The 72,089-nt window shown below is 41.4% G+C and overlaps 5 protein-coding genes and 1 pseudogene across 5 annotated transcripts; 5 read left to right on the forward strand and 1 right to left on the reverse strand.

The window, feature by feature from the left end:
* The first annotated feature begins 2,908 nt into the window (after positions 1-2,908).
* Positions 2,909-4,456, forward strand: LOC123470377. Its single transcript, XM_045170619.1, has one exon. It carries the CDS (start codon positions 3,067-3,069, stop codon positions 4,144-4,146), a length of 1,080 nt encoding a protein of 359 aa, XP_045026554.1. The 5' UTR covers positions 2,909-3,066; the 3' UTR covers positions 4,147-4,456.
* Positions 4,457-9,017: 4,561 nt separating this feature from the next.
* On the forward strand, positions 9,018-10,777 carry LOC123470664. Its single transcript, XM_045171214.1, has 2 exons — positions 9,018-9,932; positions 10,182-10,777. Exons 1-2 carry the CDS (start codon positions 9,056-9,058, stop codon positions 10,775-10,777), a joined length of 1,473 nt encoding a protein of 490 aa, XP_045027149.1. The 5' UTR covers positions 9,018-9,055.
* An 18,553-nt stretch (positions 10,778-29,330) lies between these two features.
* Positions 29,331-31,211, reverse strand: LOC116925905 (U4/U6 small nuclear ribonucleoprotein Prp4). Its single transcript, XM_032932662.2, has 6 exons — positions 30,737-31,211; positions 30,534-30,653; positions 30,065-30,463; positions 29,733-30,009; positions 29,617-29,673; positions 29,331-29,548 (listed from the first exon to the last, which is right to left on the reverse strand). Exons 1-6 carry the CDS (start codon positions 31,093-31,095, stop codon positions 29,462-29,464), a joined length of 1,299 nt encoding a protein of 432 aa, XP_032788553.1. The 5' UTR covers positions 31,096-31,211; the 3' UTR covers positions 29,331-29,461.
* A 7,826-nt stretch (positions 31,212-39,037) lies between these two features.
* LOC123470347 lies at positions 39,038-40,114 on the forward strand. Its single transcript, XM_045170537.1, has 2 exons — positions 39,038-39,854; positions 39,915-40,114. Exons 1-2 carry the CDS (start codon positions 39,053-39,055, stop codon positions 40,028-40,030), a joined length of 918 nt encoding a protein of 305 aa, XP_045026472.1. The 5' UTR covers positions 39,038-39,052; the 3' UTR covers positions 40,031-40,114.
* A 10,450-nt stretch (positions 40,115-50,564) lies between these two features.
* On the forward strand, positions 50,565-54,641 carry LOC116933199 (annotated as a pseudogene).
* A 6,750-nt stretch (positions 54,642-61,391) lies between these two features.
* On the forward strand, positions 61,392-62,336 carry LOC123470348 (the record flags this gene model as incomplete). Its single annotated transcript, XM_045170538.1, has 1 exon — positions 61,392-62,336. A coding segment is annotated over exon 1 (945 nt), but the record flags the coding sequence as incomplete, so codon positions are not given.
* Positions 62,337-72,089: the final 9,753 nt, after the last annotated feature.

Genomic DNA, 72,089 nt, shown 5'->3' on the forward strand with positions numbered 1-72,089 from the left:
GACGAAATCCTATATTTTAATTTCTTGTCTGTTTAATTTTGAAGGTTAAACATATTTTTTTTAAATAATTACTAATATCAGTGTTGCCCTCCATATATACAATCCCTTGTCATTTAATTTTTATTGTATAAAATATTTATATTAATAATAATTTACAATCGCTAAATTAACATTTTGTGATAAGATAAAAAAAAAATTGGTAGCTTTTAATAAAACAAACTATTATCTTGTTATGGACTTCAACTCGGTTTCATTGAATTAGAATACGTTGTATTAATCCGCTTTGATAAGATCTCCATTACGATTCATGTGACATGGCAAGAGTAGGGGAGGGTGGGGCTAGTTGGTACAATTTTTTTATTTCTTCTCTTGTTTCTAAAATTTTTCATATTTTGACACCCAAAAAATTGTAAAAGAAAGCTCAGATAACCAGCTTTCTCGTGCTATTTTTGTATTTGATCTACGTTGAAGAATTCATATCGAAATCAACGTTCAAAAAGCTAAAAAAAATTTGCCTACATGCCCCACTAACGGGGTAAGTTGGCAGTGGTAGTGGGGTAAGTTGGCCCCATGTATTTCAAATACGGATTTCAGTGAAATGTTGATGTTGTAAACAAACTAGAATAACATTACAATAAACAAAAATCCTATAGTTATGTAAAGAATCGATATCTTAACTTACAAAGAACCTTGAGAGTTCAACTTCTCAGGATAAAACTTGTTATTGTCACAAAACAATACAGGAAGTTAACTCGAGAAAGACCCCTACTCGTGACCCTTAATCAGATTGCCCATCTAACTAGTCTAGAATATTCCCCTACTTGGCACTAGGGCAAGGTTACCGCTTTCTTTAGTTGACCGTTGCGGAAAAAGCCCCCTTGTTCTCGAACAAAGAAGAAGGTCAAGTTGACCGTTGGAAAGGACGCTACCACGACCCCACGCCAACCAAGGAAAAATGCTTCCTCAAAACCTAATAAATAGAACTAGATTTAGCTTGCCCCTTGAGTCTTCTGTTAACTTTCTCGCTAGTTGTGCCGATCTGTCCCGACCTGTTCCAGCCTTACAAATACAATGCGGTAAAGTCAAAGATTCTTTATTATTTTAAATTCTTGTGTTAGTTTGCACGCTCCACGCGCGTGTAAACCATTACACTGGTGGCAGCGATTTATCTGAACTTGCATGCTATATTATCCTTTAAACGTATTGTATTTCACAAATCACGTCAGGTGTAGTCTCCAATTTATTGGATGTAAAAATTCACAGCCAACGACGTTTATGTATTTTTGTCTCCAGAACCCTCGTGTGGTGGGTACCGAATGAACAAGGTTTACCGCTCCTTGTGTCATCTCGAAGCGGCTTTCGAAAGGTTTAGCGTCCGTAGTAACACGGCGTGAATCTTGTCAGTCGGATAAGGATTGGCTAACGAGTAATTTTCTGGCTTTCAGAAAAATGCGTACGGGCCAATCGACAGACTTCCTTTTGCCTATGTTAAACGAAAGCAGAAGAAAATAACCCTCCATTATATAAAGCTGGGGGAATATTGTGCACTACACATTTGTATAGCAGTTTTGTTGACTCACAGCCAACTCTGCCAATCTTTTTTTACAATCTTTTTTTCACAATTTATAGCAGTTTTGTTGACTCACAGCCAACTCTGCCAATCTTTTTTACAATCTTTTTTTCACAATTCATAGCAGTTTTGTTGACTCACAGCCAACTCTGCCAATCTTTTTTTTACAATCTTTTTTTTTTACAATCTTTTTTTTTTCACAATTCATAGCAGTTTTGTTGACCCACAGCCAACTCTGCCATTTTTTCTCGAAGATTTTTTTTCCCGATTGATAACAGTTTTGTTGATTCACAACCGACACTGCCAATCTTTTTCAACTTACTTTTTTACAATGGATAGCATTTTTTGATAGCCACAGGTAACTCTGGCCTTTTTATAATTTATATATATGCTGTTCAGACCAAGAACTTGAACGGTTAAAGTCTCAAATTTTTTTTTTATAATTTTGAATCAGCAGCGTTGGTCCAAGTAACATGACCAAGGCCCAGATAAGCAAAAAAAAAAAAAAAAAAAAAAAAAGCAATCTTTTTTCGCAAACAAGTCAAAAGGGGGAACACAACGCCTCTTTAAGAGGGCTTCACGAATCTCTAATTACAATCGTTAAACAAAACCTGAATCATTTTTAGCAAAAAGAAAGTATAAAACTAAGGCAAAAGGACGGTCAACCATTTTTTAGTGGAATGTCAGAAACCCCTAAAGAGAAATTAGGTACAACAGCCTTTCTAAAAAACATAGGGAAAACAGTTTTGAATACATTATCTCCTAAACAATTTAAGCGAACACCAAAAGTAAAAGAAACAAAACCAGAAGAGGCAGAAAATAGCGAGTCGGAAGACTATCAAACAGGCAGTTCAGAAACAGAAAACGAAACCGAAGAAGAATTGCCAGGAAAAGACGAACAACCGACAGACAACACACGTTGGGAAAATTCAAAAGGGAAAGCATTAAGGCGAACACCTCCCCCTACAGAGAGACTTTACCCGCAGCTATCTGAGGTTGAAGAGAAAGAGATTGGAAAGTCAGAATCAGAAGAAGATCTACCTGAAATAGACGAGGAAGATAAAGATCGGACAGAATTAAAGAAACCGAAAAGAAAGGCACGCAAAGTACATATTAAGGGACAGCCACCAACTCGGTGGAGTAGTCGTAACAAACATAAAGCTCAAGTGCATCAAGAAGAAGAGAGTAAGCAGACCCAAAAAACTACAGAAAGCAACGAAACAGAAGGAAGAGAAGAAAAAAATTCAATTAAAACAGAAGAGGAGAACGAAAGCGAGAATCCTAGTGATAGTGAGAATGAAGAAAAAGATAACGAAAATCTCGCGTCAAAAGAGGAGGAGGACGAAAAACCAGTCCGTCGACCAGGGAAAGAAAAAAGCGCAAAAGAAAAAGAAATAAAAACAGAGAGAAACAGGCCGATAGCCCCCAGCTATCACAAACAGTTAGACCAATCCATCCAGACAGGGAAGAAACCCTTGGTAGGGGAAACACCGAGAATGGATTATCAAAGTCACTACGATCACATGTATCGTTGCATGAAAGCGGGAGGGGCTTCAAAGGAAGAAGCGCACATGGGCGCCAAAGCCGCAGCAAAACAGATAGTGAAATCAATGAACGAAATTAAGGAAGAGCAAAAAGAAAAAACAAGCGAGAAATCTTGCCCAATAGATACAAGTCAAAGCTATTATTTAAGCCAAAAGCTATTGTTAAATCAACAACAACAGACGGTCTCCCTCTTGGCTCAAGTACCAGCCTTTAATGGATTAGGTTCGACGAAATTTGAGGACTGGATCAAACATTTTGATGCAGTAATGAATACTTCAGAGTTTGAAGAGGGAAGGAAAATAAAGTTGCTCTGCTCTAAACTTTTTGGTTCAGCGACCGACTGCGTAACGACTTTTCAGTTACGCTATCCAAAAGAGGCGCAGGAGTTCTCAAAAATAAAGCAATGCTTACAAGACCGGTATCATGGAGGAGATAGTAGAAAAATTTACTTGACCGAATACAACAATTGTATAGGAAACCCTGGAGAATCAATTAGGGATTACGCGTGTCGCATACAAAAACTTTTTTCATTTGCTTACCCAACAAGGGAGGGGAAATTGGTAGACCTCGAAATGAGAGAACAGCTGATAATGGACAAATTCTTGGGGGGACTTAAAAACAATCTTCGAGAACGAATGAGCTTTAAAGAATTTAAGAATCTAGATAGTTTGATAAAAGCAACGGAGAATTGTGCGGCCGTCTTAAATGAAGCTAAATTAGAAAGACGAAACGTAGAATTCATTAATGCTGTCGCATCAAATTCGAATGCATCTCCTTCAAGCGAAATTCAAGGAAAATTAGCAGAATCAGAAGTAACGCTAAAAAATAATCAGCAATTAATGAGTGAGTTACTGCTGAAAAACCAGGAAACGGCTAAATTATTGAATAAAGTCGTACAAGCACAGACCCAAACAAATTTCCGTTCCCAAACCGGTTTTCATCCCCAGCCCGCTTTTCAAGCCCAAGCTGGTTTCCCTACTCGATCCATGCCGCAATCCCAACTAACACAGAACTGCAATAGTCAATTTTAACAAAACCCTCAAAGATTTCAACAACAAAATAAAGAAGGTCAATTCGGACAAAAGCAACCATCCCAAAGTGACCGAAATAACCAAACCGGCTGGAATCAACCAGGTCCAAAATATTGTGCATATTGCAAAACCAATACGCATCTAACAGCGATGTGTAGTTGGGGCCCAGGGGGTCCTAGATGTTTTAAATGCAAACAGAATGGACATGTACAACGTGAATGCCCAGACCCACAACCAAAACCTAATCAAACATACGGCCCTCCACTGCAAAATAACTCAGGCCAATTGAACCCTTTTGAACAGGGAAACTAAAAACCACCTTTCGTAATGTTGGGAATAAAGGTGGACCTTGTCCGAAGCCCCGACAAAATGTTAATGAAGTCAGAGAAAGTAGAAAAAATAAAATACCCCAACTAAGACTACAAGTCGGTGACACACATTTTTTTGCCCTTTTGGATAGCGGTGCGGGTAGAAGCTTGATAAAAACGGAAATTTTGCAACGAATTGGAAATCAAATCAAAAACTATAGTACTGATGCCCCGGTAGAACTCTTTGGTGTGGACAACACTAGACTTAGAACAAGAGGGACAGTTACCCTCGAAATGAATGTATTAGGCGATGATCTTCTGCAGGATTTCATTGTCGTGGATAGAATCAACGAAGATTGTATCTTAGGTTTAGACGCTTTATATGAGCACAAATTTATTATAGATGGGAGCGAGAGAACAATATACCGTGTCAAAGAAGATACGGCCTCTTCGCCAGCCATAATCACAAGACAGAGGATCACGATCATGCCCTTTAGCGCCACTGTCGTTGAATCCGAAGGGGTTGGCGGAAAACTTCCTCTGAATATCACATGTTATTTAGGAAGAGGGCCGGGATTACACAGCGGGTTACGAGTGGACCCCTTCGTCTGCAGTGTTAACGATTTGACAGTTTTCTCCGTAGTTTTAATTAACGAAACCAACGAACCGATAACCATACCAAAATTCCAAGTAATTGGAAGAATAGAATTCGGAAGAACAGAAAAAGAGTGCATTAACTTTTGTGGGACAGAAGAACAATCCTCTATCGAATTAGATTTTAGTGAAAACTTACCTCCAGTAATGGCAGAAGCAGACCGAACTTCTTTGATTAAATTTTAAAAAAATAAATCTTCAATGTTCGCATCTAAAGCAGATGAATTAGGAAAAACAGGACTAGTTAAACACCACATTAACACGGAAGGACAAGGACCCATACGATTAAGACCCTATCGGATTCACAACAACAATAAAAAAGAATTAGAAAGTATTTTGCAAGAGTTATTAGTTAATAGAATAATAAAGCCGTCCGTGTCTCCATGGGCAGCACCCGTAGTTTTAGTAAAAAAGAAAAGTGGGGGGATTAGATTGTGCATAGATTACAGGAAACTAAACCAGATAACAAAAAAAGACTCGTTTCCGCTACCCAGAATTGATGATGTCCTCGACTTACTTCATGGACAGCAGTACTTCAGTACACTTGATTTAGCATCAGGCTATTGGCAAAATGAAATGGATGAGAGTTCCAAGGAAAAAACTGCTTTTATAGTTGATAATAATTTGTACGAGTGGAACCGACTGGCATTCGGATTGACGAATGCACCGGGGACATTTCAACGTTTAATGAACTTTGTGTTACGCTCAGTGATTGGCGAAATCTGTTTAGTCTATCTGGACGATATTATAGTTTTTTCGAAAAACAAGGAGAAACATCTCCATAACTTGGAAAGAATTTTCAATCTATTAAAAGAAGCTAATCTAAAACTTGGCCCCTCAAAATGTAAATTTATGTGTGAATCCGTGCAGTATTTGGGGCATGTAATTTCAGCAAGTGGAATCACCCCCGATCCAGAAAAAATTGAGCGACTAAAAAATTACGAAAGACCGAAAACCATAGTAGAAATACAATCATTCTTGGGACTTGCATCTTATTACAGGCGTTTTATAAAAAAATTTGCAGATATAGCCCACCCGTTAATTGAGCTTACAAAAAAAACAAAAAACAGAGTTAACAAAAAAGGAAAAAAAGTAACAGTAATAACGAAAGAAGAAAATAAAAACAGTAATTTTGAATGGGGGGAAGAGGAACAAAAAGCCTTTAAGACCCTTCGCGAATGTCTCATAACACCGCCTATTGTCGCATTCCCTGATTTTAACAAGGAATTTTTAATTTTCACGGATGCAAGTAACTATGGTATTGGAGCGGTCTTAAGCTAGATTCAGAATGACCAGGAAGTAGTCATTGCGTATTCCAGTAGACATCTAAACAATGCTGAGCGCAACTATTCAGCAATAGAGCATGAAGCACTTGCAATTGTTTATGGGATAAAAAGATATCGCCATTACATACAAGATGAAAGGTTTGAGATCGTAAGCGATCACAGACCACTACAATGGCTGGAATCTCACAAGGACGAGAATAGTAGGTTGGGACGGTGGTCGATTGCGTTATCAGCAGCAAAATACAAGATTAGATACAAACCTGGAAAAGAACATAGTAATGCTGATTTTTTCTCCCGTATTCGCGTTGTAGCAATCGAAGAACGTTCGGATTTTACAAAAAAATTGATAGAAGAGCAGAAGAAAGACGAGCTGTGCGCAAAGATTATAAACTATTTGAATGAAGGAACCCTATCAGAAATGGATGAATTAGAAAACCCTGATTGGGTGAAAGAATTAGGAACTTTTCGAATCGACAGCGGAGTACTGAGAAGGGATTTCTATCCTGCCTCAAAGAAAAGAAGAAAATATGTACAGGAGCAAACCGTTGTGCCCTATTCCCTGAGAAAGAGTGTAGTTAAAGAATACAATGATTCTCTGTTAGCGGGACATCTAGCGTTTCTACGCACATACTTTAAAGTTAGGGACAAATTCTATTGGCCAGAGATGTTAAAAGACATAAAAAATTATTGCAAATCGTGCGAAGTTTGTGCATTACAAAGACGCGTGGTAACCAGAGCGTTTCTGAATCCTCTTGAAATAGCGACGGTCCCATTTGAAGTTATAGGTATGGATTTTCTAGGGCCAATCAAACCCGAATCCTTGAACGGAAATAAATATGTATTGGTGATGACCGATGCTTTTTCAAAATGGACGGAGGTCGTAGCGTTGCCGAACCAGACGGCCGAAACGACTTGCCGATCCTTAATGGACAAGATTGTACTGTATCACGGCCCACCCAAAATTATCATTACTGATAGAGGCTCCAATTTTACCTCCCAACTGTTCAACAGTTTGTGTAGAGAATTGAAAAATAAACACAAGACTACGACAGCCTATCATCCGCAATCAAATGGTATGACAGAGCGCTTCAACAAAACCATAGTAGAAATGATTCGGAAATATATAGATGATGGTTATGAACATTGGGAAGAGGTATTGGGACCTATGGCGTCAGCGTATAGAAATTCAGTTCACTCATCCACAATGGAGAGCCCCTATTTTTTAATAATGGCAAAAGACCCAAATATGGTCGTCGATAGATTTTTAATCCCAGAAGCAGAATTGATCACTCCGCAAGATTATAAAAGTCAGACAATGAAACGACTAAGAGAGGGTTTCGCACTAGCAAGAAAAAATCTATTAGACGCCAGAGTAAGACAAAACATTCAATAAGACAAGAGGGCAAAAGAAAACAACTTTGAACTGGGAGACAGAGTACTGCTAGACGTAAGAGTGACTAAGATAGGCACGAGCAAAAAACTCAATCCGAGATATCAAGGTCCATATAGAATTTCCAAAGTCAACTCGAATGGAACGGTAGAAATACGTTCCTACAATGGCGCGAGAACTCAACTCACCCACGTAAATCGGTTAAAAGCATTAACCGAAAGTATGGTATGGCGTGATGAGGAATGTGTTGACTTTGACGATCTGAGAACGACCGAGTTACGAGCGATAAGACAGTCTGACGAATTGTCTAATGGTGACAAGTCAGACGAGGAACCGGAAGAAGAATCCGACGAAGACGAAGCAGAAAATTTGGATTTCGAGAGAGAAAATAGTCCAATTAAGACAAGCCCTAAAACAAGTCAACAACCAGGCACCTTTGGCTACGGTAACCCTTTTTTAGAAAATAAAGTTCCTAAGCATATCCGGCCGAACCTAGAACAAACTAGGGACGAAGAAGCTAACGTACAAAAAGAGAAAGACAAACCAGTACAACCAAACGGTACCCAACGAGAAAAAAGAACACGAGTCGCGACCCGTCTTCCCGATAAGTTTAAGGACTTTGATATGGAAGCATAAAAAATAATATTCTAAATTCTCTTTCAATACTTGCAGAGAGTATAAAAAAACAAACAAAGGTGACAGTCACCAGGCACAAGCTAAAATAGAAGAGGAAACCAAAACAGAGGGAAAGTCTGTTGGAGGACGAAGTCGTCATCTAAACGTTACAATATTTTGTGTTATAATTTTGCACGCCATAGCTGATTCGTGAACAACAAATCCATTGTGACCAATTTCGTTCAAATCGAACGAAGCGTGCGGGAGTTTTTCAGAAATTAAAAAAAAAAAAAAAAAAAAAATATTGAAGTTAGCGCTTAGGTACGATGAAGCCTTGACCCACTAGGAGTAGAAATCCTTAATTATTAATCCCATAATAAGCCACCATGTCTTATTATATTTTTCCTCTCACATAACAACCAATTTCATAATTTTTTTCTCTCTCTCCTTAGTTTATTTTTGGTAGTACTATTGACCTGCCTTCAAACAGCATTGGCGATGAACGCTACGATATGCGACTGTAGTCAGGCAAAAATGAAAGGATTCTTGAACTTCGGCGACGAAAATTGCCAGATTATAGAAGATCCATCCCCCCAAAAGCTGTTATATATTCCCTCTTGTCCCACTTACCAGAAGTTAAACGATTCCCGGGATATATGTGTAGCGTCTGGTATGCCCATCGTTCAGTTAACACAGATTTCTTTGGTTGGCATACACATGGTCAAAGCAAATGGCCAGCAGTAGCTACTCCAGAAATGTGCAGCCAAATGAAAGAATTCAGAAGATGCGGCGACTACGCAATGAATCCGGCGGGGCCACGAAAATTTACTTACGACCTGTATCCTAACATACAACCATTGTGGATGAGAACAATAACCCATAAGGTTCTGAACTGTAAAATTGAAGAAGTAGCTCTAGAAACGGAATGCGACAATTGCACAATCAATTCTCCGTTAGGAACACTTTCAGGCAGCTTGAACGGGACAGCAACCGTTAACTTCGTTACTTTAATCTGGAATAATTCATATAAAGAAAAGAAAGACTGCGAGCTTAAGTTAGTAAGAAGCGGAGAAGGACAGCTTTACAAAACAAATAATCCCGAGATCAAACGTTTACAGGATAAACACAGCCAAACAGACTTTCTCATCAACACAACAATGCTCGCTTACTGCGGAAAGCGGCAGTTACAAAGTGTAATGGAAATGGAAAAAATTTTAGTAGCAATTAACATGGCACCCCCAACAGGAGATTTTGAGAAATTCGATCCCAATGCGACGGTAGAGAACGAGAGGAAAACCAGCAGTAATACAACAAATGCACAGGTCAAACAGGTTGCCTCAACAATAAAAGCAGAAATTGAAGCCGCAGCCCATGTCCAATACACCAGAGACATAGCATTAGACTACGAGAATAGACTGGCAAGAGAAATTCGTCGGTTACAATGTGAAAACCGAAAAATGAACCATCACAGCGTAATCGTAAGCGCTCAGTACAATGGCTGGTTCGCAGCTACTCACATGCAACTCCCAAGATGTTCGAAATTAGTAGCTAACGGTGCCCAAGCTTCAATCTTGCAATGTAGGGAGCAAAATGTTACCTTCCAAACGGAATTTACGAAATGTGGCCCCCAACCACGTTATCTTAATTTTACAATAGCAGTCGAAGGTTGGGAACTCGTGCCCTTCACCGACTGCTATTGGTATTCAAATTTTGTAAATTTTAACGGGAAAACTCACGCCTACAAAAATGGGGAATGGATTCCAGTATTTGCCAACATCCAAGTTCAAGGGAGAAAACTAATTGAAACGGAGAAATTCGAAGCCGACAACCCTTTAGCAACCCTTCTGCAAATGCATCCAGCAGTTCAAAATAGCTCTTTGAGTCATGCGTCGGTGATGGCTGAGATCCTTGCCACCATTCACGAACATCATTCAGAGGACAACACAAAAGAACTTCTCACTTCCAATGTCTTAATTCACCATAGCGATGCCCCCCACGTAGATTTTGTAGCAAAAATGGGAGGGTGGATAAAAAATTTTGGAGCCATTTCAGGCTTCGTGATGATTTCAGTATTCGCCGTTAGATTTTGTGGTATCGGATCCCTCCTACTCAAAGCCTTCCCAATTATGTCAAAAATATTCCAACTAAACTGCTTCAGCAAAACACCAGCAGCAATTACTGCAACAGCCACACCACCGCCGATTCAAATCATTATGTCTCCTACCAGCAGTTCATATTCAACCAAATCCACAGCCTCGAAACGATCAACAGAGCCCCCACGCAGAAAGAAGAGGCAGCGAAACCGCCAACGCCCTAATCAACCTAAAACCGAATCCTTCCTCCAAGAAAATCAAGCCAACCCCCCCAGACGAGCTTGATGACTTACAATAATAAATACAATAATTGCGCCGCTGTGTACCTATAATCAATGTGCTCCAATTTGTTTACTTTCCTTAAAACCCTCTTCTAGACTCAATAGCATAATTTCTGGTGTCGGATTGTCCACTTTTCAAACCATGTTCCATTTTTTCGTCTCCTAAGTAGAAACGGGTCGTCAAAGGAAGTTACAAGGGAGAATGTAAAAGAAATCAAACGTATACGCACCCCCCAAAAAACCAAAACAAAACCAAAAAAGCACTGTAATAATACTCACGAAGGATATGCCGGCTGAATGGTTCAACTCGGGAGCACGACAAATAGACGAAGTCTAATCCAGGAAACTGAAACGTCGTACCCGTGTCATCAGCGTAGGATTCACACATCATTCGATGAAATTAAAATACAGAAGCTGGGACTGATTGTTGCGGGACGCAACAAAAGAGGAGGGGGGGGGGTGATGTAAAGAATCGATATCTTAACTTACAAAGAACCTTGAGAGTTCAACTTCTCAGGATAACACTTGTTATTGTCACAAAACAATACAGGAAGTTAACTCGAGAAAGACCCCTACTCGTGACCCTTAATCAGATTGCCCATCTAGCTAGTCTAGAATATTCCCCTACTTGGCACTAGGGCAAGGTTACCGCTTTCTTTAGTTGACCGTTGCGGAAAAAGCCCCCTTGTTCTCGAACAAAGAAGAAGGTCAAGTTGACCGTTGGAAAGGACGCTACCACGACCCCACGCCAACCAAGGAAAAATGCTTCCTCAAAACCTAATACATAGAACTAGATTTAGCTTGCCCCTTGAGTCTTCTGTTAACTTTCTCGCTAGTTGTGCCGATCTGTCCCGACCTGTTCCAGCCTTACAAATACAATGCGGTAAAGTCAAAGATTCTTTATTATTTTAAATTCTTGTGTTAGTTTGCACGCTCCACGCGCGTGTAAACCATTACAGTTATTTTAGAGTGGGAAACTCAGAAATAAGTTGTGATAACTTACATAAAGATTAATAGCCTTAAATGCAAAAAATTAAAAAAAATATACATAATTCAGGCAAACATTTCACAGGTGAACATCGTATAAAGTGAAACACTTAAAATTTGCCAAATTTTGGCCTCTAATGCATACCACTGTTCACCATAAGTCATATCTAGTAAAAATTGGACTTACAATTCCCTGACATTTTGACAGGCCATGTACTCTATACATATGCATGTATAATGCCTATGCCGACATGCCCCATGTTGCAATGTATCAACTTGCCCCAACCCGGGGTTTATTCAAATAAAAATTTTTATTACTCCTTTATAATTGATTAAAACAAATCCATTGTTTCAGTTCGATAGAGGACACAATTTTTTTAAAAACTAATATTTTTTAAAAATTATATGCATACCAAGAAAAGATAAAATTGATGAATACCAAGCACGCAACTATTGTGGATTTGACGCAAAAAATTTCGTTATTTTCTATTTCCTAAACTATTTGGGATAAATTTATAAAACTTTGCACAAATGTGCGCACGATAAACATCTTTGACTATGAATTATTTCAATAAAACTTCTTTCACACAATTCGTCTAAATTAAGAATTGCAAACTTGCCCTCCTGCCAACTAGCCCCACTCTCCCCTACACTGTCATTGGTATCAATAACTATTTTTCAGAAAAAATCTTATATTTCTATCGTGTACTTAATGTAACAGTTTCTCTGGGTTATGAGATATTTGAGAACATCACTGGGTTATTTGAGCACAGACAGCACACGACAGCATACAACAAAAGTCACTAATGCAAATTACTAAACAAGACTGCCCTCTCGCCTTCAGTCTGGCCACTGACTGGCCAATTACGTTGGTGTTCTGAACCGGAATTTTACATGAAATGTTGAGTATACCAAAACTTAGTTTGTTGAGAACATCTTTGTAGTTCTCGAGTTATGTCACAATTCAGTTGTCTAAATGACGAAAAAGGACTTGGTATGAATGGATAACCGGTTTCCATCAAACTCGGAAAACAAATGCCTCGTTTTCCGCAAGGGAGGTAAAAGAAAATAGAGGGAGGGGACGCCGATTAAAGGAGTAAAGAGATTAGAACCCTTTCGTTTAGTAACGTCCCTTTTTTTCGAGCGGATGGATTGAAAACTACATGGACTTTTCCGGGTTGGTTTGGGTTTCTAACGCCATTGAGTCGAGTATATTCATAGAGCGCAAAAACTTCAAACACCTTTCTGTCAAAAATTTTTTTGATTATGTAAATTCTTTTAATTGCTTTACAGAAATGAGTAGCTCCCATTAAGGGCTATCCATTTATAAAAAATTTATTTATTTTGGAGTTATAGATTACCCGTAAAAAATTATTTACATTACATGATTTATTAAAAGGTTGGGAGACCTCCTAAACCGCATCGACCGACCCGATAAGTAGCGAATCGGCTTAGTACTCCAATAAGTAATTTTGTACGCCATTTTTTAAAAGAAATTTTAAAGAAGATTTTATCGAAACATAACCATTTCTATAATTATATCAAATTTTGGACTTTTAGTTTCCCGTTTATAATGAATTTCCCGGTTAAAGGGAATGACCTATGGGCACTTGGGTGAGACAGGTAGATTTAACAGTAAATTTAATAAAAACACACCGATTCGTATAATAATTAAATTCCATTCTATAAAATTAAAAAAAGATTTTAAATAGGTAGAAACATTGTATTTGTGTAAACAAAATAATAACAAACAACAAAATAAATAAAAGAAGAAAAGAATGAAACTGCATCCCTGAAGAAAGCCCTGTGGAAAATGTGCACGAAAAACGCATCGCGCCTTATGGAAAAGTCATCGCGCCTTATAGGAAAGTCATCGTGCCGTGCAGAAAAGTGCATCGCGCTGTTGGCTGCCATCGCTCAGAATCATCACGAAGCGTTTCTGAGGGCCGTCGCGATGATCGATATCTAGTTGCATTTCCGTTATCTACACTGGGGCAAAAGAACTTGGTATAGATTTATGACTGGTTGCCAATTTGTTCGGAAAACAAGTGCATCGTTTCTCGCAAGGGAGGTTAAAGGAGAATGAGGGATGGGAAAAGCTCTGAAACACATCATATTGCCAAACAATAAAAAAAATCATTGCACACAGTTGGGGACGGGCGTCACCTGACATGCGGCGGTACATGTGGCGGCAAGCATCAAAGTTCATTGACACCACACTTTTGGATCGCATAGCATTCTGCGCTAAGCGACAAAGTACATTGGCGTTACACTATTAATATGAAGTTTGTCCTCGAATTAAATATATAATTTATTTTTATGTGTACATTATTCTCCAAAATCAACTATGATTAAGAATTTTTAAATCGATGTTACTCTAAATTTACTTCTAAATCTTGTTACTAGAACGTTTTAAAAATATATTTTAAGTAATTCTAATTTTTTGAATGATTATGCTACATGACGGAATTAAAAATGATTTATAATTGCTTAATCACCCTAACTCAAAAGCCTTTTTAAAAAACAGTTCAATAAACATTTTTTCCAGAAAATATTGTCACGTTCATTGTAATTATGGACCCGGATATCTATCGGTCATGAGATGTCCGGCGTTAGGCTATTCAACCCTTCCCTGATGAAATCAATACCAGTATGGTTTCCTAGTTGTTCCCAGTGTAGTTGTATTTGTATTAGTGTGTGAATGTCGTTAATAAACGTCTCTCCTTAAAAGTATCTATGTCGATCTCATTTATACTAGGGTGTAACGTGCATGCAGAATAATGCAGAATTTGTGGTGAGTCCTTTTGTTATTTCATACTTGTCTCTTAAGTTTATATAGGGGCTTCCGAGAGTCGTCGACCCAACTGTTCTCCGTGCCTAAACCGTGTAACAAGCGAGAAGAGTGATACAGCAGCTGGACGCCTGAAAAGATCCTTAGGAAGGGGGAGACCTAGTAGTACTTAATGAAGCATAGGAGACGGTTAGTTCACCATTGTAAGGCGCAAGGTTGCCGTCGTTAGCAATCGGGAGAACGTTATCGGTTAGACGAAGAGTCTTTCGTCGGGAAGTGTTAGGATACCATGGTGGGTGATCGGAAGATCTTAATTGAGACGAAAATTTGTTAATCGAGAGGTGGCAGGTTGCCATTGTTAGCGATCAAGAGATCGTAGATAGAAAAAACATTGTTCGTCGGGAAATGGAAGGTTACCGTGGTAGGCGATCGGAAGATCGTGATTGAGAAGAAGAGTCGTTTGTCGGGAGACGGTCTGTACGACCATTGGTGGGATTGTAGTACCGTAATCAGAATGCAGTAAATGAGTGTAGATGCTGCACGTATGGAACGGTAAGCTTGGGTTTGGGCGATGTTCAAATCCTACTTTTATCAAACTTCTCCTTTGCTAGATTGTAAATATTAAGCTAATGCTACTGATTAGTGTTGTGGGGCACCGGCAGCGGCTTCAAATTAAACTTGTGGAAGCTATGAAATCACAGGCTTGTCGTTTAGTTTACGAGTATCAAGGCATTGAAATTAGTTTCCATAGTTTTGGATCGAAGTCCATATTTTAGTAGTCCATTTTGGACTGTCCAAGTCCGTAGTTTAGTAACACCCGCATTTGAAAATTGTTCGAACGAGCGAAGCCAATTGGAGTTGTATTAAGATGGAAGTGAAGACATTAACTGTTGTGTTGACCACATTTATTTTAGCATTTGTCAGCAAACAAAAAGAGAGTTTACGTAAGTGTAACGCCCCCTCATTAGCTTCGGGCCTTTTTTATAGGAATTCCGGTTTTTTTTTTTTTTTTTTTAGTACATTCCTCCGTTTCTGTGGCTAGAACGATTCCTGTTTCCTCGATAGTTCCGAAATCCTCCTCCTTGTTTGTTACTGTAAAAACAAAACGAAAGGAGCATTAAAATTCGAAGTTGATTGAGGGTGGGATGGTGGGAATAGAAGACAGTTAATGTCTTCACTTCCATCTTAATACAATTCCAATTGTCCATCACGAGCTTCGCTCGTTCGAACAATTTTCAATTGTATTAAAATGAGTTCGACATTAACTGTTGTGATTTCAGAGCACCGTAAACAATATTTTCCCAATGACAACGAGTAGTGTAAGATGAAGATGAAGGTCTAAGATTCATCAGCGGAATCAGCTTCTTGGTCCAATATTGCCCTGCCGGTAGCATTAGAGTCTCCCGCTATATCCCGGCGATAAAATTTGGCGAAGGTGGATTCGTTGGCCCACTGGCCCTGTTTAAGGATAGAATTGATGGGAATTCCTTTCGAAGCCGCCTTCGACGCAGCGGCGCCGCGGGATGAATGGGCATTGAAAATTGTGGTGTCGATGCCCGCTTCCTGTAGCTGGATCTTAATCCACGGCGCTATGGTGGAACTACTTACTGCTCGGAATGGTTTGTTGGTGCTAATAAAGAGATTATCTGCGTTAGATGTGTCACGTATGTGGCCCGTAGACGAGATATAAGCTTTTAGGCACGCTACTGGACAAATTGTCTGGTTTCTTGGCCAGGCCGGAACCGTAATCTTAGTTAAAGGGCCAGCGTGTTGAGTTTTCCTTGGCTTCCCCAACAGGAAGGATGCTTCTGTATCTGAGGTGATTATGGAGCTAGCCTGGATGGAGGCGATATCCGTGCAGCGGAGAAGAGTAGTGATGGCCAATAGAGTTACTACCTTACGGGAGATTTGGATTCTAGACAAAGTCGTCGTGCCAAAATATGCGCCGGATCCCATGTGTTAGCGTATCTTGGGGCAGGTGGGCGAGCATTGTATATACCCTTCAGGAGCTTTGTTACCAATGGATGTTTGCCGATTTCCGACGGCCCCAATGGACCAAAGCCGAGTGTTGAGGACAACATGGAACGTAGTATGTTGATGGTACTGTAACTCTTACCCATATTGAAGGCTTCCGTCAGGAACTTTAGGATGGGAATTACGCTAACCGACAAGGGATCAACACCCCCTCGATCGCACCAACTGTGCCATAGGTTCCAGGCGGACTGGTATGCAGCGAGTGTATTTTTTCTAGATGCTGAAAGCAGGAGGTCTGCAACGTCGTTCGGAATGCCCTGGGCTCTGAGACAATTCCCGAGAATTTCCAGGCGATTAGCCGAATGGTTCCGCTCTGCGTAAGGGGGTGACACTGGCCCAACGGCGAGGTCAGAAGGTTCGGCTTGGGATGAAGGACTAGCGGGATTTCTGTCACCAGTTCCATTAGTGTCGGGAACCAAGCTTGGCTTGGCCAGAATGGCGTTATGAGGACTAGAGATGCTTGATCCTTGAACAGCTTCAGTAGGCAGTTCGGAATAAGGTTGAACGGCAGGAAGGCGTATGCGTGAAGGCTTTTCCAATTCCTTGAGAATGCGTCCGTCCATTGCGCTTTCGGTTGAGGGAACCAGCTGACGAAAGACTCTAGTTGGGAGTTCCACTCGCTTGCGAATAGGTCGATCTCCGACCGCCAGGTCGACTGAATCTGTTTGAATGTTAGCCGATCCAGCTTCCAGTCTCCTGCTGTTAGAGACCTTCTGGATTCTGCATCTGCTAGTATGTTATAGACGCCGGGTAAGAACACGGCATGTAAATCCATGTCTCTGCTTTCGCACCAGGCGGAAATTCTGAGAGCAACTGCACATAAAAGAGAGGATCGGCTGCCGCCCAGCTTGTTGATGTAACTAACAGCTGTTGTATTGTCGATATTTAGCTCGACCGTTGAGCCGAAGTTGGTTGCTGTAAAGCACTCTAATCCTTTTAGAGCAGCGAGGAGCTCTAGCTGGTTGATGTGATAGTTAGATTCCGCGCGTGACCAGGGCCCCCCTGTTCTGATACCTTGGCATACGGCTCCCCATCCCGAAAGAGATGCATCAGTGTAAATAGATATGTCTGTGGCTGACATAATGATGGCCTTCCTCTCCTCAAATTTTGCGTCGTTGATCCACCATGACAGGTCGCTTTCGGTGTTTGGCGTGATAGTGACCGAAGCTTGAAAGTTAACTTCTGTCGATTTCAAACCTTCTATATACAAGGATTGGAGTGATCTGAAGTGTGCCTGTGCGTAGCGAACCGCTGCCGTGGCCCAGCTTAAGTTACCGAGCAACGATGCTAAATCTCGGAGTGGCAACTTGCGCCGCACTAAAGGATTTTTGCACAGTTTTCGGATGTCGGCCACTGTTTTGCCAGTCAATGCAAAGGTCATAGGCAATGTAGGAATGGTCAAGCCGATGTATTCTAGTGTTTGGGTTGGTTCTTTAATAGAGTTCTCTGTATTAATCACGAAACCCAAGGATTCAAGGAGAGAAACCACTATCTGCACGTCTAGTCTTGCTCCCAGTTCAGAGGAGTGGGCCACCAAAAAGTCGTCGAGATATATTACAATGCGAATACCTTTGCTTTTAAGGAAAGCGACAACTGGGCGAAGGATCTTTGTAAATGCCCAAGGCGCCGAGGAGAGTCCAAAAGGAAGGCAAGTAAACTCATAGGTAACCCCACCCCAAATAAAACGAAGAAATTTCCTATGCGCTTTTGTTATGGGAATTGTCAAGTAGGCGTCTTTTAAGTCAATTTTTGTTAACCAATCCCCCTCCCTTATTGTCTGCCTTACAGTCTGGATATTTTCCATTTTGAAGTGGTAGCTTTTAACAAAGTAATTTAGTTTCTTTAGGTTGATAATTGGCCGAAATCCCCCTGACTTTTTTGGTATCAGAAATATTCCGCTCACGAACCCTGGGCCAGCCGCCTTTACTATAGCCCCTTTTTGTAACAAGGAAAGCACCTCTTGTTCGCACAACTGTTTTTGGAGAGAACCTATTACTGCGTTTGATGGAATGGAATGTTGAACGGGTTCCGAGAGGAACTCTAAGGAAAAACCTAACGTAACTGTTTTCAGGATCCATGGATCTTTGGTGATTCGATTCCAAGCCGACGCGAAACGAGCAACACGACCCCCAAAAGCGTGAGATAAAACTAGATCAAAACGATCATACCGCCCGTTGAAGTTGTTGGAGTAGGCTGTTTGACTTTGCTGTTGGTGGTGGCTAGAAGAAGTACCCGGGCGTTCATCCAAACCCCGAGGATGAGAGCGGGCTGGTACGATTTCTGCTGGGCGAATGTCATTGTTGGGAATATATCTCGTTCCCAACATCCGACAACACGAACTGGAAGACGGACACGACTTCCATTACGTTTTATTGAATATGATTTGGGTGGCCCTCGCTAGGAGGCCACCATGTTACAATTTATTTTGTGTAGCCCCGCCCCTCGGCCTACCGGCCGGAAAATGTACAGGGCAAGGGGCAATCAGTTACAAAATATACCTCACACCGTCAAGACAGCAGCCAGTGCTCCCGTGTGTTCTTATTTCATCATCACATTTTCCTCTTTACTAAGGTAAGTTCAGTCACGGGCTGAACAATATCCTACATGGTCCTTCGAACCGGAGACTAATATCCTACATGGTCCTTCGAACTAGTTAAGTAATTTAAATTTACTAAGAAATTTCGCTGTCAGTAGACTGTGGGGAGACGTAACTCACCCCTAAAATTTTTTCTTTCTTTTCTTATTCGGTGAACACCACGTGTTAGCCGCAGGGCAAATTTTTACCTTTTTCATTTTTTGCTACGTACGTCGTAGTAACTGCGACAGTAGACGGGTAAATAATTGTCTTGTAAAAAAAAAAAAAATTTTTCTTTTCTCTTTTTTTTCTCCACCGCGTGGTCAGTGGCGGCCATTACGGTTGGCTCAACCTAGCTCAAGCTAGGAATCTTTGGAGAGACCTCCACGAAGGTTACCTCCCCGTAAAATATTTTTTTTTTTGTTGAAACACTTTAATTCTTTTTTCTTTTTTTCTCGTTTGCTACTTTTTTTTCTCTTCCCTATTTCGAGCCAAAGAGTTTGAGTTTTTTTTTGCCTCTCACTCACGTGGTCGGTGGCGGCCATATTGGATTGAATTTCTTTACTCTTCCTTTTCAAAAAATTTTTTTTTTCTTCTTCTTTGTTTTGTTGGAGGTTAGGCCTCCCATAAATTTTCCCTTTCTTTTTCTCGTGGTCACTCTCCGCTGTAGCGGAGCACCTCGGGTCTCCAAGACATTTTCAAAAATTAGAGACTTAAACAAAAGGAAGAGAAGAAGGAAGAGAAAGACAAAGGAGAGGAGGGAAAAGAAGAGAAAAAGAAAGAAGGAGAAAAAATAGCAATAGAAGAAGAAGAAGACATCATAATCCTTGAAGTTGACCCTGACGATCTAATCGATCTCTACCACGAATTGTGATTGTTCTTCTGTAATAAACATAAAACTAAAAATCCATTGTTGCCATTTCCTTTTCTTTTTTCTAAACTGGAGAGTAATTTAATAATTACACTCCCTAAACGAAAAAACTTTCTCACATATTTAGAAATTAGGCAACGCCAATCTCTATTTATTTAAATTTCGAGGCAGCAAACGCCATCTGGCGCCCAAAATAGCAAACTTTTTTCCTTTTTTAAATTCTCAAACATTTTCTTCAGAACTGAACGTCTTACGCCATCTAGCGCTCAGATTCGAAACTCTCCTTTTTTTGTTGGTGATCTCAAAATCAAAATTATTTTTTCTCTTTCAAAGAAACGAACGTCTACGCCACATAGCGTTCAAAATTACAACTTCTTTTGTACACTTCAGAAATTGTGATTTTTTCTTTTTATATTGAAGTAGTACGCCACTAATTATTATATTCTTTCCAAGAATTCCAAAATTTTCATTTATTTCATTAAAAAAATTGCAAATTAATGCCACCTAGCCTTTAGAAATAACGCTATGGTGGATCCCCTTTTTTAAAACTTATGATTTCTTCGCCACTCTTGAAACCTTGCTTTGAATTCTTTATGCCATTGGAGGAGCCAAATTTTTTTTGCACTCCGCTTAATGTCCAATAATCTTAGATCGTGCTAAGCCATTGTCCAAACCTCGTGACACCTGTATAACTGACAACAAAGTCGGTACAGTGCTCTAAGTTACCGAAAGCTAACTAAGAGCCAAATTTATTCGCCATATCTCACAGTCGCCTGATAAAGGAAGGAAGAACATCCCAAGCCAGTGGAGTTTAAAAAATACGCCCACTGTTTGGAGTACAGCGAAACGCTACTCCCTTCCATTACTCGCAACTGGTGGCAACACGAAAGCTAAAAGCTTTCAACTCAATTTTTCGCCCACTTCTTTAAGGGAAATCCAGAAGTCGGACCCAGCTGTTACTACTAAGAATCAAGCAACGGAAAAGGTCGGAAAAACCCGACATCAACTGAAGAAATTTCGGTGATAGGAGCAGGAAAATCCAAGCCTCCCTTTTCTCTTTTTGCCTTAGTTCGTTCCAGCAACCAAAATAAAAATGTCACGAGGGGCATCGGCAACACGGGCAGGCCTGAAAGGCCACCTTACTAGGACGATGGACAAAATCAAGCAGTACAAAAACCTCTCCATGACGGCAGAACTGGATAACGACCTTGCAACGGAAACCGAACTCCTCAAGCAACGTTACCAGAAATTCATCAAGGCAAGCGACCAAGTTAGATGGAACTTACAATCCACTAACGCCACCGAGGAGCAAATCGAACAAGATTACTCCGCAGTGGCAGAAGTCGAAGAAGACATGAGTGCTGTACTCGCTCTAGCCAAAAACAAACGCGAGGAGTACAAACGTCAACTGGACGCTGAGTTCCAAGACCAGCAAAGAAAAGACGAGCGAAAACGGGAAGAAGACAGAAGCAAGGTGCTGCATGATTTGCTCCCACAACAACAGCAAGCCTTTGCAGCACAAGTCCTTCAACAACAACAGGCCTACGCGCAACAAATTCAGCAGCTGATAGCTCAAAACCAAGCTACGGCACAAATTGCAGCCGCAGCCGCTCTGCTCCAATAGCAGCCGCTCCTGCTCCAGTAGCAGCCATACCTGCACCACAATCAACACGCCTTCCCCAAAGGCAAATCAAACATTTTAAAGGAGATATCCTTGAGTGGACGTCATTCTGGGAGAGCTTTAACGCCTCCATCCACTCGTCCACAATGTCGGACGTCCAAAAATTCGACTATCTCAAAGAATATCTCAAGGGGGAAGCATACTTGTGCGTGGAAAACTTGGAACTGACTGCAGCAAACTACAACATCGCCATTGCTGAATTGAAAAGGGTCTATGCCAAACCAAAGGCCCTCATTCAAACCCATCTATGCAAATTTGATAACCTGGCTCCTGTTAAGTCTATGACAGACGTATCGGCTCTTCGAAGACTTCAGCTCACCGTCCAATCGCACATAAATGCCTTGGAGACACTCGGGGTACAAAAAGACACCTTTGGAGGACTCCTTGGCACAAAATTAATGAAATTGCTTCCTGCAGAATTGCAGAAAGAATGGTCGAGTTCCGATGCAAACGACATCACCGACATCACAGCCCTGCTGAATTTCATCAGGGATCAAGTCGACGCTGCTGAAAGGTACAGCCGATGGAAATCGGAAACGGTTAAAACTCCACAGCAGACGACAACAACCACACCGGCGAAACAGCCACCAGCTGCTACAGCCTCTCAACTGGCGATTGGAGCTAGATCCCAACTAGCTCCACAAACCAGAAAATATTTAAAACAAAGCACACAGCCATCAAATACACCACCAGGACGACAAGACAACTTCATCGTCCGACAATGCACAAGACCGTGCATTTTCTGTGGGGAAATACACTACCCCACGGTTTGTCCAGTAAACCTCAAGGACAAAAAGGCCATAATCGCCAGGCAGAAAAGGTGCGTCAGATGTTTCAGCCCTAATCACGAAACTTCAAACTGCCCCACCAACTACTTATGCAAACACTGCCAGGCGACACACCACACCGCCCTCTGTGACAAAAAGGTGACAAGATTTGCACACACTGGAAACAATGCCCCAACGAACGTCATGGCATCTGTCTCCAGTGCAAACACCTACGGCGATCTCGTGGTGAAAACGGCAACAGTGATGGTGGTAGGCCCCAATGGTAAAGAAACCAGGGCAATATTATTTATTGATGATGGCAGCCATAGATCCTGGGTCACCAGATCTATTTCGAAATCGCTGAATTTGAAGATAGTGGCTGTGGAAAATATCGGGACGAGAGTCTTCAAACAAAGGAAACCTAATCCAGTAGAGCAAATCAACGCAGTGGAATTGGCAGTTCGGGGCACCTGGAAAGGAGCCCCACTCGTCAAAATAACAGCCCTGGAAACGGACAACATCGGAGACACTGGACCCTACTCCCACACGGCATTCGCAAGACACCTGTGGTTGGAAGACGAAAAGATGGCTGACGACAGGTTTGAAACCAACAGCCAAGAAAAAGAAGTCGGAATTTTAATCGGAGTCGACCAAATGTTTGAGATCATTCCTAACGAACCGGCTATCCAAAGTCCGTGCGGCCTTAGAGCATACAACACAAAACTAGGTCGCATGATAGCTGGACCTTCGAAGGAAAAAAGATCGAAAAAAGAAAAGGCAATAATCCAGCAAATGCTACAATGCAGTAGCTTTTCCAATCATCAGACAGTATCATCGTACGCAGCCAGATGTCTCGATTCAGAATTTTATTTTACGAATCCCTCCGAAGATATGGACGTAATGGGAGCCGGCAAGGAGGCCAAAGAATTTTCGCCCGCCCAGCCGAGGCCTATGGAAGAAATTTCCAGCCAGGAGCTCAACCATACCTCCAAAAACAAAAAGGAAAAACGGAAAATCGTAAAAGAAGAATTGAAGCGGCAAACGGACTTTGACTTATCTCTGTTCTGGAAGCTGGAACACTTTGCCATTCTAGACGATTGTGATGCAGTGGAGCCAGACGATGCTCTCAGCTCCTTTGGCGACAAAATCACCCGTCAAAAAGATGGGCGATACTGCACCCCAATCCCGTGGAAAACGGACAAATGGAGGCTAGAAAAAAATTTCCTGATGGCAAAAGGAAGACTGGAGAGTCTGTTGAAAAGACTCAAAAGAACACCAGAGCTTCTATCAGCCTACCATAAGGAAATAGACCAGCTTCGCGTCCAAAAATTCGTAGAGGAGGCAGACCAAAATTACGAAGGACTCCACACTTATCTGCCACACCATCCTGTCATCCGACAGGACAAAAAATCCACGAAGATTCGACCGGTATTCGACGGGGCGGCAAAATCAAAGTATGGCCCAAGCCTCAACGATGTCTTAGAAACCGGCCCGAACCTAAATCCCGATCTGCTAGCCGTTTTAATCCGATTCCGTTTGAACAAAATCGCATGGATAGCAGACATCGAAAAAGCTTTCTTAAACATCGCCCTGCATCCTGAAGACGCCGAAGCTATCAGATTCCTGTGGATCACGGAGCCAGAGACGCCAAATTCGCCTCTAGTGGCATACAAGTGGAAACGAGTCCCATTTGGGCTCAGCTCCAGCCCATTTTTGCTGCGAGCTACCCTAAACAAGCACCTAGACGGCATGGAATCAATCTACTCCACCACAGTAAGACAGCTCAAGGAGCAAATTTATGTTGACGACTACCTTGGAGGCGCCGACAACATCTCCACAGCCAAAATCAGGATACAGGAGACAAAATCCTTCTTCCAGGAGGCAAAACTCAACATGCGAAGTTGGGTCACCAACGTTAAAACAGTTCGCAAATTTCTCAGTGAAAAGGGGCTCATCAACCCCATAGTGAAGATTTTTACTCAGAAACTGGAAGAAGGTCAGCCTAAGGTCCTAGGGATTCGATGGGATACCGAATCCGACACCTTCCAATTCGATCCCGCACCTATCATCGAAGCTGCGACGGAATTGGGAGAACTAGTGACCAAAAGAAATATTTTAAGAATATCGGCAAGAGTATTCGATCCCATTGGGTTTCTAGCACCCACAACGCTCCTGCTGAAAATAATCTACCAGAAACTTTGGGAAGCCGAAATTGACTGGGATGTGGAAGCGCCTCCTGAAATACGGAAGACATGGATAGCAGCCATGACTGGGTTGAACGAGTTTGCCAACTTAAAAATCCCACGTTGGATAGGCTACTCGAAAAGGGTCATACAAAATGCAGAAATTCATGTCTTCGGCGACGCATCCGAGGCCGCTTATGGAGCCGTTGCCTACGCAAGGCTACAAAGCAAAAACGGCGACACAGTAATCCATTTTCTTGCTAGCAAGACAAAAGTGGCGCCTCTCCCAAAGAAAAAGGTCACCTTACCAAGATTGGAGCTTTTAAGCTCACTTTTGGCGGCATGATTGGGAGAAAAACTCAAGAACTTTCTCCACATCGAATCGTGGCGAACTATATTCTGGGCTGACTCTCTAGTGGCACTTGGCTGGATCCGAGGAGACACCAACAGGTGGAAACCATTCGTCAGGAACCAAGTCGATGCTATTAAGAAACTTTCTGGCCCAAATTGGTGGCGGCACTGTCCAGGCGTCCAAAATCCTGCGGATCTCGCCTCGCGGGGAGCGCCAGCCGTAACGCTGGTACACTCCGAGCTATGGTGGAACGGACCATCATGGCTGAAAGAAGACGAAACCAAATGGCCGGATTCAACGCCCGAGGTAGAAGAACCCAGTATCCATGAAAGAATCGAAGCGGAAGCAAAATCAAAAACCGTCACCATGTCGGTAGCTTCCGTGGAGCCAGCCACTCCAGTGGAATGGCACCTGGATCGAATTCCGTCTTGGAATCGACTACTCAGAAGAACTGCTTGGATACTGAGATTCGCCTCCAAAAACCGCCCCACAAACGCCACACAAGTGAAGACTCCAATCAAGACAGGAGACGGAAAACAGATAATGGTAGAACACCTAAAAGTAGAGGAACTGACGAAGGCAGAGCTACTTATTTATAGGCAGCTCCAAAAAGAAGCTTTTCCCAAGACGTTTCAGGATCTGGAAGAAGGGCGGCAACCGCACCATAAGGAGAAAATTGCCGCACTCCGACCCGTGTGGGACGCAAGAGACAAGTTGATTAGAATAACAGGAAGAGTAGAGCTAGCGCTAAGAGACAGGGAGATTGAACCCGCCATCTTGCTTCCCGCTCAACATCCAGTCGTCAAACTAATCATCCAAGATCGACACGTCTCGTTAAAACAAGCTGGAGTTAAAACCACTCTATCGGATCTAAGAGAACGTTTTTGGATCATCAAAGGACGCCAACAGACCAAATCAGTCTGGCACGCCTGCGTCAAGTGCCAACGGCTATCTTCACCGCCATTCAGAGAAATAGCTGCACCTCTACCGATTAATCGACTGAAACAAGCGAAAGCCTTCGAAATCACGGGTGTTGATTTCGCAGGGCCGCTATATTACAAACACCCAACATTGCGAAAGAAACGCAAGCAAACGGATCCCACATCCTCCACGGATCCCTCGTCAACGGATGGTTCGGCTTTGGAGCCTACAGTAGAGCCTCCAGCGATGGAGCCCATTGAAGAACCTCAAACCACACAACCAACGGAGGAAAACGAAGAAAACCTCCAATTGGACGAATCCTCAGCCAAAAAGAAAGGCACAATTAAACAGCCAAAGAGCTATGCCTGCCTATTTACTTGTGCTGTAACGAGGGCCGTCCATCTGGAGCTAACAAAAACGATGTCCGCGCGCGACTTCCTCCTCGCATTTCGAAGATTTTCCGCCAGGAGGGGTAGTGTCTCCATCATGTATTCGGACAATGCCCAAACATTTAGATGCGTCTCGAAACATTTGAAAGTCTTAAGATCCGACCCTGCGATCCACGACCTTCTGGCAATGCGGAAAACCGAATGGATTTTCTCGGCCAGCCTAGCCCCATGGTGGGGAGGGTTCTGGGAACGCATGGTGCGGACGATGAAGGATTTGTTGAGGCGCTCCAATGGTCGTGCATGTCTGGAATACGACGAGCTAGAGGTTAGTCTCATTGAATTCGAGAGCGTGGTGAATGCACGGCCACTCACCTACGTGGCAGAAGGGAGCGACGACCCGCTCCCCATCACCCCGAACCAGTTTCTCAACAATAGGCGTTCGAACTGCACTCCGCCGGAGCCAGCCGAAAACCTCATGGCTCCCGACGCAACCAATTTGAAACTGCTGGAAATGGATCGTCAACGTAGGGAGTATGTCAGCGATATCTGCGAACGATTTGTGACGGATTACCTTCTCCAAATCGACAAGTTCCACTGTAAAGGGGGACCCGGCCGCAAGATCCGGGTAGGAGAAGTTGTCATCATTCACGATGACAACACCAAGCGCCTTATGTGGACGATAGGAGTAGTGAAGGAGCTAATCACTAGCAGAGACGGGTTGATCCGTTCGGTTATGGTCAAGACGCCGAACGGGAATCTTATCAACCGTGCCATTCAATCATTACACCCCTTAGAGCTACGTGAGGATCAGCCGGACGACGTCGAAATTCCACCTACGCCAGAGCTGGAATTGGAACCAGAAGAAGCAACTCCACCCGTGGCCGCCGCAGATCCAGTCGAGCAGGGAGAGCCGTGGACCACGGGCTCTGGTGGGGAGTGTGTTGGGAATATATCTCGTTCCCAACATCCGACAACACGAACTGGAAGACGGACACGACTTCCATTACGTTTTATTGAATATGATTTGGGTGGCCCTCGCTAGGAGGCCACCATGTTACAATTTATTTTGTGTAGCCCCGCCCCTCGGCCTACCGGCCGGAAAATGTACAGGGCAAGGGGCAATCAGTTACAAAATATACCTCACACCGTCAAGACAGCAGCCAGTGCTCCCGTGTGTTCTTATTTCATCATCACATTTTTCTCTTTACTAAGTTAAGTTCAGTCACGGGCTGAACAATATCCTACAGTCATTCAGCGTCGATTGCACTTTGGCGTGCGCTATAAGCTGACTCATGAATTTCGGTCCGAAAAGGTGGTCTCCACACTCAAAAATCTTGGGGTCGTCCAATAAGCTGATATATTCTGGGTAGATCTGCGAAAGAATGTTACGTCGCCGAGAATTCAACACTTCTCCGTAGAGAGATGCCCAGAGCTTCATGGCCGCACGAATGGCTCTTGTATCTGATTTCGTTTTTCTTGCTGAACGGATGCGACTGAACAGGAACATGAGTGGCTTGGTTAAGTCCAGAATTTTTAAGGACAATTTTCTAGCGGCTTTTTCCGATGGGTCGATGTTTGCTTTTGTAGCTGCCGACCGTTTTAGTTGTTTTAGTCTGAGATAGAAGGACTCGTCAAGGGAGGGATTACTTATCATATCAGGTTTCTTCTTCAGCTTGGGTTTGAAGGCCTCTCTTTCCTCCTTGATTTCTTGATCTTCGATGCCGGTGATAATCCATCTTGAAAGCTTCGATGATCCTGATTTAGGGAACGTAAATTTTTTGATTTTAGATGGCTTTTCTCCTTCTGAAGTGCTAGAGCTAGAACTAGATTTTGATTTAGAGTCGGAAGAACTGCTAGAGCTGCTGTCCGACGACATTGCTGATGTAGAGCTAAAAAAGGTCTGAAGCTAATGAGGGGGCGTTACACTTACGTAAACTCTCTTTTTGTTTGCTGACAAATGCTAAAATAAATGTGGTCAACACAACAGTTAATGTCGAACTCATTTTCATATAATTGCAGTATCCATAAACAAAAACTGCAGCGGTTCAAAAATTTACCCGCCACTCGGCAACACAAACTTCGACCGAGAACGGACTATGAAATATAATTTTTCGTGACCGGATCTTCTATTAAAAATAAATTGCGGAAAATACTATTTTACATTGAAGTAATCCGTGAACGGATCAGGGTCCGATTATTTAAAGAACACTTAGAATTGTCCGTGAATGGATCTCTGACCGATCTCAAAAGTTTTGATTTGCGCAAAATACAAGAAACGAGTTCAAAGGGGGTTTGGATGGCCTGATCGGACATAGATCCAATTTTTTCTGCTAGAGGATCCGTATTTCCCGACAACGAGATGGGAGCATAGTCCGTTCTCGGTCGAAGTTTGTGTTGACACTAGGGCCTAGGCGGAGATTATAACAGGGACCACTTTGTCAATGAGTGCAGGTCGGGAAAAAAATTAGGTTTTGCCCTGAGAGCTCCAACGCCATTTTAAATTATGGCGGCTGTGAAGGTTACCGGGTAGAAATCGGGGTAGGCGGGTAAAATGAGGCACAAACGGGAGAAACAACTCGATCGCGTATGTTTCTGCATTAATCAATTGCTTGCAATCGGGGTTGTATCGCAGAACCCAGATTGGGTTCGAGGCGTAAGATTTTTCACCTCGAATTCCTTCCCCGTAATTTTTATTATCCCGGTTGGCTTGGTGCCGATCCCTACTCGCGGTTAATATACCTGTGATTTAGTCCTTAACTTATTTATTTCTTAATATACCAATTAATTATACGGTCAAACCGTAACAATATTTTATTTCAATTTTTTTCGTAAGATAAGCCCAACCGATAAGCTTTATCACGGCGAGATAATGAAAGAGTCCTGTCCTTTAGTAAGAGTAGTCCATGTATATACTATACTACCGAATTCGATGTTAAGGACTTTTTGGCCCTTACAGATTCTGTAGAACAATTACTCAATATTTAGTGGAATGCAAAAAAATGAAAGTTATTTTTTAGTTTTTCATTTTATGGTAGCAATTATGCCCCACCTCTTTATATAACTTGTCGCTGTTATGAATTATTATAAAAGAAAGCAATTCAAATAAAAAATTGTGGATTCAAAAATTATAATCCATCTTATTCAGGAGACCAAAGCTTGTAAGTGCGATCATACGAAGCTGTCGCGATGAAAGAACCATCAGGTGACACATCAACAGCCATAACCTTCAACAAATAAATAAATTATTTTAACACGATTTAACCAGTTCGTTAAAAAAAAATTTAGTATTTACCTTGCCGTCATGTCCCGAAAGCGTCTTTAGCGGTTGCCAAGTGTTACTCGCCCATATCTAAAGATCGTTCTCTTGTAAACGAATGACTATAAAGAATTTTTTACTGCATAAAATACCTTGGCTGTACCATCATAGGATGACGAGACAATAAACTGCCCTGAGCTTTTTTCAAATTTCACACTTGATACTAAATTTGTGTGGGCAGGAATGGTGTAAATACAAGACCTCTTCCTTAGATCCCATATTTTACATGTGTTGTCTTCACTTCCCGTTACAATGTGATATGCGTTTGGTGATATATCAATGCCCAAAATTCCCTTAAGATGACCTTCCATGAACATGATGCAGCGTCCAGTTCTAAGATCCCAAACTCGACCAAACGAATCCATGCCACTACAGAACTTTTATATAAAAATGAATGAAGTAAAATAAACTAGAAATTTGATACCCTGTGACAGCAACTGATCCATCAATATTGAACGCTATGTTATATACAGGTTTGGAATGCCCTTCTTGGTGAAGAACTTCAACACCTTGCTGCAAGTCCCAAAGTCTCCATGAATTATCAAACACACATGTGGCTAAAAATCTTCCTGATGGGTGGAATTCAACTTTAGACACCCGGTGAGGAGCATGACCTTCCATATCGGCGATGGGTTCTTCACTTTCCAAATTCCACAGTTTTACTGCACCATCCATAGAACAGGATGCCATGTTTAATTCAGAAGATTCCAAGCTTAAAGTTGATTGGGGATGAAAAACAATTGCTCCAACACTACACTTGTGTCCACGCAAGGAACGAAACAATGAGCAGTCAGGGACATTCCACAGTTTACAAAGTCCACTCCTAAACAATTATAGGGTAGTTTTAAGAGTTTGTGTATCAATAGTTTCAAGCTTAGTTCTTTTCTGCATACCATGATGCTGTAGCCAGAAAATTTCCATTAGGGCTAAATTGACAAAATGACACTGGTCTCCCATCACCAACCTGGCTGCACATAATGTTCATATTTCTCATTTGTTTTACCATTTCTTGTCTGAAGCCACAAAAAGAAAAATTTATTAATGTGATTTAAAAAATAAAAATAATAAAATTTATTAAAATATGAAATTGTTACACCTTTTGGCAGTTCTTGTTGATTCTGGTGTTTCCATTTCAATTTTGACATCAGACAACCTTTGTTTAGCTCTTGGGAGGGAGTAATATGCAAGCCAAAGGCGAGAAATTTTCAGCGATTCAGGGCCTTCATGATACCATGTTGTTTCACTTTGATCCTTTTCTTGTTTTACAACTTCTCTGTCATCTTCTTTTTTTCTATCCACCACGTCATTACCATGGATAGCGATTAAATCTTTCAACCTAATCCGACGGTCAGCAGGCCCCTCACCAAACAAGGTTATGGGCTCACCTAACTGCCTAAGATGTCTCCTAATCTCAACATCGTCAATTGTGATAGCAAAACCACTTTGAAGTGACATTTTGATGGAATTGGACTAGATCGTCATCATACGTTTTGAATTGATGGCTAAAAATGAAACTGATAGTGATAGTTGCCAATCGGACAACCTCAAATGTGGAAGTAACATTCTTGCACTAAAACGTGGAGGCCATACGCAGAACGACTGAGAATTGGACTTGAAAATCTGATGTTGGTTGGTTTCCGCGAGACGACCTCGAACAACTTGGTCTCCGCGAGACGGTCTCGATGGGTCGAAACCGTCACCGCTACATCCCAGTGGGACTATCCCGGCCTCTGATTGGCTCGCTTAATCCTTATACCCTTCCATGTATTTCTGCTTTCCGCTCCCACATTTTCCTGATAGACACAGCGTTGTTTTCCGTGGGAGGGGAGTTCGCGCTTTGATTTGTTTGTTTCTTTGTTTATTTATATTATTTACATTTATTGTTTGCTGTTTGTTAAGTTTTACAAATACAATATTTTTAATTATATTAATTGTTTTTTTTTCATTTTATATAATAGATTGAATTAAGTACCGGTGTGTTTTCTTAAATTAGTGTAAATTGGGCAATATGCACTTTGGTTGGCAGTTCCAAAACTCGATCAGGTAATGATAGGGAAAACTTTAAGTCCAAAAATTAAAAAAAATGATAGGAATGGATATATCTTGATAAGATCTGTCCATTTTTGCAAAAATATTGCTTTAAAAAATACTTATTGGAAGAGTTACCCGATTTGCCGGTGTTCACATAGGTCGGTGTAGTTTAGCAGGTATCCGGTTATCCCCCCCCCCTCCCCCAATAATAAGTAAAATTTCAATAATTTATTGCGGGAAAACTATAAGACCAAAATTAATAAATTTTACAGAAATGGATAGCTCTTGATAAGGGCTATCCATTTCTGTATAACTTATGAAAAAATATTCATACACAAAAAAGTTTTTAAAAAATGAATATTGTTACTTAAATCTATTGGATCTAGTATATATCTAGAGCGCAAAAACTACAAACAACTTCTTGTCCAAAATTTTTTTTTGTTTATGAAAATTATGTTAATTATTTTACAACAGCAGTCATTATTGTTCTACGCAGTCATTTGCAAAATTCATTCAAAGATAATCTGAGTTCTAACATTATAATGAACAATTACCCTGCAAATTCTGTGAAATCTTGGAACCTATTAAATCTTTAAATTAAAAATGTTATCCACAAACAATTTACTTTGCAATGTTTTAATGAAGTATTACCTTTAGTACAATATAATTGTTTGTTTGCTGCTATTATGCTGCCCTTTACTGTTCTGTCCTTATGAATTTCTACATAATAAAGAAACATTTGGTTAAAAAAAATTGTATCTTTCATTTGATTTCCTTTTTTACAACGATAAAAGTAAGCATAACTATAATGGTAAAAGCAGGAATAATGTGTCAATGGTTGACACAAGGATGTCGCACCTTCAGAACGCGACGGGTTACTCGGGTTTACTTAGGACGGATGCTATTAGCCTTCACTTACCTTGAAACCGGTTCGCACCGACAACCCGAACCGCATATGACCCGAACCTGGTAAACCGTGACAAAGCGTTGACGCATTTCTTTGCTTGTTGCAAATTAGTTTATTTCCATGAATCAATTCTATAGTAAATTAAATAAGTCTTTACACGTTCAATTTTGCTTTGTATTTAGAAGATCCACATAACAGTCACACGTAGTGAAATTTGTTGAAAATGCATTGCCCTCCACAGTAGCCTTGCCTATTAAAGATTTTCGTTATTCTTCTTTATACCTTCTATCCTTTTCTACTTCTTTTACCATCAACTTCACAAGAATAGAGTGACACTTGATGAAGAGACGCGCTTCTCTTTCACCCTACTTACCACCGTGAAATACGATGCACGTATATGCCCCCTTGAATCTCCACCAGCCCATCGAAGGATGATCCGCTTACGTCGGGATATATTATAATCAAGACTTCTCCACTCGTCCCGTGTGTTGGACTTAGGAAAAATCGAGAATACGCGTATGACCTTCCCCGACGAAAAATTTTCTGCCGTTAAATTTTGAAACGTTTTTTTTTTCTTGATCGCATTTGTATATGAATGATTTTTTTGAATTATTTCTTTTCGATAATTAAGTTTACTCTCCCCTCTTTCCAACCAATTTGTTTCAAAAATATTTATCTTTCTATTATAAAAAACGGTTATAATACGACACCTTCTATTTCCCTATTCTTTTTCCGTATCGTAAGCGATGAAAAGTCAACGGGAAATCGTTGACCTTTGAAAAACCACTGAATTTTTTTCTCTCTCCCTTTCTTCTATTTTACTTTATCATTCTCCCTTTTCTTATTTTCTTATTTTGGCTTAAGAAACCCACATGATGACTTAGAATAGTTGGCCAGTGTATTGTTCTTTTAATTTTTGTTTGTGCTGTTTACCCGATATTTTTGTATGTAGAAATGTCCCCGTTACCTTTCCTACTGCTGCTATGCCTTTACGGGTTACACCCGCAGGCATTTAAGACAACTGTGTGCGACTGTTCCAAACCGCTGAATATGGAAATTATAAAATTTTCTGATTCAAGCTGCAAACCAGAAACAAACACTACCAATGCTGTTCAAGTGAAATACGTCGTATACAGTAATGAACGTGCCTCGGCGAAATTTCCGATTTTTATTTTTGCGAAGTGGAAAAATGGTCGCCGTATTACGATGACCTTTTTCGGCCAATTAGTGATCGTGCCTGACAATTTCTATCGATACGACGTCGTCTGATTGCTACAATATGATAAACAATAAACAGTGCGGCCAAAATAATATTGTAACGGACGAATCCCGAACTAGAATCCGTTTATTGAAGTACGGCTACAATACACAGAGATAAGCTCGAAAAAGGAATACACAACAATAAAAGAGAACCGAACTAGACTTATCTTAAGACACACGTTTGGGAATCGTTGGTGAGGAACATACACGTCTCAGGAACTAAGAAACTGACTCCTTATTGTCTTTGACTCTGCTACTTATACTCTAATAATAGTGGGATGTTTCTAACTTAGATTTGAATTCTAGATTACTTTCCCCGATACCTACTCTTATCAATTCTAGGATTGGGCGTCTTTTCTGCATCTGCGTCTTGTAGTCGGGTTAGCAACCTTGCGGGGCGGTTTTGTGGGGTAATGCCCCTTTATCCGCTACATCCCCCCTCTCAGCCTGCAAATTGCCCCGATCGCACCACCTGCGCGAGTTAGCCCAACAAAACAGCTAAACCTAACTATAACTATTTTCGACAATGCCAATCACAAAAACAGAAAGTGAAAACAAGGATAAGCAGACGTTGCGAGACGAAATCTATCCGCACGGTACAAACTAATATTGCGCAAAAAAAAATAACATTTCTTGCCATGTCATGTGCATTTCTTCACCATCATGATAATTCTTATCAGCTAGCGGAGGAAAGAAGGAGAAAACATATCAGGATAATACGAAAGGGAAACGATAGACTAACAAAAAAACTGGAGTAGAATAAGGTTTCTTCAGAAAGCGATGCTAGGGCACGGCTTATACGTGCTCTTCTACTTCCAATTCATGCGATGCCAATCGCTTTTCCAGTTCAATTACCCGTTCTGTTAGGCCTGATAACAAAGCTTGATTCTTGTGCCTAAGAAAAAATAGCAGCAGAGCAAGGCTGGAAAACAGTACGGCTACGACGGCGATTATTTCGACGGGATAACAAACAACCCCATGACGATTGCTGCTTCGTCTTGCTTTTTCCTCTTCTTCTATGATGCGTAGATGTTCTCCCATTAGCGTCACATGGTTTTGGTCGTAACGCGACGCGATATTGGTGGTTTATGCTTCCAATTTTCCATCTCTGGCTCTATGACTGGTTCAATTTCATTAGAATCAGGCTCTTGTGGAACTTTTCCTACTTCCTCCAGCTCCGCAAGAGAAGGAAGTGATTCGTTGTTTAACGAATGTCTGACGTTTTTCTTAAGGCTTGCTTGGAAAATCCAGTCGTCTGTGTGAGCAGTGTAAGCCATTGGCACCTCAAACACATCAAACGGCTCTCGCTTGATCAGTGTGCTGGTTTTTCCTCGACCGTTTGGGCAAGTGATAGTGATTGTTGTTTCTTGATCTGTTGAATAGCCCCACCTGCGGTGTCCCAAATACACCGTCTGTTGGCCTGTCCATTGTGCTAGGCGCGTAGAGCATTGCATACGGCTCTTCTTATCGTCTTTTAGAAATAAGGCCATGGCGCAGCTAGATTCCCGATGTTTCCTGTTTATCACTCGACTGATGGGACAAATGGACGTCGTTGATGACAAGCAGCGGGACGAGTCGGATGCTGGTAACTCCACGAACGCCTGACGATCGCTTGCAACGGCCAGAAAGGATGGGAGTGGGTGGAATTGTGCTCCTTGTGTTGAGTTGTTTACAGGACGCGGTAAGCTTATTACTTCATACAGTGTGAAGCTTAGTGGAAATTCAAACACTGGGAGGGGAATAAAAATTCTTATCCCATTATTTATCGCTGCCACTATCACTTTTGCTTCTTTGTACACTTTCCATGTGTCGCCCGCCTGGACTGATGGGCTTAACGACCATCCTGCCGGAAGGATCGCTTTGATGTCTCTCAGCACTGCTTGCACTTGTAGAGGTGGGAAAAGCGTTGCCAGAAGTCTTTCCATAGACATAGTAGCCAGACCGATGGCGAAGTTTTCGATCGACTCGTCTATCCAGGCAATCGTGGACTCGATTTGTCGGAAGTCATTTTCGACTTTCACGGCTGCCAACCTCTGTCTCTCGATTTCATGGGTTATCCCACCGATCTTTTGGTCTATCTTTTTGGCCTCGTTTTCCACCTGGGCAAACGCGGTCTGCAGTTCGACTACGGCGTCTGCTACGGCCTTGGTTTCCCACAGCATATCGTTGATAAGTGAAGCATGCACTTCCATTGCGTGAACGTTGGACGTTGTTTCAGTTGACAATTTCTCGACGTGGTCGTTAACATGTTCCAGCTCTTCTTGGGTGGACACTTCGAAGAGCAAACTCAGGATTTCCCCCCCACCGTCGACGAGGGCTCTTTTTGCTTTCGCTTCTTCCGAACTGACTGCTGCCTTAAGCTCGTTTAGGCGTCGGTGGCTGGTCTTCAGTTTTTCTAAATTCGAGCGTGCTCGCAGTTGTACTTGGTGCTGGAGTGCTTTCTTGAATTTGTCTTCGGGACCATCGTATTGGTAGGTCATTGCTCCCATTTTCCCATCTAATAAGTCGTACAGCGTTTTATCATTCTGTCCACCGGATCAAATGTGAAGTCGGTCACCACCACCCATTCAGAGTCGGAGAAGGCCACCTCTCCTTCAGATTTGAAGATCTCGCCTTGGTATGCGATGATCTCTTTGCTTCTTGTAGGTGCCCTACTAGCACAAGTCTTCCATAGGACGTCCATAGAACGTCCGGCCGTCCAAACTAGGTCCGTCCATTTTCCGGCAGCTGCGGACATCCCATTGACCGTCTATTTTGATCCATTTTATTGGAGGTCAAAGTAAATACACCCAATGGCTGTCAAGCCTTGGATTTACTTGTGTCCCAGTAAAATGGATCAAAATTTGCCGTCCGTAGGATGTCCGGAACTGCCAGAAAATGGACAGACCTCGTTTAGAAAGTCAGACGTTTTACGGACATTCTATGGATGTCCATATATACATATATGTACGGATGTCCACATTTATATTGCGATACATTTTGATTACAAGCGCAGCATTACACAATTGTTGTAGTGTTTGCTACAAACTTGAACCAACAAAAATAAGACCAACAGATGAGAAAATAATACAACAAATAAAAAATAATAATAAGACAAACGCAAATTTTATTAGAAAAGGCAGTGGTTTACAAGGGCGCAAGTAAAATAGGAATCATTATTGGGTATGGCAATAGATATACGAGAGTTAACAAACAGTAAAACAAAAACTTGCTTATTATCAAGGAAAATGAGAAAAAAAATAAACAAATCACATTAAATCATTCGTGAAAGCAATCAAAATTTTTAAAAGTTGATAGAACAGACTGACTGCCTGACAGACTAACACGTAGCAGATGTTGCCATTTTTATCGGATCAAAGGTCTTGGCAAATATTTAAAAAAAATTAATATTAAGACAATGAATTATTGAATACAACATTATTAAATTAAAATCATTTTAATAGTTTAATGTTGTATCGAGAGTTCTCAATTTCCATGGTTACATTATTATTTAAACGTGAACATGTAAAGTAGAAAAATTGCTCCATACTAGCAACGGTGTAGGGTACTTCCTTTTACCATGGCTTGACAGTTTATGAAGAAGAATCTCGTGTTGTCCATAAATTTAATTACCATAAATCTTCATCATCATGGCGTCATCAATTGTAAGCAAATTTAGCGTCATGTATTCCAGTGAATAATGCATTAAATAATCAATTATACAAAGTAACGAGAATGTTATATTTGCAGGGCTTAACCGGAAATTTTTTAAATGTCGATTTAATTGATGGAAACAATTATCGCCATGTTACCCCACATAACACAAGGCAGTCCGTCGGATGTCCGACAGATGTCGGGGTCTGATGTTGAGTACATCTTATTGATATCCTCCGGACAGCCCGATATCCGATTTGGATGTCCTATGGATGTATTTTTTTTTGGTTTTGACCGCCCTCAACAGCGCCGTCGGACATTCTAAGGATATCCGAACGGGCTTTCATTTGGCTATAAATATTACATGTATTGGACATCTGATCTTGAAAAAACATTAGGCTGTACTAGGATTCGAACTCGGGTCTCCCGCATCACAGTTGAATATTATTCCACTGTGCCAATCTATAGATATATTATTTATCATTTTCGAACAATACAATCGAATTGTTGTAAAACACTTGAGCTTTTTCGATAACAAATCACATACAGGATTTTTAAGAAGTCAAGATGATGTCGAACTTAGGTTAAACCAGAGGTGTATAAATTGAAATTAAACAATTTATGCTAAATATTTTTTGAATTTTAAACTTCAGCATGATTTATTAAGTTTAAAGTAGTTTTTTATTATTTGAAATTATAATCCTATCATAAGTATACTTGCTTTGAATATTATTAGATGCCGAATAATATTTATTTTCTGTGAGTTAATTTTCAATGGCTTGGTTCCCGTAAGCTAAACGGAAAGCTTGTGCAAACAAACTCACGACTTTCATATATTTTATTCATTTTTTGTAATAAATTAAAAAATTAACCATCCGGCAAATAGATAATTACTCCTTTATTTTTTAAATGTTTCGTTTTAAATGCTGGACTTCAAATAAAATACGTTCAAGGAAAAAATTTGAACACGGTTAAGTTTTCCCCCTCTCAAGAAATTTTGACAATTAATAATGAAACTTAGTGATCGGCCCCAATTAGTTCTAATTGAGTTAACCGCCCCGCACCGATAAAGTGCATTCGGGGTTGAAATGAGGTGCCACTTTTTCAACCGGGGCGGTGCGGGGAAAAATTTGAGGTTAACCCATTGCCCCGAAGCAATAGAAAAAAAATGCCGTTCTTTCGGTTTTAGAGTAAAAATCGGGGCAATCGGGTAGAACGAGCTATTATCGGGGTTGTTATCGGATAGATCGGGTGAAACAGTCAATCAATAATGTTTTTTGCATTGATGAATCGATTGATTGCAATCCAATTCATTGCAAACACCAATTGAATTCGGGGAGAAGAGTTTTCCACCCTGACCAACGCCTCGATGGCCCGAAATGAGAAACCCGATTTGTAAAAAAGCGCCCCGATTGGCTCGAGGCCTATCCTTAAATGAAACAATTGAAAATCTTCTTGGCTGTTGGAAGGAGGTCCGTAGAATATTATTTTCGCACATCCATTGCACTTCAAAGGTGACTAGCCGACGGACATCCCTGGAACTACCCATTGAGTACATAGATATCTAACGGATGTTCGGCCATGATTCGGACATCCGACGGCAGAAATGTGCTATATGGGACTGTTGTGCCAGACATTTGGATCTTCCAGGCTGATGACAATTCTTCAAAATGTTGGTATCCTAAAACTTCTCGGCACATTTCATCAAAGAAACGTGAAGTACCAAAACCATGTTGGTATGTTTATCCTTGTATCGTCAGAAAGGAATATGGTATAACAATTTACAGTTTCATATTGTGTGGTTTTTCAAATTTTGTTTACATTTCATCAGATTCATATGAATCTGCTCGTTCACAGGAGCACATTGCTTTAATTCAATCAGACATTAATACTGAGGGTAAAGATGATGCCAGTCAACCTAACACGTCATTGGGAAGGGGAAAGAGACACAAGAGGCCGAATAAAAGATTCTTGCCTTCAAGTGATGATGAAAGCGTTGGTGTATATGGACCCACCCAGCCAGAAACAATTGTGATTCCAATAATTCCAGGTAGCTTATGTAGGAATTCTGTTGATGGTGGTGTTCCTGCTGTGCACCCAACAGCACCACTTGCAGTTCAGCGGAGATGCAATAATTCTGTTGATGACCCTGGTGTATCTGGGCCCACTCATACAGAAGCAATTGTGATTCCAACGGTTCCAGTTAGCCTATTAAGGAATTCTGTTGGTGGTGTTCCTGCTGCACTGCCAATGACACCATTTGAAGTTCAGCAAAGTTGCAGTAACTCTTTTGAGGAAGTCTCACAGCATATGAGAGGGGAAATTACTGTTAATTCTACGGATGACAATTCACCAGTTTCCTACAACAATTTGTATTCACAAGGTCAGTATTTACTAATTTTTTATCACAATGGTAATCTGTAGTTACTTTAATTTGTATTAGAAATGCCCTATTCCGGCACGATTGTAAATCAGCGGATGAGTGTTGCGGTACCGAATCAATCAAACATCTTGAGCGAAGGTAGTATGTTTAGTTTGTTGGAATGTTTTCGAAAATAAATGTTTAAATCCTCTGTTTAGTAGAAATGCCCAACGGTAGTACGCGTAATGTTTTTTTTAAATCAGAGGAATCCATCAAACACCTTGACTTACGGTAATTTGTTGACTTTATTTTAAGCTTTCGTCGTTAATGTCTACTTTCTAACGTACATTCTTTCATTTATTTAAACTTTAAGGTTCTGTAGCATTGATTGGGAAGTTGGTAAGAGAAGACCTTAAACTACAGGAATTTATTTCAAACATGATGGCGAAACTCGTCGTTATGGAATCAAAGATGGAAAGCCATCGACAGCCAGTAGCAGAAACACTAGCTAATCCAGAGTTCCTTCTAGAACCTCTGCAAGAAATGGAAGAAATACAAGCTTTGGAGGAATCTTTACGTGACCCGGATCTTTATTTTCAGTTGTTAAGTTAAAAAAAATATATTTCATTGTTTCTTCAATTACCACGTTTTGTCTAATTAGGTTGGGATGATTCGTTCCTTGGGAGGAGCATACATTAAAGTTGCCTTGAAACGTGCCTGGTATAGGGTTTTCTCCATAAAGGTGATGGCTTCCGTTAATTGGGAGGGTAAGATAAAAAAGGGATCACTTCAAAAGCAGGGTCTGAAGCAGTCCATTGTTACCAAAGCCGTGTTTGGTAAGTTTTGTGTTTAATTTTTACAATATTCCCTTCAATACTTCTTTAAAAAAATATTATTTCTTGTTAGATGGTGTGCGAACGACATCCCGCAAATCCAATAACTTCGAATTGGAAACAGAAACAAAGAAGATAATGAAAGGAATGCCAGAGAAGTATCGAAAACGATGTGCGACTGAAAAGTTGATATCGAATGAATGTGAAACTGACAGCACCTCAAACCGTCCTGGCACTTCCGCGGACAGTGAGTAGAGTATGTTAAAGGTAAATGTCTCAAATTTCCCTTCAGCCTTCAACAATTTTTATCTGTTTTTATTTTGTTTTAGAGCTCTTGAACGACAGTGAGAGAGAATCAACTCCCATTGGTCGGCAACAATTGAGAATTACCGTATAATTCAAGAATTCAACCTGGAGTACTCGGAGAAACCCTCCAATTTTAAAGTGTTAATCAAGATTAACAAAGAGGGACAATTTCAGTCTCAATCAAGGTATGATTTAAATTTGAAAAATATAATTTTCTATATTGAGATCTGAGTTTTCTTTCCATCACAGACACTTTGCAATAAAGCTCAACCTGGATGGAATAATCTTGAAGAGACGAGTGCCGATTTAAGCAATGAGTTTTGCGTTTCGTCCATCAACTAAGGATCCGACTGTTGCCTAGAAATTTAGATGTTTTTTGTTTTCAATCATGTACTGTGTCAAGATCTTAATCAATAAAAAATCATTTAAAACATTTTTTTGCTGTATTAATATTCAAATTTATTGGTTGGTATGAATTTCCAAAACAAGTACATTTACGGAACAATTTTTGATACGGTAATGGACCAGGGAAAAACATCCAACGGATGTTCTTATTTGGACGACAATCGGAGGCCACGTTTGGATGTCCATCGGAGAGGACATTTTGACTTCAAAAAACATCCAAAATAACATCCGCTACGGATATCCAGCCCGAACGGAGCGGACGGCTTTGAAACGTCCTATTGACGTACGGGTGCTAGTAGGGTGTGGGTCCAATCATGACTGCGAGGAACATTAACAGTGGGAAAGTTAGCAGGAACGTCTTCCGTTGAGCTCTTATTCTTGCGGATCTCCGAATGCCTCTTTCACTCTCCCCGCGAGTTTGCGTTTCTTGCTGCGGCTCTGGTCAGTCAATGGACGGTGCTGTTGGTGTTTCGGCGTTACTCCTTTTGTTCTCACGCGCTCTGGCACCTGTTTCCGAGACGTCTCTTGTAGAAGCGCATTGGATGGCCGACGGGTTTAGTCCTGCCTGACTTTCGTCTTCCGCCTGATTCAGTCCCGGCGGTGGGTCCTCCATATCGGTGCTTGTACCGGATCGTGCGACTGCGGTGTTAGGTCCGTGAGGTCGTGGAACGGTTTTACTCGTTCGACGTGTACGATATCCGTTCGGGTCAACCGGCCCAGGCGGAGTTCGTAGTAACTCGGAGTGGTTTGGCGTACCACTGTGTACGGGCCAAACCAACGGCGTAGAAGTTTTCAGACTTCCCACTTTGCGTATGGGCTTGTAGACAAGGACCTGTGCTCCTGGTGGGTACGCCGGCGCCTCCCCCTTCCTTCACCGTAGAGTTCTTTCTGTTTTCGCTGCACTTCAGCTGCGTGGGACTTTATCTGGATGCGGGCTTGCTGGAGTCGTTTCAGCATCCATTCTGATGGATCCCGGTTGGGAGGAGGTATGGGGTTCGGATCTGCATTCAAGGCGCTGTCAATAGGGAGAAGGGCTTCCCTTCCATACACAAGATAAAACGGAGTCCTCCCCGTGCTCTCGTGTCGACTGGTGTTGTAGGTAAACGTTACGAAAGGTAGCGATTCGTCCCAGTCACGATGGTCAGAGCTAACGTATATCGACAGCATATCTGCCAACGTATGGTTGAGGCGCTCTACCAATCCGTTCGCTTGAGGTCTATAGGCCGTGGTGGTCCAGTGATTGGTCTCCAGGGCACGTAGTACATTCTGTGTGACTTCCGCGATGAAGCAGCGTCCTCTATCAGTAGTCAGCTGCCGTGGAACATCATGTCGGAGTAGCACTGCTTTGACTAAGAAGTCGGCCACTTCGACTGCGTCTGCGGTGGGTAGCGCCCGCGTTTTGGCCCATTTCGTTACGTAGTCTACAGCCACGACTATGTGTCTATTTCCACCTTTTGATAGGGGGAATGGACCCAGGATGTTCATTCCGATCCTCTCGAAAGGCCGCTCCGCCCAGTTGATTTCCATGTACCCGGGTAAACGCTGGTACACCGGCTTTCTTCACTGCCCCTCCCTGCACTCCCGAACGAATTGGCGCACGTCCTCACTCATTTCTTTCCAGTAGTATCGAGCGCGTATTTTAGCTAGGGTGCGCGTCGTGCCTAGATGGCCCGCCGTGATATCGTGATGACACGATCGAATGATCTCGTTTCTGAAGGAATTAGGCACGCACAGTCTTAGTAAGTATTCATTTTTGACGATCTTCACGTGAAACAGCAGCCCATCCTTCTCGCGATACTGGCTAGGGTGCTCTTGCTTTTCTATGGCGGCCAAGATTCGCCCCCACTGCCCTCGTTGTGCTCGCTGCAGCTCAATCTTGCTATCGCCGTTCACGCTTAGGGCGGCTAACACGCAGTGTAAATCTTCGTCTAATTCCTTTGCCGCGCCTACTGGATAGCGTGAGAAGGCGTCCGCGTCAGAGTAGAGTCTCCAACTGCGATGAGCAATTCTTAGCAGGAACTCTTGTAGTTGTAGGCTCCAACGAGCCAAATGGCCTGCTAGGTCCTTTTTGGTCAGCAACCAGCACAGAGCGTGGTGATCCGTCACTACCAGGGTCTGCATTCCCCAAATATAGCTTTGGAATTTCTTCACTGCCCACACCAAGGCGAGACATTCCTTCTCCGTGATAGAGTAGTTTGCTTCACTTTTGGACAGAAGACGGCTTGCAAAAGCCAGTGGTCTCTCGACATTGTCCACGCGCTGAAGCAATATGGCTCCCAAGCCGTATTTTCTCTGGGTCGGGGCGAATACCTTCGCCGCTAATCACGTGGCCCAGGGCCGTTACTTCTTGGGCCTCTAACTGACACTTTATTAGCTTAATCTTCAATCCCGCTACTTGTAGTGCCATTAGTACCTGACGCACTCGCTGAAGATGCTCGTCAACTTCCGCAGCGTAGATGATGATGTCGTCGAGGTAGACGAGGCAAATGGTCCACTGGAGTCCAGCTAAGACAAAATCCATCATCCGCTGGAATGTACCAGGTGCGGATGCTAAACCGAACGGAATTACCAGGAATTGGTAGAGGCCATCGGGAGTAACAAAGGCTGTCTTGGCCTTCGTCTCCTCGTGGATTCTCCTCCTCGTTCCATTGTGGAGAAGATTCAGGCGTTGCCCATGCGAGACAGCGTTTCTTCGATCCTTGGTAAAGGATAGACGTCTTTGACCGAGATGGCATTCAGCCGGCGGTAGTCGACGCAGAAGCGCCAACTACCACCCTTCTTTTTTACTAGCACGACTGGCGATGCCCAGGGGCTATTGGATTGCTCAATTACTCCTTTCTCCAACATCTCATCCACTTGTCGTTGAACGATCGCTCTCTCCCTCCACGCACTCTTGTAGGGGGGTTGGTGAACAGGTGGTGCTTAACCCATGTTGATTCGGTGTTCCGCCACCTTACAGAATCCCAGCTCGCTGTTCTTTAGCGCAAAACAGGTGTCGAATTCCTGGAGGATGTCCACCAGTTTTTCGACGTCCGGAGGGGGGAGATTTTCGGCGATTTTAGTTCGGAAGGCTTGATGCGGAATGCGGCAGATTTCTTGCGGTGGCGCAGGAACAGACCCTTCTCTGTCTTCCATCACTGCGATTAAATTCTCTCCTGCCGCCTGTTCTCTTCTTCCTTCTGGTTCCGCTTCTTTGATCTCCACCACCGACGAGTCCATGGCCTCGACCTGGCCCAGCACAGTACCTTCCCGCAGGTAGGTCCGACGATTAGTCAGGTTTACCATCAAAATGTGTCCTAATGGGCGTTCTGTGGACACCAAAACCTTTCCCGCGGTCACGCCCTTTGCTCGAGCGAGGTGTTCGGACGGCTCGATCATCCTGGTATCCTCTTCTAGATTAGCCGGTTCAATCTCCACGGGGACAATGGTCCTTGGAGGTAGTGTTCTGCCCATCCTGGTCACTAGCTTACGAGTGGAAGTGGAGGCCCGCTCCGTGATAGCATTTACGGGTAATTCCCCAAGTAACAGCTCTGCTCCTTTCTCGGCATAGTTGATCTGGAGGCGCTTGAACTGGCTCAGGAAGTCGTTTCCCAGTAATAGCTCAATTCCTTTCATTTCCAGCAGTATCACCTTTCCCCTCGCCTTCATTCCTCGGTGCTCGATGTCCAGTTCGAGGGCTTCTAGTGGGGGCGCCTTCTGACCGTTCACTGTCAACACGGAAGGCCCATCCCACCGGGTCCGTCGAACTTGTAGTTTCTCCTGCAGGCTAGGCGACGCCACTGATACCACAGCGCCGGTGTCGATGACCACTCTGACTCTTACGCCTTGGCAAATGACGTCTTCAGTGATAAGACGTGATGAATCAATGAGAAGTACAGTTGATTCTTCAGCGTCATCTTCATCTGCAGAAACCATCCCCACCGTCGTCCTCGTATCTCGTTCTTCCGTCCCCTCGTATCTCGTTCTTCCGTCCCCTCGTTTCTTTTTTCTTCTCTGCTGCTTCCACCTGTGTTGTTTTTCTGAGAATCTTTTCAGGTAGCACCCGCCTTCTGGTCATCGGATTCCTGCTTCGTTTTGCAATAACGTGCTATGTGTCCCGCCCTTCCGCAATTATAGCAAATCCGCTTCCCATCGGATGTTCACGAAGACTTTGGTCTGTCTTTCCCGGTCCAAGATCGTGGCTCTCTCACGGTTCGTTTCATGTCCGCGATCTCGGCCTTCAACTCGAGGACTAGGTCTCTCAAGTCATCTTTTCCTTCTAGTTTTTCTGGCGACTTGTTTTTCTCGGGTCCTAGGATGCTAACAGCCCAATCGGGGCGATTTGCCAGCTCCGATTCTTCGGTGTGGAGTTTTAGTGCTGTTAAAAATTCTGCGGTCGTTGTAGGGCTAGCGACCCAAATCTTTTCTACTAAGGTGGGCTTCAATCATCGGAACAGGTAGTCCACCTTTGCTTCCTCTGACATCCCGGGGTCGACCCTTCTGCACAAGTCAACGACGTCGTAGAAATATTCGATCCCGGATTCATTGATGCCCTGCTTTCGTTGGCGTAGCTTCGTCTCCTGAAAGCGACTATAATGTTGGGGTAACCTGGTTTTTAATCCGGTGACTGCTGGTGCGGCTGCCACTCCCGCCATTGCCGCCACTGCAGGAGTATCTTCCCAGTCGGTAGGGGCTCCCGAGCAAAGGAACCACTTACTCGCCGTCTCGTCCAGGGGCATCCCGAAGTTCTCACGTTTTTCCTCAGGACCCCCTCGATTGTACGCTGCAACGCTTTTGTAGCGTTCCATCCAGTCGACAGCATCCTCATCCTGCCTTCCGTAGAAGATAAGAGGTGCTCTATACAGTGCCGGTTCAGTTATAGAACCGGCCTGTGCGCGGTTCTATAACTGAATGGTTCTATAACCAAGCAGCCCGATCTTAGTGCCACCTGTCGTCGGTTCTTTCATCCCTCAAACTTTGATGGTCTTAGAATGTAAGGGAAAAGTAACACAAAGACTATTGTATTTGGTATGAATAACTTTACCGCCTATTATTATTAGTTGGGTCATTGAACCGATGTACGACATTGCCTAAAAAGATAAAACCCATTACAGTAATATTGTTTTGCATTTTTAAAAAGGCAAAACCCATTCATTCCCGCCATAGAAAATCGATATAGTTCATAATACGACCAACGGTGGCACTGAAACACGGCAAAGAAAAATCGGTTCGATAACCGAGCCGGTTCCATAGCTAGGCGGTTCTATAACTGGACTGGCACTGTACTTGAGTTGGGGTACAGACAGTCGTTGGGCCATTGCTGCCGGTGACGCAGTGCATGGGCTGATTGGGGATCCTCTTCCGGATTCGCTCTCGTCTGCCGAAACTACAATTGACGACTCCCTCGATGGGTCAAGCGGACTACGCCAACCTTGCGAGTCTGAGCTTTCCCGATCTTCGCTTTCCCCCTCTTCGATGGTTGGTTCTGCTCCAACCGCGGTTTCTTCCCACGGGTTTGCCGGTTCAACTACCAACTCTTCTCCTAGGCCGCTGTCCCTTGTCTTTTGTTGAAACAGAAGCTTCCGGTAGTTAAACGTAGGAGTTGTCTTCGGGTCTGTGATTTCGATCGGGTTCAAGGATTCACTGCCTCGGTGCGGATTTTAATGGCTGATCTCTCGAGACGCTTGCGTTTCCACTTCGCCTTGCAGTAAAACCTTCGGTCTCGCTCCCGTGTCGCTTACTTTCCTACTGAGTGATCCCACGTCAATAACAGGCGAAGCTTCTATTCCCTTAATTCGCTTGCTCTGTCGCAGTTGACCAGTATTCATCTACCTTCCGTTTTCTTCAAGCTGAACGGACCTTTTCGGTAGGCCTAAATTAATCTAGCAAGATTACCTTTGGTGTTGTCAGTAACTCTGGAAAAAGGGATAACTTAGATCAGGTCTTTGGTCCTATACCCAAGCAGTTTAAGGTACGAATACCCGCTGGTCACAATTTCCAAGGACCTGCAAACAGTACCTGCCTCGTAGTTTTCCACTTAACTCTGTCTGCCGACACAATTGGTCTAATCTTGCTATTGGAAAGGCCTACCCTGCATCTCCACCATGTAACGGACGAATCCCGAACTAGAATCCGTTTATTGAAGTACGGTTACAATACAAAGAGAGCAACTCGAAAAAGGAATACACAACAATAAAAGAGAACCGACCGAACTACACTTATCTTAAGACACACGTTTGGGAAACGTTGGTCAGGGACATACGCGTCTCAGGAACTAAGCATTTGACTCCTTATTGTCTTTGACTCTGCTACTTATACTCTAATAATAGTGGGATGTTTCTAACTTAGATTTGAATTCTAGATTACTTTCCCCGATACCTACTCTTACCAATTCTAGGATGGGGCGTCTTTTCTGGATCTGCATCTTGTAGTCGGGTTAGCAACCTTGCGGGGCGGTTTTGTGGGGTAATGCCTCTTTATCCGCTACAATATGATTTTTTTAGACAATAAATATGTATTTGAACGTGACCCGAAAATTGTCGGATACTGGTTACGAATCATCGATTCGGAAATGAAGTTGAAACATGGTAACCTTTTCCACAAAAATTTAGAACGCACTCAGGCTTTAAATGAAAAGTTGGTTCGGCGGATCCGATTTAGCTCTGTTTAGTTTTATTTTTGTAAGGGGGCCACCAGCGAATGCTGTTTAGCCCTTCCCATCATCTCCCATCCTCTTTCAAAAATGTCACTCGCTGTGTCCATTTCTGATTTCCCCAGTGTCTCTTTTACTATTCTGACAGCTCGAATGACGCTTCGTGAGTTTGTTGAAAACTGATGTGAAGTCGATTCATAAAGGATCGCAGGTAGTCGGGCGGAGACGCCGATAGTGTAGCCATAGCATCAAAAAATTTGTTTATTGGTAAAATTGCCTCTTTACCGTATAAAAGAAAAAAAGGACTTTTTGGTGTTGACGAGTGGATGGAAGTTCGGTATGCGAAGCATACTTCTTGAAGAATATTTCCCCAATTATCGTGGCATCCGTCTTTCAATATTTTTGGTAGCAACGTAGTTAAGGTCCGGTTGAATCTTTCCGTATGGCCGTTGCTGGGGGGTTGTTTGCGGTTGTGAGGGGTGGATCAATTTTGAGAGATTTGCATAAATGTCGAAAAACGGAAGAAGTGAAATTTGTTCCTCTATCGGACACTATTGCTTTTGGGAGGCCATGCTGAAGCACAATGAGATTTAAAAAACCATCTGCGCTAACTATGGGTTTCCCTGGCTTTGATCAGGTAGATTTGGCTTATCCTGGGGTTTTTTCGGGTAGTTGTTTGATTTATGGCCGATGGCGCGACAGTTGTAGCAAATGGGCGGCTTTTCTTCTTCCCGAATATTACGTGGAAATTTCCGGCCTTCGTCTTGTGTATGGCTTTGGTTACCGTACACAGTGGCTATATATCTTTTTACATAGATTTTTGATGGAGTTTTCGGCAATCCTTCAGTGAGTGACCCTTGTAGCAACAAAAATCAAATATGATGGCGGGCTGCAACGGTCTCGGGTAAGAGGCCATATTTCTAGTGGGTCACGCTTGTTCTGACCCTGGGCTAAAGGGGTGGTTCCGGGGCAGAGGATCAAAATTTTAGGCTTTGTTTTGTTGATATCCTAGAAAATTGCCAGGGAAGCATCCGTTGTATTGCTTAGGTTTTTTTCCAAATTTCTGATTTCCGGTTTGGTTGGAAAATTCTCGTATGATCTGTGATACGTTGACGGAGAGTTGTCGAATCCCTGTACGAAGATCAGATTGAGGATTATTTGTTTCGGAATTTTTACTGTTGAATTTACCGCCCATAGCAATTGCGTTTATCATTTCCTGTTGTTATTTGATGGTATCATGTAATAGCTGAATTTCATTTGGTCCATTTTGACTGCTCACTGAGTCCACGAATTTCTACTTGTTAGTTTCTTCTTTTTCAATTTCCAACCTGATGGCATATTTGTTGGTTTCCACCACTAGGGTCTCGAATGTCGTGTATGGCTTGTAGCTAATTTTGTTTCGAAGGATGGGGTGTAATCCCTGCAAAAAAATTTGCCTTAATACCTGTAGTCTGGTGTTGTCTGTAGTTTCATTTTCACTTTTGGGCTATCCCTTCTCAAAGAGGGTTTTGAGGCGTAGTCTAGAAGGGATTCGCCAGGTCGTCTTTCACTCCCATTTGAATCTTTTTGGAAGAAATACGTTGATTTGTTTTCATGGAAACGTTGCAGGAGTACATTTTTTATCTCTTCGTAGTCTTGTGTACAGCTATCCAATATGTTTTGCAGGATTTCATTTGCTTTACCGGTCATTTTGGTAATGAGAAAGTTTATAGCAATTTTTTCTAGGGAGCTTAACATGCGGAACTCAAGTTGTTTTGCAGACGTTACTACTCCTGGCGTACTTCATGGTTTGACATTGCTACGACATTTTCGATTTTTATTTTTATGTACGGTTAGAGATAGTTTTGGCTGACCGCCGATAGTTGGTGCTACTGGGCCGTTTGCTGCTGTCTACTTTAGCTGCTGTTTGTTGTTGTTCCTACTATCGGGATTTGACTTGGAGCTTCTGTCGGTTGATACTGGCTTGTTGGTATTGATGTTGACTTTGGAGAATATGGATTCCTCTTCTCCATTAGATTCTTCAGGCGTTGAATCGACGGTTGTGTTTTCGCTAAAACGTTGTGTCCTCGGTATAATGGTCGCTTCCTCCAATGTTGCTATCAGATGAATAGATAATTGCTTGATCTCTTCTGGTAGGCCAGTTACTGTTCCAGATGATATAGAAAGGTCACCTGTAGCACATCAATCCCAAATGCGTTTGATTCGAATCGATTTAACTTGAATTGCGATTTGTTAGATTTTTAGAATATTCAGTTCAACTCTTATTGGAAAAATCAAAATTCATATTCATTTGAATTGTGATATTTTTGGATAATTATTCATGGAAATGTACCTGAATATTCATTTCCCGATTCATGAATATTCATTGTGAATATTCATGAATATTTATGTCAATTCACGTCAAATTGATTAAAAAATTTTTAAAAACAAAACATTTACGCTCTTAGAGCAGCAGCAACTAGTCTCTAAATAGCCATTTGGCTAGCAGACAACAAGTCATGCCTCTCTCTATGGTTTAATTCTTTCTCAAGAACTAAGCATGGTCTATTACTCAAATGGCACTGAGGCTTTTCAATTCAAATTATAGTCCACTACTCCACTCTCTTTTTTCGATTAAATTGACTGGCAAGTGCCAACTGCCAACTACCATAGCGAGTTAGCGTCCTTTTTTTTGTTGTATTTTGATTTGGAATTTGGGGTATTAATATTCTGGTAAGTAGAAGATCTGACTCAATTTGACTCTCACACAATTTTTCTAATTCTAGTTTTTATGTTTTTTTTTTCAGAAAGGATTCCTAAATCAAAACAGCGACAGAAAAAATCCACCAACACCAGTAAATCATTTCCAGCTAGTAGAACCCCTGTTGTTCAACATACTGTAGATATTATCATACCATTAGATTCCGATTCTTCCATCGAAGAAGAAGCTGCTATGAGTCCTGTGACTGAGAGTGTTGACCCTCTTTCTACTTCTTCGACAGAGCAGAATTCAACAGCTTCAGTTAGCACAGAACCGTCAAGTATTATATTTATCATACAAATCTTTTAGCTTGAACATAGTCTATATTAGATTAGGTCTATGCTTAATTGTTTTTTTATTTTATTATTACGATTAACTGACTGTTATTTTGTTCGTTCTATTAGGTGAAGAGTTGAGACGTAGGCCCATTTCTACAACTGGAACATTTGGAAAAGTTAGAAAACATGCTTACACTCGGACGTCTTTATATTGGAAGCATTTCGCTGTGAAGCACGATGAGAATGTTGAGTTACGTATTCATTGTAACTACTGCACCAAAACTTACAAGAATGAAGGCACCTCAAATATGAAAAACCACATGGTGGTTAAACATGCCGAATTGCTGTTGTTGAACCCGCCTCCAAAGTTGATTTCTCAGCATTTCAAATCGAAGCCCAGCTTTGTAAGTAACATAATTTTGTTGTAAATTTGTCGTATATGTCAGTTATAATAGTGTATACAAATTTTGCTTGTTTTGCAGGTTTTCGACAGTAAAACTTCCCAGCATTTGCTCATGGATTTCATTATGAATAACAATCATCCCTTCACTATAGTTGAAGAAGAATTGTTTAGGAAATTCCGTTTTTCTTTAAACCCAGACTTCATCATGATAAAAGCAACGGCTATGAAAAAAAAGGTCATGAGTAAATACTTGGAACGTAAGGGGTAGCCGGTGAAATAGGACCGAAACGAAATAGGACTGGAGAAATAGGACTGAAAATTTCCAGTCCAATTTCGCCTGTAGAAATTGGACTGGGAGAAATAGGACTGATTTTTGAAAATCTTTAAAGAAGTCCTATTTCTCCTTTAGCCAGTCCTATTTCTCCTTAGGGTTAGGCCTATTTGCTTATTCCTACTCTATCATAATTCTGGACAATGAGCCTCCAAACCGGTAGGCAAGATGGGAGGGGAAATTGCCGTGACAAACAGGTTGGCTTATATGCTTCAGTCCTTGAAAATTACCATTGACAAAATTTCAGCGCTTAATTCATTTGCAGCATAAGAACTCGTTATGATAAAAAATTTTTTTTTCAGTACTTTAACCGAAATTTTTTACAATATATAGTTCATTTATCAAAAAATTATTCATTTCATAAATGTGAGTGCGATTTTACTTTGGTTATTATTTATTCTTCTTACGACTTGCATCATAGAAGGGCTACGATGGGTGTGGTCCTCACCCTTCTAGGGAGGGGGATGATTCACCAAAGGGACTGAGATTCCAAGATACGAATCATCCCCCGCAACCCCCTCTGTTTTGCAAGATGTACGAAAAATTTACAATCGAAAAAGTTAAACAACATTTAGATTTATTAAATTTAATTATTTGTTAAATGAACTGTATTCAGTCAAAAATGACGGTTAATATTCTGCAATAAAAAGTTAAATAGGATAAGGAATTCTTAGCATGCAAGCGAAGTAAGCGTTGCCATTTTGTCAACGGTCATTTTCAAGGGCGTAGGCATATAAAGCCAACGCTCTTCAACTACAATTTCCCCCCCATTTCGCCTACCGGTTTGGAGGCTCATTGTCCTTAAAGATGTAAGATAAAGGCAAGCGAAATAGCCTTATATGCAAGGAGAAATAGAACTGGTTAAAGGAGAAATAGGACTGTTCAAAATGTGTTTAAAAAGCAGTCCTATTTCTACAGGAGAAATAAGACTGAAAATTTCCAGTCCTATTTCTCCAGTCCTATTTCGTTTCGGTCCTATTTCACCGCCAATCCGGGGAATAACTTTGCAATGATAGCTGTGACCGGTACCTGGATTAACAGGAACTTTGAAATGAGAGAAGGGATTTTAGGTTTTCGTGAGATGGCTGGTCAGCATTCAGGAGTTAATATTGCTGAATCATTTTACGGTGTCCTGACAGAGTACCAAATTGCAGACAAAGTAACGTCACTTTCATTATCTTAAAATTATTCTTAAAAATAACCTTCATTCGATTTTCTCAGTTGCTGTGCGTTTTCACTGATAACGCTAGTTCGAACGGTACTTTCGTTCGAGAACTTGTTCGCATCATTGCCGATACTGGAATTGAAAATGGATTCTCTGTCGAGGACTGAATCCACTGCCTGGCTCACATTATCAGTTTAGCTGCTAAGTCAGCATTGGAGTTCATCAAAGTGAACATTGAAAAGGTAATTTGAAACGTAACATTTAAGGCTGAAATAAAATAGATGTTGATTCTTTTGTCCATTGATCTTACAGATTCGAAATTTGTCTAAAGCATGCCGATCATCTCCTCAAAGGCTAGCTCAATTTAAAGAAGGGCTTCAAGCCGCCAATGTTGCATTTGAAACATTTGGAGATCCGTTTGATTTCAATTCTGATGCTGTTGCTAAAAAAAAACGCGTGCAAGAGAATACTCAATCCTCTAAGAGATGTCCCAACAAGGTGGAATGCAACATACTACATGATGGAACGTTCGTTGTCAATAAGGAAAGGCCTAGAAGAGGTCACTGCACGAAATCATGACCTAAGAGATTTACATCTGTCAGATGCTGAATGGGCTCTAGTAAAAGAGGCAATGGAATTTTTGGAACCATTTGCTCTCACAACAAAGCACGTAAAAGCTTTCAAATATCCGACAATTTCATCTGTCATTCCTCTGTTCAACAAGCTAATGGATGAAATGGAAGAATGGTCAAGCAACACAAGACACTCAGAAGAACCCAGAGCTGGGGCTAATGCTGCGTTCAAAAAGTTGAACAAGTATTACAGTCGAACACAAGGTGCTCATCTTGTCGCTACTATACTAGATCCCCGTTTGAAGTTGGAGTATTTCTACGACAAGTGTTTTGCTGACGTTGACCAGACAGGAGTAAATCTAATTGAAACATCCATGCGACCAGCGTAAATTGTTTCTCATTCATTTTTCTTATACATCAATTGTATAACTAGTTCTTTTTTTCTCGATATAGTTTAAATGGTGTACGGGATAAGTACAAGGCAAAGCCTATCGACCCAACAATGTCTGTTGTTAATAATGCAGTGCCTAAGGAGCCACAAAGCAAAAAATATGTAGACACAATCTACAAGTTTAAAGCTCTCCATGTTCGACATCAGGACGAATTGGAGAATTACCTGTCAATCGGACCAGAGGACGTAGACGAGAATGTTTTTCTTTATTGGAAAAAACACGCAAATCAGTGGCCTAATCTGTCTATTATGGCCAGAGATTATTTTGCAGCTACTGCAACAAGTGCTTCCAGCGAAAGGTGCTTCAGCACTGGGCGAGACATTCTGGGTATCACAAGACACAGCATGAGTCCCCTTACGATGGAAGCTTGCATTTGCCTCCGATCCTGGACCCGGGGTAATTTTCTAACTAATGAGAATGAGACCATAGCTAAAGCCTAAAACGGTTGACGGTGACGAAAGCCATGAAGGTGAAGTTTTGAATTAAGATGCAAATCACAGTCTACTGATGCAAATGAAGAACTATAAATTTTTCAGTGCTGATTGATACTGATAACTAGTCTTGAATTTTGTTTAGTCTTAACTCTTGACTAGTCTGGTGCTCATGTTTTGCGTAAAGATTGGCAAATTTTCTCTTAACACTTAACAAACTCAGTTATACATATTTATGCGCATTTATGTCGATACGTTAAGTGTTAATTTTTTTATTATTGATGCCTGAATAAAGAAAATTTTTTTTGAAAAATTAAAAAATTGATTTTGATTTGATTCGAATTGATTCGAATTGAGTTTTTGTCAATTCAAATCAATTCAAATTCAACTCAGATTGTATTTTGAAAAAAATTATTCTATTCGGATTGCGTGAAATACCTCGAATTGATTTGAGTGGGAGCGCTAGTCACCTGTATAGAGAAATTATCTGGAAAGTTTTTTACCTGGTAAAGATATATACTTTTTGTTAGTTCCACATACATCGCAAGAGGGCGCCGTGAAGGGGTTTCTTCAGTGGCGGTTTGTGGCGCACGCTGATGAAATTGCTTTCCGGTGTACGAGTTGTGATTAACGCAAGGCACTGATTGACTTCTGCCAGAAAAGAGAGGGTCACTATTAGGTCTTTCAAAATTACCTCTGCATGAGCAAATAAAGGACCGATCTTTGATCCGTTAGCGGGAAAGCGACGTCAAATAGCGTGGGTTGTATAATGGCTGCTGAAGTAGGAAGTTCAAATTTTTTAACAGGTAGAAATTTAGAACAGCCCGGGGCAGGGACGTAACTTGTTTCGGTAACGGGGAAACAATAATTAACTCCGCTTGGCAGTTCAACGATTCTTGTTCGAGGGGTAGAGCTGCGTGCCATTCCTGATATATAAGCAAGCCGATTCATAGTTCTTGAAAGGCATGACGTAATATATCGCCCGGCAGTGGCTTGCTTTTCTCTTGTTGTATTAATTGTGGCTCCACACGTTGAATGTTCGATAGAAATAGCACTTCGATTATCTTGTTGATCCCTGCTTGTTTCTTCTTTTGGCACGATGGTATCGTGACAGGTCTTGGCGGAGTCTGAAAGGGTACTGATAGCTTCTTCGATGGCGTCATGGGAGGGGGCGTTGGAAGGGTTATTTATTTCCTCTATTTTCAGGTAATAAAGGCAGTTTCCTATCTTCACCGCCAGGTGTTTTTATATCGACGTCCGTATCGCTGTAGTCTGTAGAGAATGGAGATTTTCTTATCCAGTTGATAGTTCGCGCAAGGATGGAGGAGCTGCTTAATACTGTTTCCTTGAAATTTTGCCATTGTGAGGGTTTTCGCTTCCTTACCAAAGCAGGGGTTTTCTCCAGAAGGTTAGAAAGTTCGAGTGATTTATAGCTAACGGTGGAACGAGTAGGTGTTTTGTTGCGAAACTTAGAAAGGGCCAGTGGAAACGCTTAGGAATTAGCAATAAGTAAAGATGATTGTAGAAACGAGATATTACTTTCACTATGGGCAGTATTCTTTGGCACTTAACTATAAGTCATATATTTAGCACCCATGTACGTCGACATTATGGTTGAGTTCAATAACCGCTGCCACCAGATGTAGAGTAACGCATTGATGCGTCATCTTCTCTACGTAATTATACAGAATTTAAACGGTGCAAGAAATAAGACAAAAATACAGGTAAATGGGAGATAAACTAAAAGGACATACCGAATATAGTTGTAGACTGCAGGAATGGCGAGACGGTCGAAGGCTCCAATAGAGGTCAGGGTTCCAGTTAGGAATTTAACTAAACTGGTCTTTTGAGATGCGCACGTCCTTATAAATGTAATAGTCCAGGCCATGACCTACTTTCATCATCAACACGGCGAGATGTTGGACCGTGTAAAAGCGACCCCGAGTTGAGTTGACAGGAACTGTCAACTCGTTTAAATCGTATTTAAAGTAAGTTTAATTGGGGTAAAGTCGGGGTCAACGTTCGGCTGTTTTATGGGTAACAAGGGAAAGTTACGGGTGACAGGTGGCTGGGTAGCCTTGTGTAGAGGCTACCCCTAAACTAGTAAGTTAATGTGAAATAAAAGTTAAAAGAAGGTAAACAAGACTCAAATTGTCATTCGGTCGGAACGCTATGTAATTTATGGGGCTTGCATTAGGGGGGGGGGGGTGCTGGTGGGTACCGCAACTGAGGTTACTCGTGGCAGACCGATCCTAGTAATGTAGACTCGTACAATTTCAGTATTCCTATAAAATGAAAATATAATAAAAATTGCGAGAATGTTCTAAACATGAATTTCACGATAAGAAATATACCAATTGCAATTCAACAAACACGGGGACAATACAGAAATTACGGGGACTTGTGTCTGGGGTTTAAAGTTAGGAATTGTTGGCACGTTTTGGAAAACGGGGTCTTGAGTCGGGATAACATTTAATGGCGAAAAACACAGGGACATTGTGTCGGGGGACAGGGACTTAAAGTCGGATATATATTTAGACATTTTAAGGCACGGAGTCTTAAATCGGGGTTACATTAAAAAACACAGGGGCCTTGCGTCGGGGGCTAGGGGTTTTGCGTTGTCCATTAATTAAAAATTAAAAATATTTTTTTTAATTTCGGGGTCTTGCGTCGTAACGTAGGGGTCTACGGTCGACCCCCCCTGGGGTCTTCTGTCGAAGGGGTCTAAAGTCTACGTGCCTCACTCACTGTTACAACAAAAACTTGAAACAACCAACTGCACCACATTCGAAGCAGTACGCAGAAATAAAAAAAAACCTTGTGAAATATAGCGGAAAAAGTAATCTGGTAGACACCCTTGTACACCAGTTGAAAGATATGCATGGTAAAGAAAAAGAATTTCTGAGTGGAGCGCTATCTATTTTCCAAAAACAGGTTCTCGACCAACAGGTAGAAGAACGAAAACTAAAACATCAAATAATTTCTGAGAATACCAATCTTCAAAATTAGATTTAGAGTAACAAGAAGAAGGCGAAAAGCTTGAAGTACACTCTTAGCAGCTCTTTAGAACGCCTGCAAGAAAAAAAAGACTAAATAAAAACTTCGCTTGAAAAAGCAAATCATCGAATTAAAGAGTTAGCTACAACAATTACAAGAAGTTGAGAAACGCATTGAGCATCGATTGAGGAAGACAGAAGAAATTACAAAAAGTGTTGCAAAAGAGGGTCAGGAAACAATCGAAATACCTTAAATTGAATATTAGGAATTGAACGAAAGATATACGGAAATTTTGCCAATAAACAGAAAAAGAAAGATCTTTCTTGAAGCTACAGCACACAAGGCTGGAGAAATAAAACCTCAACGGAAGATTGTGAGCCGATATACGCAATAAACTACCAACAATAGAGAAATAACCTGTACGCAGGTCCACCGAGAAATTTTATACAACACTACAGGATTAACAACCAAATAAATAACACGCACCCTAAAAAAATCGAAAATTATCGCAAATTTTACGATTGGTTACCAGAAATCACGGGAGCTAGAGCTCCAAACCCGGGTAGGAAACAATACTGACCATTCTTATTCCGATGTTGATTTTAGGTTGGTTCACGTCGTAAATGCGTTATAAGTTACATGAGATTGGTCCATGGTTGGAAAAATATTGGAATGTGGTTTTTCAAAAACCAACTCAATTCCATCATGGGCCATTCTTAGAAAGTTGAGTTTTAACGATGCATGTATCCCGCTACTAAACCAATGTCGATACAATTTCGAACCTTTGCTGTTGTTCGATATCGACTAGCCAATAATAATCCAATGTCCGAAATCCAAATTTCAACGATGTATATATCCCAATATTTATCCAATGTCAATACAATTTCGAATTTTTGATGCTGTTCGATATCGAAATGCCAATGGTGCCCCAAAGTCAGAAATTCAAGTTTAAACGATATAAATATCCATATACTAATCCAATATTGGTACAATTTAAAATTTTTGCTTTTGTTCGATATCGAAATGCAAATAGTACCCCAAAGTCAGAAACCCAAGTTTAAACGAAATATATATCCATATACAAATCCAATGTTATGTATAATTTCAAATTTTTGATCTTGTTCGATATTGAAATGCCAATAGTATCCCAAAGTTAGAAACCCAAGTTTAAACAATATATAAATCCATATACAAATCCAATATTGGTACAATTTCAAATTTTTGCTCTTGTTCGATATCGAAAGGTCAATAGTATTTCAAAGTCAAAAACCCAAGTTTAAACGATTTATATATCAATATACTAATCCAATGTTGGGACAATTTCAAATGTTTGCTCTTGTTCGATATCGAAATGCCAATAGTATCCCAAAGTAAGAAACCGAAGTTTAAACGATTTATATATCCATATACTAATCCAATGTTGGTATAATTTCAATTTTTTGCTCTTGATAGATATCGATTAGCCAATTATAAGCCAATATTGGACAAACAAGATTAAACGATCTTTATACCACGATACCAACCCAATGTCGATGCGATATGAATTTTTGTTGTTGTTTAACGATAATATTATTGGTATGTATGTATATATGTATAGTTTTGGGGTAGAAGTCGGGGAACGGTAAAACCCTGTTTTTTGAACTGGTTTTTGGAACCGGATTTAATTTTAGCAAGGAATTTTTAACATAGGTCCTACGATGTTATCTAGTCTCTTCATTCGATAACTTATATAAGTGCAGAATTCCATCATTGGCCGAGCATTGGCTTGCCAATAGAAAGCTTGTATTTTTGTGCATCAATCCAAACCTATACGAACATCGGATTAATTTTGGCGAATGTTGTTTCCTGCCCGGGTATATATCGAACAATAACATAAATTCGAAATTGTATCGACATTGGATTAGTATCGGAATATATAGATCATTTAATCTTTTCTTCCTAATTTTGGTTTAGTATTGTCAAATTGATATCGATCAACAGCAAAAATTCGAAATTGTTTTAATATTGTAAAGAACCAAAACAAATTATTCTTTATCATTTTCATTATTTTTTCCCTACCCTTTATTCTTACGTAACATTAATTTTTTATACGCCCTCTTTTCTATGTAATTTCTTCCTTAGACGTCTTACAGACTGATTTACCCTTCAAACGTTTCAACTAAATTCACTTTTCACAATTCAGTTCCTAAAGAGTTGTTCCCCAATTTTTTGTGCTAATGAAATAAACTTTACTAGAAACGACAATGAAAAAGTAAGTTAAAATATTAATAACTTACATTTGGTGGCAGCGGAGTCGAACTCGGCTTTCGTGTTAAGTTGAATAGCGCATGTTTTTTTGTTTTATTGTTTGTTTTAAATTTTGTGGTAATAAGTGTTACTTATTACCTTCTCTTCGTTTTTTGGCTTCCAATTTGGTTGAATTTTTTGATAACTTTTCATAGCTATAAAAGAAAATGCTTTGTTAGGAATTAGTTCGTTATAAAAGATGAGGGCAAATGAGGATAGCGGTTTAGAAACCACTTTAGAAAGAAGATCTGTAAGAAAAGGACCACTAATACAAAGATTTGTTCGATCAGTACGTGAAAGGTTCACTCCTTTAAGATCAGGAGGCGGGTCGACGTCAATTTTGAGAAATAACGAAAATCTAGGTGTCGAAGTAGATAGTGATAGCCCACATCAATCCGATATTGATCTTCTTGATTCCAATGAAATTAAAGAATTGAGAAATGATGATAAGTGGAACGAAGTACTTAATGTGCAAGTATCATCTCAAGACGAAACCGTAGTCGAACCCCTGATAGGCGAGGAGACAAGAGAATTGCTATCATATAATCAACTTCTAGAACAGACTCGGGCAATTACGGACCTTGAAAAAACAACAGATAGGGTAGAAAACAAAGAAGATATCTCTATAGATTTCCAAAATCTAGAACTAATAAATGAAGAGAACCAAGATCGGGCATGGTTTTATCAGCAATACGGAAATACGAGAATAACGGAAATTCCTGTTGGCGATCTTATTTTTGAATTGCAGTATTTACTTCGAAGTGAAAAAAAATAGAGTTAACAAACAAAGAAGTAGGAACAGCTTTAAGAGCATTACTCTTAACGGAACCCACAATTTTGACACCAATTGAACTCTTTAAGCACTGTGGTCTAAAAACATACTACGATAGTACTGATTCAGAGTATGAATCAGTGCACTCGGGAGAACAACAAAGTAGGTCAGAATCAGATTTAGTGCCCCAATCTTTAGTACTGAACGAAACTGAGGAGGAAAGTTCTAAAAACAGCGCACCCATCAAAATTGTAAGAGCGGAGATCCACACGCAAGGTGATCAGATTCCTTTAGATTGTCCTACATCGACCCCTAGTACCACAACAATCACTTGTCCGGCGGTTACTCATTCACAATCAAGTATGAATACTCAAATTCCTCAATCACAGTTAGCGTCCACTCCGTGTAACTATTTACCGTATCAAGGACTACACAGTTGGAAAGTCTCCTTTACTCCAGCGTCGATCATTGAGCAGTCAAACAAAATCATGCAAAACAAACCTTCAGAAGAAACAAACCAAGACATGCCCATTAAAATATACGTAAAAGAATTGAGCCGTTTGATGGAATCCGGAATGGATTATGAGGATGCTTCTAAAGCAGCTGATTGTATTGTGCAACACGTTCTAACGAATACTAAACGTTGCATTAATTCCTCTCAGAAAACAAAGCCTAATGGACAGCCTGTTTTTAGAACTAGCTCTTAGCCTTCATATCTTACCTTAACCCCTTTACATACACAACCACTTGCGTTAAGTGGACAAAGTGTAAAAATTCCAAGCATGTACAATAAGCAAAGTAATAACGGAGCAACTCCAAAGTACTCAGTTACCAGCTTTATTCCTAAAATGAATCCCTTAGTAATGTGTCCGTCAAAAGTAAACAGTATAGGAAACACCAACAATTTTATTTCTAACGCCATCGATAAAAATAAAAAGTTACAACAAAGCCAAGCAATGACGTTATTTAGTAACGTCGGAATTTACGTAGACCGTGAACGCTCCGGTCGCTTTGATGACTGGCTTGCACATCTAGAATCAGTACTGGTTTTAGGCGATTTTGAGGAGTCAAGAAAAATTATCTTACTACGCTCCAAATTGTATGGTGAAGCGGCTGATGAGTTTGATAACTTTAAACTTGAAAACCCAATTAGCGCGCAAATTTACGACAGAGTAAAGGAGCGTTTAATTAAACTTTTCCACTCTACAGAGACCAGATCTAAACAAAGCGTTGAATTTCATAATATGCAACGGGAACCCGAAGAGAATATGAGACGTTATGCGAATCGTATACGCAAAGCCTTCCACTTAGCGTATCCTATAAAATCCACGATAGATAAAGCAACAGCTTTTTCCAGAGAACAAATTATGATGGACATATTTCTGGAAGGGCTGTATTTCGACGTCCAGACCAGACTTAAGTATAAAGAATTCGCAATTTTTGAAAAACTCATAGAAAAAGCTGAAATGACGGCCATGGCAGTAGAAGAAGCCCAAGTTAGATCCAGACTAAATGCTTTTCAGGCCAAATACGTCGAACCTAATAGAGAATTTACTAAAGTAAAGGAAGCTTTAGATCGCCTTAGTTCCCAGGTGGAATCAAACACTCACCAAAAACGTTTAGAAGAAAACATGGAGAAAATGCAAAGACAATTATCCACCAGGAGAAACGTGAGTTTTTCACAGCGCTCACCACAGTTAAACCCTCCAATCAATAAAACAGGGGATTTATATTTTTGTGATTTTCACAACGATTGGGGCTATCACTCAATAAACAATTGTAAAGCAAGGGAGAGTCAAGCTAATTATAAATGTTTTCGTTGTAAAGAAATTGGACACCGAGCAAACTTTTGTCCCCAGATAAAAAATTTGAAACCCACTCCTCCAGAGGGTTATGACGGAAATGGGAAAAAACTCCCTTTGTTTGAAGAAAGGGGAAACTAAAAACTACCGATGTAAGCGTTGGGCCCCTCGGTGGAACTAAGAAAAAGCCCCGACATCATATAAATAGTTTAGCAGTAAAATCTACAGTTCCTAGGATAAGAATAAAAATAGGAAATTCTGTTGTAAAAGCGCTGTTTGACACTGGAGCCGAGAGAAGCGTTATTAGCAGCACATTTTTTCATAAGCTTAAAGAAGGAAAGGAATTCATTAATTTCACTAAAGAGGTAGATGTGGATCTTTTTAGCATAAATGACAGGCGCCTCGTCACGGAAGGCACAATTACCGTTAACTTTTTTGTGGCAGAAGAAACGCCACGCCAAGCACTTAGGCAGAAATTCATAGTCGTAAATGGAATTGTTGAAGATTGCGTTCTAGGGCGCGATGCACTTTGGAAACATCAGTTTATCTATAACGGAAAACAACAGTCCATCTACCGAGTTCCGGAAATTGATCACTTCCAGGAAACAGAAAATCCCTTTGTGATTAGCAAATCTTTGAGAATTCCTCCAAATTCCACTAGTCTCCTAGAGACTAGAGAAGAGGAAACTCATCCTTTCAACCCTCTCAATACTTGTCATTTTGTTAGATGCTGTAATATTCCCTCCGGGCTTAGATTGGAACCCTACATCTCTACGACACCAAATCGTTCGCTCCGTGTGGTGGCTGTTAATGGAACAGATAAAACCATATTTCTACCTCGCCTTACAGTGTTAGGAACCCTTCATATTTCCAGACCTTCAAGAAAGCCTGTTGAAACAATGGCTTCAATTAGCGTAGCTTCAGATCCAATCAACACAGCAGCCGTTGAGTCGGCTCTTCCAGACATAGATGAGGAAAACAAAGAGAATTTGCGTAGATTAATAATAAATAATTACAACAGTTTTGCTTTTAAAACAAGTGAGTTAGGCCATACTACTTTAGTAAAACATGTCATTGACACACAAGGACAAGGTCCTATTCGTCAAAGGGCATATCGCACGTCTCCAAAACAAAAAGAGATAGCTAAAAATATCATTGAGGAACTGATGCAAAATAAAATAATTCGTTATTCGATGTCCCCGTGGGCAGCCCCGATAGTATTAGTAAGTAAGAAAACAGGGGATGTCCGTTTGTGTGTAGATTTTAGAAAATTAAATGCAATTACAAAAAAGATTCTTTCCCTTTACCTCGTATTGACGACGTTTTAGATTTACTTGTGGGACAGAGGTATTTTTCCACATTAGATCTTGCCTCCGGATATTGGCAAATTGAGCTCGAGGAGGAATCCAAAGAAAAAACAGCCTTCATAGTCGATGACAATTTGTACGAATGGATCGTTTGGCGTTTGGTTTAACCAACGCCCCGGGAACGTTTCAAAGACTGATGAATTCAGTTTTACGAAGAGTTATTGGAAAAATTTGTCTCGTTTATCTTGACGACATAATAATTTTTTCAAGAACAATTGAAGAGCATTTTAGCAATTTGAAGACTGTTTTTTCCCTCTTAGAAAACGCGCACCTAAAAATGAAATTGTCAAAATGTAAATTTTTAGCGCAATCCGTTTGCTATCTTGGACACGTAATCACGGCTGAAGGAATAAAACCAGACCCTGCTAAAATTGAAATCCTTGTTAATTACAAAAGACCTGGTACAGTAAAAGAATTACAATCTTTTTTGGGACTAGCCAGTTACTACAGACGATTTGTAAAAAATTTCTCTACCGCCGCCCACCCCTTGTTATCACAGACCAAAGGAAAACCTACTGATAGTGTAACTTGGAAAACAGATGAAATTGCAGCTTTTGAGTATTTGCGACAATGTTTAATATCAGAACCTATCTTGATATATCCGGATTTTTCAAAGGAATTTCTGATTTACACGGACGCAAGTAACTATGGCTTAGGAGCCGTCCTTTCTCAGATGAAAGACGGAAAGGACCAACCTATAGCCTATGCAAGCAAACATCTTAATAAAGGGGAAATCAAGTATTCGACAATAGAAAAAGAGGCTGCAGCAGTAGTGTTTGGGATAAAAAGTTTCCGACATTACTTACAAGATCAACCTTTTGTTATTGTAAGTGATCACAGGCCTCTTCAGTGGTTGCAGACTTTTAAAGACGAAACAGGGCGACTAGGTAGATGGGCGATCTTGTTATCTAATATGAAGTTCAGTGTTAAGTACCGAACAGGTCGAGTACACGAAAATGCTGATTTTCTTTCAAGAATACCGATGAATCTAATATCTGCCATTCCTGCAGACAACAACGTTATGTGTCAAGAACAGCAGAAAGACTCTCTGTGCAAAGCAATCGTTACGTTTTTGGAACAAAATGAACCTTGGAAAAAAGAAGATGGCCCGATGCCTTCTTGGGTCAGTGAAATAGATTATTTCTTTGTAGAAAATGGTCTTTTATGTAAACACTACGAACCTACGTCAGTGAAAAGAAGAAACTTTGAACAGTGTCAAGTGGTTGTTCCACTTTCTCTGAGAAAGCAACTTTTACAAGAATATCATGATTCCCCATTGTCAGGACATATGGCAACTAGGCGAACATTCTTTCGTCTAAGGGATAAATACTATTGGCCTACCATGTTACGGGATGTTAAGGAATATTGCACTTCTTGTGAACCTTGTGCGCTGGGACGTCGAGTGCACAGTACGAAAGCCTATCTCAACCCGTTAGACCTCGCTACAAGACCTTTTGAAGTATTGGGCTTAGATTTCCTAGGTCCAATCAAACCGCATTCACTTCAGGGAAACAATTATATATATGTAATCACGGATTACTTTTCTAAATGGATAGAAGTCATTCCTCTTACCAACTGTACCGCCCTCAGTACTAGTAAAGCCTTAGTAGAATGAATTATTTTACATCATGGTCCCCCGAAAGCAATAATTACAGATCGAGGCAGTAATTTTACTTCTGAATTATTTTCTGCGCTTTGTAGAGCTTTAAACATTAAACGCATGAAAACAACTGCGTATCACCCTCAGACTAATGGGCAAACAGAGTGATTCAAAAAAATGTACTCATTAAGCTCACTGTACTTCATTAAGCTTAGCAACATATCTTTCTTTAGCATCGTTTGGCAAAGTTGAAGAATAATCAGATAAGTCAAATAATTCAATGACTGAATCATGTAAAAGATCTTCTGCATCCTCAGAAGACATTTACATTCCTAATTATACCAAGAAATTTAAGTTTTATAAGAAAATTACACATTTCTTAAAGTTACCATTTGCTGTTGACTGTTAGTTATTGTTTCAAATGTTGATAGCCCTTCACTGTAACGACGATTTCAAGTACTAGTTGTAGCGAATTCTTGAAAATTTGGCACTTGAAATGTTGGCAATATCCTGACGTACAACGTGCCACAATAATTTTGCTCCTGGTAGCAAAATTAATGGGAGAAATCAGTCCTCAAATTTGTTAGCCTATGTTAAATCCACCTAAACAAGGCTGAGTAATACTACGAATGGCGGCTTGCAGGGTTGCCGGACTACATGAATACTGCTTTTCGCAACGTGAAAATGGTCTATTGTACCAATATTGGATTAGTAGATAGATATATATATCGTTTGAACTTGGGTTTTTGACTTTTGGGTACTATTGGCATTTCGATATCGAACAGCAGCTAAAATTTGGAATTGTACCAACATTGGATTAGTATATGGATAGATATATCGTTTAAACTTGAATTTCTGACTTTGGGGTACTATTGGCATTTCGATATCGAACAGCATAAAAAATTCGAAATTGTATTGACATTGGATAAATATTGGGATATATAAATCGTTGAAATTTGGGTTTTAGAAATTGGATTATTATTGTCTAGTCGATATCGAACAACAGCAAAGGTTCGAAATTGTATCGACATTGGTTTAGTAGCGGGATACATGAATCGTTAAAACTCAACTTTCTTAGAATGGCCCAGGATGGAATTGATTTGGTTTTTGGAAAACCACATTCCAATATTTTTCCAACCATGGACCAATCTCATGTAACTGATAACGCATTTACGATGTGAACCGACCTAAAATCAACATCGGATGAAGAAAACAGAATGGTCAGTATTGTTTCCTACCCGGGTGTGCTTTTTAAATTTGTTATTTTTAATTACATTGTTTGTTGTATTTTTGAAATGTTTGGTCTAAATTAACGATTAAACATGAAAATGAAATGATTGTTGTGTAAATTAGTATCTATAATCAGTAAAAATAATAGAACTGTAGCCCCGTACTAAATTTAAACTAACTTTGGTTTTCACTGGGAAATTTTTTCTAAGTTTTTAACCAAATTCCGGAACTACTCCGGAAAACCTATTATTAGATATGTAAAGAAATAGCTAAGTGGATAAAGCGTCTGGAAGATGAACTTGTTGTAAAGTGGTCTAGGATTCAAGTCCCGTAAATCCGACTAGGTTTGTTTTTACTTTATATTACGATGAATAAAGCTATTGTTTTGTTTTAGGCTACTATTTAATTTTTGATGTTGGAATGTTGAATGTTGGTCCAATGTTGTTTTGCGCCATTATTGGCTGCATATCGAAATCGCACATCGGTCCGGGTCATTTCCAACTTGAGTCGCCAAACCTTGTCCATTTTTGTTATGCCACTACTGATAAAATTATCCCGGATAAACACTGCTCGCCAATGTTCTACCAAAATACATTTATAACATTGGTTAGGTGTTCAATTTTTAACATTGATACAATGTTGTTTTTCGCTGTTATTGGCTGAAGATCAGAATCGCACATCGGCCAGGGTAATTTCCAGCTTGAGTCGCCAAACCTTGTCCATTTCTGTTATGCAAATATTGATAAATTAATCCAGGATCAACACTGCTTGCCGATGTTCTACCAAAATACATGTGTAATATTGGCATAGCAGAAATGGACAAGGTTTGGCGACTCAAGTTGGAAATGACCCGGGCCGATGTGCGATTCTGATCCTGAACCAATGGCCGATTCTGTATCGGCAACAACATTGGACCTAGATAAAATTCCTACCCGGGAAAGAACAGTGATATTATATACCATAAGTGTAAAAAAAATGCAATATAGAGAAAGAATGTTGGGCCGATATGGAACATATTAATCATCCAATTCGTCAACAAATGCAGTAGACAAGTCGTTAAATATTTGCAATGTAGATGCATATAAATTAGATTGTAGCATTTAAATAGAAATACCTTAACTAGTACGCATTCTAATTAGAATTTTTGATGTTGTATCGGTTGAGGACATCTTCAAATAATTATTCACTACCACTAGAGGCACTGCAGGTAAAAGAAACTGTTTTGTCTTAGTAATTAGGAATGTGAGAATCGTTTTTAAATGAGTTGTACCATCAATCTGTCTAATGCATGTGAAATTCTAGTAAGTTCGTACTTACTCTTACTTACTACTTACTATTACTATTCTATTAGTAAGCAGTACTTTTATCGTGCTGTTAATTTACTCGTATAATTTCATGTTTCCTTGTATTTCCCCTGACTAGATTTTGACTAGATCGTTAATAGATTTCTAACTAGATTGTTGTATAAAGTTGATGACTAGATTTTTAACATATCGAATTAATCTGATTAATCAGTAAATTAAATGAACAGGTATAGCAACAACCACTTTGATAGATACTGGAGCAGCAGCCAGTCTAGTGTCCGCTAATTTAATATTTAGCTTAAAAGATATAATACAACAAACAACAATAATGCCATTACATTTAGGACAGTTTCAGAGTAAATACTAGCAAACATAGGGCAATATGAATTAGCAATTACCAAAAATAATGAACACCTAATTCATCACTAATTTTATTTATTGGAAAATTTTGTATGAAGATCGTATTCTAGGCTTAAACTTTTAATCTAGCAACAACCTAAAAACTAACACTATAAATAGACAATTACGTTACGACCACTTAGGGACGGATCAGAATTTTTGACCAAACGCACCATAGAACAGTTTAACCTTTACAAACACTGAAGTTAACATACCGCTTAAAACTATAGATAATAATAATCACACATAAAACTTAACAGCAAAAAGTCACCGTAATTTAGAATCATTGACCCAGTGCAGAATATCAAATCAGGTTAATAAAGATACAGGGGAGGGTCCGTCACCATAATCCAATATTCCTGAATTCCCAACCGAAATCTTAACACAAATCAATAGTAATTGAACATATTGTGACACTCAAATAAAAACGTATTGAACATTCGGAAAGAGAGATGAAAATTCTGGCTCATTCGTGTGAGAATGAACATGGTGCATCGACCGGGAAAGCGACCTGTACGCCTTTCCCAGCGATCATCTCTCTTTAAACTCAAGTCCCGCGTGGCATGACTCAAATGTGGTAATTATTTATAATTTGCAAAATTACCATATCCCATTTCATTGTGTTGTCGTGAGCTTGTTACCGATTTGTTACATCGGCCACCATCACGCCTTTACTGTGTTACCGGTTCTCACCTCGTGTGACCCGTTTTCTGTGTTCGTGTCAGCTCTCACCTCGTGTGACCCGTTTTTTTACTCTGTTGGTGTCGGTCGGTTCTCACCTCGTGTGACCCGTTTACTTTCTTCGTGTCAGTTTCTACCTCACGTGATCTTGTCAGCCTGTTCTTGACGTCCAGTTACATTGTGTTGAACGAGAACATCACGATTTTCGGTTCATAGTCACTTTTACGAGCACCAAACATACCCTCCCGTTCTTGATCATCAAAATGGCCGCCAATCCCGAAGACGACGACGATTTGGGCACTAGCGACCCTCATCTACTCAAGGTGCTGAGAGCCAACGCCAAGCGTCGCTTCACCAACACTGTGAAGCTGGTCAGAGATTTGATGACCGATCATGGTAGCCGAACATCCATTAGAAATCGGAGAGACGACATTATCGTCGCCCACCAGGAGTGTGATGCCATCAACTCTCGCTATTCTTCAGTGTGCCCTGAGGACACCACCAGCGACTCCTGGATCGGGAACATAGAGGATGATCTCGACTTCTGGCTCAACACGGTGGAAGAACATCTGTTTGGCAGAATTGGCGAGACGTCGTCCAACGCTTCGTCACTATACTCTCAACGATTGCCGTTGCTGACACCACCTTAACAGTTACGCCACCCCTCTTCAAACCCGGATTGGCATGATCTACGGAAGCGAGTAAATCAACTAGAATTGCAAGGTGTCCACGGTTATGCTGGTAGCCCCAGTCTTCAAATTGGCCGTTCTCCGCCTCGTCCACCTCGGAGGCCATCTTCCGTCCCTATCCAACAAGACGACGTCGAACACATCAGTCATCGAGGTGCCATACCAAAGTTAGTCACGATTTCTCCCATTACCTTTGCACCATTAGAAGAAGACGCATTCCACGGTTGGAATTCACCGCAATGGCGACCAGTTGCTGACCGTAAATATCTTCAAGCTGCTACAAACGTGGACACATCGTCTGTCGCTCCCGTCGGCCCAATGCACCCAATGTGTATTCCTGTCCATCCGGCCGGCCCAACATCCACTCCAGCGGGTCCAACGATGTCATCATTTGTCCCTGCCGGATCCATGATGTCAACTGTGGTCCCTGCCAGCCAAACGATGTCTACGCTTGCTCCTGCTGGCCAATTGGCTCCACCATTTGTTCCGGTCGGCCCAACGTCATCCACGTTTGTTAACGCTGGCTCGGTGATGTCTACATTTGCCCTTGCCGGCCAAACGATGTCATCATTTGTCCCTGCCGGTCCCATGATGTCAGCGGCGGCCCCTGCAGGCCATACGATGTCTATGTTTACTCCTGCCAGACCACCAACTTCAACATACGTTGTCTCTGACCCACTGGCTCCAACTTACGTTCCTGCCGGCCTACCGACATCGTCCGCTGCTGGCCATCAGGCCTATGTTACGGTTAGTCTTACGAATTCGTCTGCTGCTAGCCATCCGGCTTCTGTACCCGCTGGTCCGCCCATCTCTGCTGCTGGCCATCCAGCATCTGTACCCGCTGGTCCGTCCATTTCTGCTGCTGGCCATTCGGCGCATGTTCCTGCCGGCCCACCGACTTCATTCGGCTCTGGCTATTCGGCGCATGTTCCTGCCGGTCGAACGACTTCATTCGTCGCTAGCTACTCAGCTCATGTCCCTGCCGGCCCACCGACCTTATTCGCCGCTGGCTCTTCAGGTCATTTTCCTGCCGGCCCACCGACTTCATTCAGCGCTGGCTATTCGGCGCATGTTCCTGCCGGCCCACCGACTTCATACGCCGCTGGCTACTCAGCTCATGTCCCTGCCGGCCCACCGACCTTATTCGCCGCTGGCTACTCAGCTCATGTCCCTGCCGGCCCACCGACGTCATTCGCCGCTGGCTCTTCAGCTCACGCTTCTGCCGACCCACCGACTTCATTCGGCGCTGGCTATTCGGTGCATGTTCCTGCCGGTCCACCGACTTCATTTGCCGCTGGCTACTCAGCTCATGTTCCTACCGGCTTACCGACTTCATTCGCCGCTGGCTACTCAGCGCATGTTCCAGCCGGCCCACCGACTTCATTTGCCGCTGGCTATTCGGCGCATGTTCCTGCCGGCCCACCGACGTCATTCGCCGCTGGCTACTCAATTCATGTTCCTGCGGGCCCACCGACTTCAGCCGCCACTGGCTATTCAGCCTTTGTTCCTGCTGACCCAGCGACTTTTCTTCCAGCCAGCTACTATTCATTGGCCGACGGTCACCCAGCACGCACTTATGGCGACCCGACTTGGTACGGGACAGCTGCTTCCGGGCCTAAGGTAAAATTTGAACGACCGGATGAAACCCCTACCGCCTTACCACCGGGCGCAACTCGGACGCCGGATAGCTGGATTAATGACGCCACATGGTCCAACCCACGGAGCCACCCGTCTTCGTGGCTGGCATCGAAGTTGCCACGCATCAACCTCGCCCCTTACGATGGAGACCCGAGAAATGGGTCGCACTTCATACAGAACTTCAAGAGCCTGGTCCACGACGTCGTCCCAGATGACGCCCAACGAATCGTCTTCCTGAAGGATTATTTGACTGAAAAGGTCCGAAATAGCGTCGCCAACTCCCTTCAGAACCCGGCGCAATATCGAGCAGCACTGGAGAAGCTACAAAGGAGATATGGTAATCAACAGCTCATATTCAGAGCTCACGTGCAAGCGCTTATGCAGCTCACTGGACCCAGAGGCGGAGACTTCGAATCTCTCTGTGTGTTTTCTAGAGCCATTCAATCAGCTGTAGCCGACCTTTCTAACGGTGGCCACATCCACGATCTGCTAGCACCAGGCCTTCTCTATCAAGTCACCTCGAAGCTTCCACCCATTCTGATGCAAAAATGGGGAGAAACGATGTTTCATATTCAACCCAAGGCGGCCACTCTCATCGATTTCGATCAGTGGCTCGACTCAAGAGTCATGGCCGGCACATGGGCGGCTCCCATCCTCACATCTCATTCAAATGCCAACCGGCAACGTCCAAGGACGAGTAAAAGCAAAGAAGAACCACCCAAGATAGCTGGTCGGACGCCGAAAATATTTAACACCACTCAACCAACAACTTGTCTTCTCTGCTCGGGAACACACACGTTGTCAAATTGCTCAAAGTTTAAAAAATGGACTCCGAAGGAAAGATCTGAATTTGTGATCGAAAAGAAGCATTGTTTCCGCTGTCTACTCGCTGGACATACAAGTAAAGGCTGCTCCACCAAGAAACCTTGCACTCATGAAAACTG

This window comes from Daphnia magna, linkage group LG3, assembly GCF_020631705.1.
Source record: "Daphnia magna isolate NIES linkage group LG3, ASM2063170v1.1, whole genome shotgun sequence".
NCBI lineage: Eukaryota > Metazoa > Arthropoda > Branchiopoda > Diplostraca > Daphniidae > Daphnia > Daphnia magna.

Bases quoted from the DNA above. Each gene is read 5' to 3' on its own strand.
- LOC123470377 (XM_045170619.1), top strand. From the start codon at position 3,067: ATGGATTATCAAAGTCACTACGATCACATGTATCGTTGCATGAAAGCG.
- LOC123470664 (XM_045171214.1), top strand. From the start codon at position 9,056: ATGTGTAGCGTCTGGTATGCCCATCGTTCAGTTAACACAGATTTCTTT. The intron at 9,933-10,181 runs GTTCGAAATTAG...CCAACATCCAAG, and splicing joins TCACATGCAACTCCCAAGAT to TTCAAGGGAGAAAACTAATT.
- LOC116925905 (XM_032932662.2), bottom strand. From the start codon at position 31,095: ATGTCACTTCAAAGTGGTTTTGCTATCACAATTGACGATGTTGAGATT. The intron at 30,654-30,736 runs GTGTAACAATTT...TTGTGGCTTCAG, and splicing joins TCAACAAGAACTGCCAAAAG to ACAAGAAATGGTAAAACAAA. The intron at 29,549-29,616 runs GTAAATACTAAA...TATTTGTTGAAG, and splicing joins TTTCGGGACATGACGGCAAG to GTTATGGCTGTTGATGTGTC.
- LOC123470347 (XM_045170537.1), top strand. From the start codon at position 39,053: ATGATTCGGACATCCGACGGCAGAAATGTGCTATATGGGACTGTTGTG. The intron at 39,855-39,914 runs GTCAGTATTTAC...AATTTGTATTAG, and splicing joins CAACAATTTGTATTCACAAG to AAATGCCCTATTCCGGCACG.